General features: G+C 37.3%; 1 long non-coding RNA gene across 1 annotated transcript; it reads left to right on the top strand.

The window, feature by feature from the left end:
- The first annotated feature begins 4248 nt into the window (after nucleotides 1-4248).
- Nucleotides 4249-28399, top strand: LOC103106215 (uncharacterized). The gene is made up of 3 exons (XR_470474.2): nucleotides 4249-4480; nucleotides 23809-23941; nucleotides 27674-28399. It is a non-coding gene; the product is annotated as an uncharacterized LOC103106215 (long non-coding RNA).
- The last annotated feature ends 43690 nt before the right edge of the window (nucleotides 28400-72089 follow it).

The raw sequence follows: 72089 nt of genomic DNA on the forward strand, positions 1-72089 counted from the left end.
TATATATATATATATATATATATGTGTGTGTGTGTGTGTGTGTGTGTATACATATACATACATATATATTTAAATATGTTCAGATTTATATTTAAATTATAAATTTTTATTTATATTATGTAAACTTATACAGATAAATTTATATCACTGCTACTTCATGGATTTTCACCTGTCCTGGGGGGTCTCTGGAATGCAACTCCCCTGATAGGTGAGGGAACACTGTATTAAGGATTCTTACCCAATAGCAGAAGCCCATTAAGAGCTATTGGATCCATACAACAATCTAGAAACAAGAGTCCCCCTCTAGTTATAATAAGTGGATCAAGTTAGGAGGAGTGAGAGGAGATGCAACCTTCTCCCCTCCCCTAATTACCTTCCTTCTGACTACCTGGAATGAGGTCAAGGATGAAGCAGGGGGTTCTAAAGAGGAAGAATATATTGCTGTCCATCTCTGGACCCATCAAGTTTACAAGGGGGCAGAGTAAAGGAACTGGGGAATCTGGGGAAGGAAGGTCAAAGACAGAACCATTTCTTCACCACCTACACAATCTCTCCAAATAGAACGTTGGGAGCTTTCAAACCAGAAGATCATGGAGCTGTTTCCACTCTGGGCTTTTTAATCCATCTCTCTAGTGTATTCCTCCTCATAAAAATACAGAATCTATTTTTCAAGACTCCTCAACCTATGTTTGTCCCATTTACCAGAGTTCCCAATGAAGATTTCTGTCCAATAGCAGCAGCTCCCCACTTCTTGCTTAGGTTTTCCAACTTACCTTTTCCTCCTCCCCTCACACTGAAAGATTGTCTTTTAAAAAAATTAAAGGGCTTACAAAATTCTAATTCTAAATAGCTTAAGCCCAAATTCTGAATGTTAGGCCTGAAAGACAACCACTTAACTTATTCATCTCTGACATAATGAGGTTGGGGAGGGAAGGGGGCAAAGGAGAGTGAGTTCCTCATTTTATTCTTTAAGCTTTCCAGAGAGAGAAAGAGAAAAGTCCACATCCTTCCTCGAAAATCCATACTAACAGTTTCCCTTTAAGGAAATTTGTAAATCTATCCTTTTAATCAGTCTTCTTTTCTCATGAAACACTCTGAGCCTCTTTCCTTTGATTCAGTCCTCAAAGGGTATGTACAATAACTAGTTAACATCTTCTGTAAAACAACTTAAGAAGCAACACATGAGAGTAATGGAAAGTTGGATGTGGCATTAGGAAGACCTTGGTTCTAATACTGCTTCAGTCCCTATCAAATGATCAAACATATTTATTAAATACTTTGTGTCAGCCATTGTGCTAGTTGTTAGGGATCCAAATACAAAGAATAAAACAATCTGAATGCTCAAGTTTACTATCTATGTTGTGTGGCATAGGACAAATCACTTAATTCCTCTGATTCTTAGTTTCCTGATCTGTAAAACAGGTATAATAAGGGAAATTGCCATTCACTATTATTATGAGAATCAAAAGAGGTATTGTGAAAAGGGTTTTGCTAACATAAAGCCTATTTAAATGGGAGATATTTTTTATTAACTCTTTAAGTACCTGATCAGTGATAGTATATTCTTCCATTGGTCTTTTCTCCAGGATAACTAGTGTGTGTTCTAGGAATATTCTCTTGAGGGCAGAGACAGCAGAGACTTGACATTTCCTTCCTCTACACTGAAGCTTTGCTGAATTTATAAATTAGCACACAAAGAACTCAAAGGGAAATAGAAGGACATTTCTATCTCATCTTCCAACAAGCCTGGGACTCCTGTGGGAAAGGAGAAATGTATAGGTCTTGTGGGTTCCATTCTCCTCTTAGAAGCCATTGGTCTTCCATTCCTCTCAAACAGATCTGAATCCAACTGAAAAGAGAAGGGGAAGAAATCTGGGGTGTGGTGTGGGCAGCAGGTTGGGCTGGAAAACAGCTGTTGCAAAGCTGTCAGGAGTCTCAGGGGTATTATTTCAGAGTAAACTGCAATCTCTCCAAATGGTAATCAGTCTCCTAAGCCCCCTCTGATTTTGGACAGGCCCAAATTCCTTGTGGTGAGGGAGCTACATTCACACTTGTCTTCCAAGATTATCTTCACACTTTAAAGCCTTTGAGACATTTTCCTGGGTTTGGTGGAAGCCTGGGGAGACTCCCCCAGTTAGAAAACCTGCAGAAGCATCGAATACCCTATGGAAGCCAAGTTCCAAGATGGAAAATTTCTACAAAATCTAGAAGAAGGTCTGGATAAAGCCTAGGAGTTTTATTTTATTTTGTTTTTCAGGTTGTGTGTGTGTGTGTGTGTGTGTGTGTGTGTGTGTGTGTGTGTGTGTTTTTCCTCTGTCTCATTTTAAGTTTGTCTGCAGCTGCTGGAATTACCCAGAGCCTGGAAGCGAGAGTGACCACTTTTATTTTTTGACTGGTTTTGGAGGCAGCTTCACCACAAACTCAATTTTTTTTCTTCTTAAGTGTTGCAAAAGGAGTACCAAGAGGACTTTGGGAAAGTTATTTAGTCATCCACCAAGTTACCACTGACTTCCTGGAGTTCTTTCTCAGCCTCTTTTGGTCTCTCTCTTACAAGTGTTCCAAAGAAACTTTTCATTTCCTTGGCATCAAAGGCCCATTCCCTATGATTATAGAGTTCTCTGATGAGTTTTTTTTTTTTCAGAATACCATCTCACTATGCATTTCTTTATCATGAACTTTCCTATGTTGCATTTTTATGATTCATACGCATTTTCTGCAGGCCTTTTACAAAGCAGCAAACCAGGAAAATGCTTATTAAAGTTGGTCATGGTGGATTGTAATTAATTCTTTTGGACGGAGACTTCACTGGTTCAGGGAACTCCCTGTGGGGAAACTCCTTCTACCAATGCAAGGTAGTACCTGTTCTATAACTCAAAGTCTTAGATCATTGCCTGGTGGCAGTGAAAAATTAAATCACTTGCCCAGGGGTCACATAGTCAATAGGTATTAAAATCAAAACTCGAACCCATGCTTTGCTGACCCTGAGAACAACTCTTTATCTTTATTTTATTATCTTTATCTTGTATGTATTATACATATATTATCTTTATATTATTTATGCCTCTTGGGAGAACATATATTCCACCAGAAACATCTGTTAAATCTTTCCTCCTAAAATATTTCAAGAACTGATCTACATGAATGCACTGAAAAAAAGCAGTATTGGTATGGGATGTGTATGTGTGTGTGTGTGTGTGTGTGTGTGTGTGTGTGTGCGCGCGCGCGTGTATTCCTCAATTAGGAAACTAGTTCTCTTAAGCAAGATATTTTTCTTCTTAAAGCCTCAATTCCAAAATAAGGATAATTATATCAGATCTACTTTATTTATAAAAAAAAAAAAACTGTGGGCAGCTGGGTAGTTCAATGGATTGAGAGCCAGGTATACAGATGAGAGGTCCTAAGTTCAAATCTGGCCTCAGACACTTCCCAGCTGTGTGACTCTGGGCAAGTCACTTGACCCCCATTGTCTAGCCCTTACCACTCTTCTGTCTTGGAGCCAATACAAGACAGAAGGTAAGGATTTTAAAAAAATAGTTTATGTGAGTCAAGTGAATTATGGATAACAACAATAGTACTTTAAGATCTGCCAATTGCATTGCTCCCAACATCCCACTCAAGTATACAGTACAATCATGATTATCCCCCTCTGACAGACAATGAAGGTGAGGCTGTGACATTAAGTGATTTGTCAAGGAAAACACTACTAGGAAATGTCGAAGTTGGAGCTCAATCAGGAGAAAGAAGTCTATGCCTTCAAGACTCAGAAACTATACCACTACTTCACAATGCACCCCAACCCCCAGTGGTCACTCTTACTTTGTCACCATATAAATGTAAATAATTATTGCCATTGTTACTATTAGTGATTAAAATAATAATAAATTGACTTTTCCAGGTAGAGAAGAATTGTTTGTTTGTTTTTCAGGACCTTACCCATAAGTATTTGCTAAGCTGAATTAATTAATCTTGCTTGGATAGGGGGGAAAATGTCATCTAAAATCCCTTCTAGTTTTTTAAGCTATGACTTTGGTCATTCCCAAGAAAACACAACAGAGCCAAGCTGCCATTTGTGATAGAACTTTGAATTTTCAAATGTCACAATTAACACATATAAAATACATTTGTACAGGTGGGGACTTTATAGCTAATGTAATGATGGGGAGTAGGTAAGAGAACCGTTAGGGGTGAATGGAATGTTGAGGATCAACAGTTGCATGAGGCAAGAATGACAGTTGGGAACTGAACAAGGACTTCTGGGAAATTCTCCTGAGGAGTGGGGTCTTAAGAGCTGAGATACAGAAGGGAATGGAAGGAGGAGCTGTTTCTCAGGGCCATTTAAGACAGCTGTGGAGATTTCTGTCACTGACAGAAATCCTAATACCAAGGGTTCCTGTTTAAACATCGCTGGATCCTGTCAAGAAACCTAATTTCTTCAAAGACTTTCATTTCTATGAACTATTGAGATACGGGACTCTAATTGGTGAGCAGTGCTCTCCCCTATTCTACCGCTTCCCTGGGTACAAGAAAACCTTGTACTTCAGTAATTAGTTTTATTTAGAAAGATTTAGGGCAACCTGAACCCCTCTAACCTCAACCCTTTCCCCAATCAACAATTAAATCAAACAAGCAGTTGGATAGCAAATTCAATATCCTTTGTTTATATCTAGAGAGTAAGCCCATTGGCAGACTCCATCTTGTTGCCAGTTTTCAAGAAGACACCAGGGGGAGGCTTGTGAGCGCTCCAAAGCAGCACATATGTGGTTTGAGGTCCCATATACCTCTCCTTGTAGAGAAGACTTCCCCTCAGCCCTTGAGGGCTGGTACAGCCATCAAGAAAGAGGCAAGTCTTCAGTGAGGGGAGATCTCCATTTTGTCTTCCTCAAATAATTGAGGGACTCAGGGAGGGAGTAGTGAAGGAAGCCATTTTCATCAACCTTTTCCTCACTGCCTTCAACCCTCATTTCTCCATTTAGGGAGTGTAGGTCCCCCCAAATTACACTAAGCAAATCCACACACATTCTAAATATTCAATATGCCTTATTCAGAAATGCTATTTTCGATGTTCATTTCCCATGATCAACATCTCCCCTGTAACAAAATTTATGCTTAGAGCATTTTTAGAAGTGCTCGTTTTGGTTGCCCAACCAAAATGTCACAATGTGGGAGTGTCCAGGCCATAACCAGGGCAGCTGACTGGGTCTTTGCTCCAGGGTTCAAACATCTGGGGCAGTCACATTTCCTTCCTGCAGAAGTAGACTACCATCCCTTCACAAGTCCTATGTCTCATTGTCCCCTTAGGAACTGTTTGTATGGTGGTATAACCCCACTCAGTCATCCAGACCCAAGTTACCACCCTTAAAGTAAGTCCTGCCCCTAAGACACCCCTCTTCAGGAGTGTGCTTGTAAATTTTTAACAGCCAACTCTGGGGAGTGGAGGGAGTGACAAATGTACACTTTTCAGTTTAGTCTGCATTATTAATATTTTCTCCATCACTTTCTTAAGTCTAGACAATCAATGGAACAATAAATTAAGCCTTGATTTGTAGTGGGTGCTAATTTTCAAGGTTTAAATGCTCACGAGGATAATTTAAGAATTAGCTCTCATCATCTAACTTGGTTCAAACTTATTCCAGCATACCCCTGCTCTTCTCTAAATTCCCCCACAATTCATAGACCAGCCTTTCTGGAGGAGAGAGCTGCACCTGTTGTAGCTGTACCTGTGTTCAGACTATCCTCTGTACTACCACTAAAGGATGCCTAATTACTCTAAGAGCATGCAGATACTTTGTCTAGTACTCCAGGGGATTTGGGACCCAATGGACAAGAACAGTTCACCACATGAATCACAGAACCAGATTGTTTTATTTCCCTATCCATCCTTTGGTTTGTCTTCCACTTTATCTCCAGGACCCTAGACTATATAATGAGAGTATCATAGTACTTTTAATCTGAATCTTGGGATCATTTATATGAAGTGGCCCAAAAGAGGGGATCAGAGAGAAGAGGAGGAAATAACTAAAAACTTGATATCTCTGTCCTTAGTGTGTTGCAACACTTTAAAAATTATTTTTAGGAGTGAACAATACACCCAGCCATCAGAGTTAATAGTAAAGATCTGGGCTCTGCCATATTCTGCCCATGTGATCTTGAATAAATAATTTTACTTATCTGAGCCTCAGTTTGCTCATGGGCAAAATAAGGAGGTTGAACCAAACAACTTCTGAGATCCCTTCCAACTCTCCAATCTTCCATGCTCTGTCTCTAAGTCCTTTTCCTTTTCTCCCCTCCACTAGGAAGAGGTCTTCATTCCCTTCAGCTAGAATGATATAGCTATGCTATTGGAATGATTCTGAAATCAGAAGCTCTTTAATACTGATTGTCAAGTGAAGAAAGGGATGGTGTATTTTAACATCTCACTTTCCCAAGAGTTCAAAAGCTCTAGTGACACAGGTTTCTGGGATGCTTCCTTTTCCTTAATCTCCAGATGAGTCATTGTTCACCTTGACCTGCAATAGTTGACTAAAGCTGGTCAATATGTAATCCAGGTACTTCAAGACTAAGTACAAGGCCACAAAAGCACATTATTCTTGGGAGTTTAGGTGTCAAGTGACATTCAAGTTACAGATTTATCATGGTTCCTAGACTTACCAGATTACCTCGTGTTCCTTTCATACTAAAACAATAATGGAACTCTAATAAAATGACGCAGATGTGAGGATTCTAAAGCAGATCCAAAGGACTAATGCTGATACACACTGATTAGGAGGATCCCATGCTATGTGATCCAGGGTCAGAAATTGGAGCTGAATTTCATGCTCTACCACTGAATATAAGTATATCCTACTGTGAACTTTTTTATCACACCAAATTAATTCCACATATGGAATAGACCATGTAGAGTCATGGGTTAAATGTTACCCAGAAGTTTACAAGCAAATAAATGCATCTGAGCTTTTGAGTTACCCAACTGAACTGTAAATTCACAAACATGGATATTTATGAACCACTATGGAGTTATTCTGATCTCATTATATTCTGAAGAAATACACGAGAAATCAAAGTAATTGAATGTATTATGGACAAGCTCTAATTTATTAAGTTAAGAGAGAGCAAGAACAAATGTACAAAGCACTTTCCATGATACTACCAGGGCATATTCCCCCTAACATCACCTTGGTCTCTAGAAAGTAGACTTAAATTTTAGCTTAGTTCTTACTTAATATTGGTCCCACTAATTTCATGTTTATATGCTGCCTGACTTCCAGATGAGTGCCTCCAATGTCCCAAAGGTCACTCCTGATGATAGCTCCATCTTGGTTGCAACATCTGGTCTGTTTTATGATCCTTGGATTTCTGTCTCTCATTCGTCCAACCAATATCAGAGACTCTACTCTCCAAACCTGGAATGGGAAAAAATGAATAAAAAATGACATGGATTGAGACCTAGTTCTTGGGGACTATATAACCTCAGCAAGGAAGAAGACCTTGAGGTCTTTCCCTTGTCAGCATAGTCACTGAGCTCTCCTAGATGCAAATGGAGCAAAGGGCGAGATTAAGTGTTTTTCCAAAAGTGGTGATGGATGTGTGCTGAGCTGTCTGAACTTACACACCCAATCCTTTTGAAGATCAGAGAAATGAAAATGAATTACAACTTATTTTTAAAGCCTTGTCTGGGAGTCTGAGATTAGGCATACCATCTATAGAAGAAGATAAGTTAAGAAGGAAAAAAAAGGATAAAAAAACAAGTCATTTTCTGTCCATCTCTCTTCAGCTATAGGAGTTATTATCTTTGCTTTGTTTTTGTTCCATTTGCTCTCAATGAGATAGAAATAGAACCAGTCAACCCAATGCTAGTTTCAGGTTACTTCTCCTCTTGGCTGAAGATGCATATCACTCCAGGGCCAATTAAGCATTTATACCACTTGCAATATGTACTGGTGGCTGTTGTTGAAGTGCTCATGTGTCTTTTTGCGGTGATCATTAAAGCTCACTAAAATGATGGGATCACCCAGGCTTCAGTCATATTTATAGATGTAGCTGACATAAAATCACTTATAATTGATGCTCCTGGAGGTTAGGAGCTGTACTAGGATTTTTGTTGTTGTTGTGTTGCTTTGCTTTTCATCTTATACCTCCAATAGTAAACCCACTAAGTTCATGAAGGAGTGGTGGGAGCTTTTGCTTAGGAGACTGACATGGTGGAAATAGGGGGAACTATCCCTAGCAATAATTCTCTGGTCTTTTGCCCATAGTCATATGGTAAAACAGCCACTGCTCTATCACCAAGCCCCAAACCTATACTTCCAAAGTCCATCTTGTCATTATGAGACAATTCACCTACAGCATATAGGTGTAGAAGTATGGTTGCAGTCTCTGCTCTACCACCTTCCCCAGGGGGTTAGAGAATCAGGGATTGTCAATGATGTTGAGAGTGTGGGCTAGACATTATGGGGATGGACTATTCTCTGGGTCTTCTCTCTCCTCTACTATAATTATTATCCTGGGTATAAAAATTCTGATTTAAACTGCTGGATAAGGGCTTTTAGGACTTTATATAATAATTTGTTATAATAATAAATATTAAGGAGGAGAGGAAAGGAGAAGGGAGGAAAGAATATGAGGAGACTAGAGAGGAAGGGAAGACATGTAAAAAATGGAGTGAAGAAGAGAGAAAAGTCAGTTAAAATGGGATTACTAACATGGGCTGGTCTTAAAAGTCTGAAGCACAGAAAATTTTCACTGTTAAGACAATTGTCCATATTGCTTACTTTTTTTTTGTTTCTCTTTACTTCCTTGTCCACAAAGTCCTTTTATCAAAACCACCATGGACTAAATCCATCACCTTTTTTCTCACACAACTTTTCTACAATTTAGCTTTTTCTCCTCAAATCTCCAGGCCATTTTTATTATTCTTAAACCACAAAGGACAGTTAGTCCCCTTGTACTCTTAGCAAACACTTGCTACTATTCTATTATTCTGTCAGTTCATAGGACTGAATCAAAGAGTATCTTTCACAAGTGCTATTGACAAATTTTGTTGTGTAATGGAAATTCTTTCTGCCATGTAAAAGTCAAAGAAATATATATTGTCATTCATATGGTCTATATAACTCAAAAATTCACTGGAAAATAGGAGATATAGGTCATTTTCACATGCAGACAGTTCAATAAGTGACATTTGTACTTCTTCCTTATATTGAATGCCCATTATCTCCAAGGCCATGTCATTTTCAGAGGACAATTGAATGCTCATTGAATTACCTTTCAGATGCCTTCCATGTTTTTAGGACAGAACATTTGGGAAGCAAGAATAGAAATGAATCCACCAGTAGTTTCTTGGAATCATTCTGCCTTGAAGTTTGGCACCATGGGAACTTGACTGTTCAATGGCAACAATTCAGTTCATATGTCTTTTTCTTTTTTGCTAAAAGAGAAAAAAAGAAAAGAGCCATAGCAAGGGTGGACTAACTGGAGCTTTGACTCAGGGTATCAAAATTGAGAGTGCATTGATAGTGAATGCCATTCTTTAGAAGCCCAGAAACAATTGAGATTGGCATCTAGTTAGTAAGAAGCATAAGAAAGTTTCTTACTTCTATTAGTGACAGCACTCTGTAGGTTGGTGTCTATACCTTCAAAAAAGCTTCCCTGGTAGCATCCCAAATGGTAAGGCAGAGTGATTCCAGGGAAATTCCAGTGGATCATTTCTCCTCTTGCTTCCCACAACCTCTGCTCTCCCCAACTATCAAAAAATATGTAAGGCATATAAAACAGCCATTGTCCCCCTTCACTTTTCTATAATGCTCTCTCCTGTCAAGGGTTGCCATGACATTCTTGGGAGTGCCTTCATGCTGTCCCCTGATAGACCACAAACATATCTGCCTCATCTATCTATCTAACTCTATTCTAAATGATTTTTTTAATTGTGGTGAGATTTGTAGATAGAGGCACTTCCTGGTGATTGCAAGAACTACATATTACAGAAGAATCCCTAAGTATTGGCTAATGACCTCACTGCTGAGGGTCAACAATGGTCATTGATCTGCAGGTCAAGTTCAAAAATGACTTCTAATTTTTGCCTGGAACTGCTTTACTTCTCAAATTTTCTTAAAGGACTTTTAATATCTCAGTCTCAGATTACTATATTTAGTTTTACATTTATTTGAGCAAGTTACAGTACATTTACTGATAGACTATAAACTTTTTGAGGGCAGACATTGTGGATTTTCTCTTTTGCACTTAGCAGAGAGGTTTGCAAATACTAGACACCTTTTTTATTGTTGTTTTAAAAGGGAAGGAGTATTGGATTGAAATGAGGGTACTCCTCTCTCTGTGTGAGTATGTGAGCCTGCACTAAGTAGGGTAATAATCTGTAAGGATTTAATGCTTCATCCAATCAATTTTTGACCATGTAAGAGCTGGAGTTAGAGTGGAGAAAGCCCATTGTTCAAGAAGAACCTTAATTAGATTGAGACAACTGGTGCTTTGCATCCCATCAAAATTAGATCACGATTGCATTGGTGACTTCAGAATGTAGGGAATGCTTAATTTAGTTAGCAAGAAATTTTCATTTAAACAAGTGCTTCCTCCCCACTTTCCCCACCTCTCATTTGGTAACTTCCCAGATGAATTTCAATAGCAGTATCTCAAGGTATCTCTCCCAGGATGCCTTATTTCTCAAGGTCCAAGATCTCTCCCTGAAGTCTCACCATCATAACCCCTCATCTATATCTATTTTTAAAAGTTAGTTTGAGGGGACCATTTTGTGGGGTTCCTATTAAATACCAGAATTGCTGTTTCTAAGAACTCTTATTTCTTCTGGCAACTTTGAGCTTTATTTGGTATACTAGAAACAGGAAGAAACCAGAAGTCAAGAGACCTGAACTCTAGTCCCAGCTCTTCAGTTCACTAGTCATATAAGCCTGGCCAAATTATTTAACTTCTCTTAGTGACAGTCTCTTTCTTAGCAAGATAGGGATAGTGATGATGATTGAAAGTATTGTGGTAATAATTAAATGAAACATTCTATATAAAAGTGCTTTGAAAAGGTATTCTGCTGTGTAAGGTATTATTACTATAACATGCTATCAAAGTGGAAAGGGCTGTAGAACATAATCTGACTATCCCTTTAGGTCACACCTATGTCCACTTCAAGAAGGAACACCACTAGCAACAGTACCTTATATTACCCAGGAAAAAAGTTGCATATGATACTTATTGTCCCAAATGGCAATTTGGTGAGCATAACACATTTTATTGCCTGTTTCTAACCAGCAATTTTACACGAAAAATAACAATGTTGCTCAGCTTGATAATTTAAAGATTTTTCCTTCACTTTTCTCCCAAAGAACTTCTAAAGATTTCTAGGAAGAAAAAACCACACTGGACTCTTTCATTTCCTATTAATTATACACAAAAGTATTTGTGAATAATAGAGTGGTCTATATAATCTTTTCAGGAACTTGGTAAATCTGGGAAGGAAAGCTATGAATTCAGCTGGTTTAATTTATAAGTAGTTCCCACCAAAATATATAATTCCAGTGGGAAAAGATGACTTTTCCATAGGTGATCAAACGTATTATGGGGAGCAGCATTAATCTCAGCTTTGTCTGGAAGACACCATCAAATCAAAGAAACCCAAACTGGAGTTCCATCCAGTTGACTTGCCCATGGAGCTGGCACCAGTCAAGTCTGAGGCAATGGCCCATAAATAATGAGAAACATAACTTCCAGTTCAAAACAGAAATAAACTGGAACTTGTAGTTTTTATCACCAATTCACTAACAACACCAAGCACAATGAAAACTGAAAATTCAGTCTCTTATCAAATGTATTTTAGTCAAACTGAATTATAAGGCATTATTCAAATAAGGCATTCCAACCTCCCTGCCTCTGTAAATTTTTATAAATCACTGCTCACATCTAGAAAAATGAGAATGTCCTCCTTTAGGACAGAGACTATTTTTTTTCTTGTTTTTAATTTTTTTTTCTCAACCATCTGGCACAATGTCTGATGCAAAATTATTACTTATAACTGGCAACTGATTTATTGAATAGTAAAGGAACCATCTAGAAGGCTATACGAGAGTTCAGGAAAGAGGTGATAAAAGCTTGAACTAGGTTGGTAACAGTGGAGAAGAATAGATAGATATGAGACATTTTATGGAGGACATCAATGAGGCTTAGGAATTAATTATAGCAGAGAGATAAAAGAGAGCAAAGAGTCAAAGATAATTCTTAGCTTCTGAATCTTGATATCTAGGAGGATAGTGGTCCAGTCAACAGAAATATGGATTTTGTGAAGAGAAAAGATCAGATTTAGGGGAGGAAGATGATAAGTTCAGTTAGGGATAAATATAATGGACACTGATGCATAGGGGTCAGGAAGAAGATATTAATCACAACAGTTAACATTCAAAATGACTAATTATATTACATTAATATTATATATGACTGATATTATAGAATGTTCTGAAAGTCTTAGTGTAAATTTAAGCTTTTAACACTTAAAACTGTACTAATGCTTTTTGAACCCCACCCTCTATAAAACTTTAAGTTACACCTAGCTCCCTATTAATGTATCTAATGAATCCCCTGAAGTGGTCACATGAATTCAATTCGGATTATTTGAAGTTATAATTATGTAAAATATGGGCATTGGTTCTAGTCCAATGGAAATATGCAGAATGAGTTAGAATAATACAACTACTTCAAGAGTTTCATTACTCACAATGATTGGGACATAAGTATACATGAAGTGTTTTCTGTACATTATCTGTTTATTATCACAAATCAATATTTTGTTTACTTTTATATCATTATATATACATACATATGTATTGTTAAAATTAATTGTGGTTGAGACTGAAATATATTAATTAGGTGGTTGCCAGGGATTTAATTTCTAAATCCCAAAATGAATTACTAAAGTAAATGGAATTCATGTTAGTTTATTTACAATAGAGGGAAGATATTAAAGAAGAGAGAAAAGGAGAGAGAGAGAGAGAGAGAGAGAGAGAGAGAGAGAGAGAGAGAGAGAGAGAGAGAGAGAGAGAGAGAGAGAGAGAGAGAGAGAGAGAGAGAAAGAGAGCACGTGCCTCTGGCTTCCTCTGATACCAATTAGAATTTCTAAGCCCCTGGCTGGGGCTTAGATGGGTCTTTGTTGGAGGTGTATAGATCCAAGAAAAGGCAGGGACACTAAGTCAGCCTTTCACTCACCAACAGTGACCATCTAAAAAGAACACAGTCTGAGGTCTTCCACACAAGTTCCTCCAGGGTCTAGTTCCTCCAGTCCAACTTCGAGTCAGAGAATCCTCCATCCAACTCAAATCTCAAATTGAATATATCTTCTTCTGACTTCTGGTCCTCTTTTTAAAGATCTTTTTTTCTTGTGTCACCTCCCCTAAATTTCATGTCTACCAATCACAGCAGATGCTCCTCTCCAGGACTACCCACTCTTTAGTTCACACCTTCTTTGGTTAGATTATACCTTTGTTGGTTACTTAACACCTTTTTTGGTTAGTTCACCTTTTGTAGTTACTTAACACCTTTTTGTAGTTAAAATGGGCAGATCTACTTAAAATACTGAGTTACCACCTTTGGGGGATTAAAATCTAAAAATAGATTGTGGATTACAATTCAATCTTCCTAATAAAGGAAGAGCTAAGTACCTTCATTGTTACAATCAGGGGATTACAATTTAATCTTCACAATAAAGGAAGAGCTAAGTATCTTCATTGTTACAATCAGGAGATAGCTAAATACAGTCTTCACAGTATATATCATTATCCCTGCTTTATAAATGGGGAAACTGATATTCAGAGAAGTAGACCAACATACCTATAGTCATAAAATTCATGTAGGAATTCAAACCCAAGTTTCCAGACTCCTAGTCCCAAAAAAATCTACAGAAAATCAAAGGAGGATTCAAGACTTGATTTGGCTACTAACAGGCAACTAACAACCTTAGAGACCTATAGTTGCTTCAGTAAGAGCGATGAGGGTAGACAGTGGATTGTAAAATGGTGAGGAATGAGAGGGTGCTATGACAGGAAAAGTGGATAGTGTAGATTAATTTTCCTACAAGTTTAGCCACAAAAAAAGGAAGTATCATTGGACAACAGGTAGAGGGGATGGTTAATTCAAGGAACAGGTCTTTCAACAGCATGTTTATAGAAGTTCAGGGTTGTGGGCATAAAGAAAGGAGCTAGTGGGGAAGCAAAGACTGAAGATGAAAATTATTCATAAATTGCAGAATTTCATTCAATTGTTCGGTTTTCATACCATAATAAAGTTAACTCTTTTTCCAACCCACTTTTGGACTGCTCATGAACCACAGAATGAATTGGAGAATGGAGACACGGTCTAGCTATTTTGATCAACGTAGACAGACAATTCAAAAACTGCAGACCCTCCAAACCATTTGGGAACATGAATTCTCTAGTTTAGCTTGCCTCCACTAATCAAATTAATGAGAAATGTGCAAAATCTCAACTTCCTTTTGTGATGGCTGGGTAGACATCATTTAAGTTTGACTTTCTTCTTTCTCTGGGGAGTTACTGTTGGAAGAATTACAATGATGATAATAAGGATCCTTTGATGTGACTCTGTATTAGAATGGTATATTTGTCAGAAACATAATTGGCCTGGGTTGCTATGTCAGCACATGCTCCATATAAGCTGCAAAAGAGAAAAGCAGAGTGGAGAACCCTATTCTTGATTTATAGCATTTAGGGTTTTAAAGGGGCAGGACAGGGTAAAAGGCACTCCAAATACATGGAAGTAAAACACAAGGAAATAATATCAGAGATTTAATTGGCAAAGGAACCAATGACTACAATTGTAGAAGAACAATTTTACTCTCCTTTGGAAAAAAAAAGGAGTTTTAAAACTGGCATTGATTAGTGAACATGACGGTATGGGCTGTGCTCTGCTATAGTTTTCATTCCAAGAAACTGGCAGTGTCTATCACCACTAATCTCAACAAATTGATGGATGGTAGCAATTATGTAGGGTTATTTATGTAATGTGTTGTAATAGCCCTCCACATTGGCTGTCACACTGACCTAGACACCCCCTTGCCCAATTACAAATAAACTGCATCAGAGAGTCGAGAGGAAGGAGGGGGGATGGTCTATATCCTTTCTCCCTCTCTCTCTTTCTCTCTTTATCCTTTCCAAGGAAAGAAGGACATTGAAAGAAATTAAGAGTCAAGATCTTTAATGGCATATTCCACAACCATCATTCTTCCTTTCTTCTGTCCTGAAAAAGAATGTAGGCTACTTGTGGGTAGAGGTTATAGGGTTTATGTCTTTGGATCCCCAGATCTTAGTAGGCTGTTAAAATGTTTGTTGAATTGAATTGTCTACCCATCTATCTGTGCTTTTTGAATATTTTGACTCAAGAACTGCTACTTATTTGTAGCATGAAGTTATAAAAAGTTGATGGGAGTACTTGACTTGTAGAAGGTCACATATAACTTTTATCAGAGACTGGACTTGAATCCCAGATCTGATTCAATCTATTATATGAGGCCCAGAAATGTTAAGTGATTTGATCACAATAATAAAGGTAGATAGTGACTGTCCTGGAAATCAAACTCAGCTCCCTGGGAACCTAGCTCCAGTGTTCTTTTTCATTATACCATTATACCACCTATACACATAGGTGGCACAGAAGATAGAGTACTGGACTTGAAGTCAGGAAGAGTTTAAATTTAGCCTCAGACACATACTATATATGTGCACCTGGACAAGTCACTTAACCCTTTTTACCTCAGTTTTCTCATCTATAAAATGAGCTGGAGAAAGAAATGGCAAGCCATTTCAGTATCTTTGACAAGAAAATCACAAATGGGGTCAAGAAGAGTCAGACATGATTGAAACAAATGACCAGTAAATATGATCCTATGTAAATATGATCCTTTCACCTAAACTCTAGGCTTATTTGACTTGAGCCTTTAACAAGCATTGTGTATTCACTTGCAGACTCATTAAGAGTCCCCATGTTCTATGGAGGAAGCATATTCTCTGGATCACAATTCCAGAAACAGACTGATTATATTTGTCTGTCAGGCTCCCAGGTATGACTTGTGGGCTTAAAATATATCTTCAAACCTCCTCAGGTCATATACTCCCCAACCTCAGTTCTATTTAACCATTTAACATTAATTAACTTTTATAAAGATACATTTATTAAAAGATATAGTGAGACAAAAAATATAAACATTCCTCCCCCAGCCCCTAAAGGTACTCTCTCCTCATACTACCTCCATCCCAGCAAAGAATGAGCTCAGACCTAGCATGGCTGCTACATATTCTTTGTTCCCACCAAACTTAATGTTCAGGGGTAGCATCTTTGACTTCAAGATTGTCTCAACTATTTGCTACTGCACTAAGTTCCAGAGGTCACACTCTGATCCTTAGGACATGAAAGCTGGGCTGGCTGCAAGATCCAGCATGAACACAGATTCCTGGGAAGCTGGACTCCTAGAGGCTCACTCTCTTGACCTTTCAAAGTTCATAAGAATGGAACCTCCAGATTCATCTTCTTTACCTAAAAGGAAAACAACAAATGTTTAAGCCAAGGGACCAAGTTCCATTTTTACAGAAACATGTCAGTCCCTGTCATGGCATTATCTCTCACCATTTTCCATCAGTGAAAGAGATCAACCCAGAGAGAGATCCATCAAAGGAAAGATAATGAGGCCAAAGCTAGCTAAGACCCTGTGAAGGTGCCAACTAAAGGATTCTCCTAACCACATGATTAGCAGACCAAAGCAAGTTATAGAATGTCTACACAGGCGTCAGAATCTGTCCAAAGAGCTTCTATTACCCATTGTTAAGGCTCTCTCCCAGAAGCAGACGTTTTGGTCTCTCCCACCTGTAGAATCTGTATCATTTGAGAACACTGACATAGTTTGTGCATACATCAGTCACCATTTACAGCTGGAGATTTGAGGGCTTGGTTTTACAACACAGATGTCATCTTCAAAAGTGTTTGCACAAAGATGATTTCAGAAAAAGCTGGAAAGATCTACAGGAACTTATGCAGAGCAAAATAAGCAAAACTGGGATGATATATCAGGTCTCAGATAATTATACACAGTAACAGCAATATTAAATTATGATTATATGTGAAAACTTGGCTACTCTAAGCAATGCAATGATCTGGGACAATCCTGAAAGACTTAAGATAGGGAATGATATCAGCCTCCAGAGAAAGACCTGCTGGAGATGTCTTTCACTTCAGTGTATTTATGTTTTTATTTGAAGGTTTTTGTTATATATGAGTGTGCTCTTACAATAATGACCAATATGGAAGTGTTTTGAATGACAATAAAAATTAAAATAAAAATGTGTTTGCACAGTTAGGTGATTCAGAGGATAGAGCACCAGGCTTGGAGAAAAGAGGATTTGGGTTCAAATGTTACCTCAGACATATCCTCACTGTGTGCCCCTGACCAAATCATTTATCCACCCTTTGCCTAACCTAAATTGCTCTTCTGTCTTGGAAGTGATACTTGGTATAGATTCTAAGACAGAAGGTAAGGGTTTAATTAAAAAGTATATGCAATGGAAATAGGTTCTGATCAAGGTCACATGTAATACCCAGTGGAATTGTGCATCAGCTATGAGAAGGGTGGGGGGAGGGAAAGAGTGCAATAGAATATGATTTTTGTAACCAAGGAATAATGTTTGAAATTGACCAAATAAAATTTTTTTTAAAGTACATGCAAGATGGGTCACTAATATGATATCAGAAAATCATGCCACATCATACTCCAACAACTCAAAAAATTGGTATTATATGTCTTATATTTTTGTTTATATTTTTTGTTTTAATTTTAGGTTTAATTTTTTTTAATCTGGAAAATATAATGTCCTTTATGAGTATACAAATTAATGTTAACTCTCTGAGTATACACACAACTAATAAATACTCTCAATAACACCTCTGGGAAGAATGCATAGAGCATCAGGATTGAAATTAGGAATACTTATCTTCCTAAATTCAAATAGGGTCTCAGATAACTACTAACTATATATAGCCCTGGACAAGTTACTTAACCCTTTGGGCATCAGTTTCCTCATCTATAAAATGATCCAATGAAGGAATCAGTAGACCACTCAAGCATCCTTGTCAAAAAAACTCCAAATTAGGTCACAAAAGATCAGACATTCTCAAACAACTCAACAACAATAATAATTCCAGACTATCTCCCTACCATGCTGACCACACTCTGTCATCATCCTCATTTCCACCAACACCATGATTCCACATTCCTAACCTACTAGTATTGATTGGTGTGCTTTTATTTTATGTTGTCAGGAACTAAGCTCTGCTACTTCCTGCCCTTCTTCACAACTTGCATGCATTTGGCTTCATACCCTTCCTTCCACTTTCCCTCTCCAGCTCCCTCTTATGTATTGTCTTCCCTCATTAGAGCATACTGTTCTAGAGGATAGACTATTTTGCTTCCTTGTATTTGTATCCTTTGTATTTGTAACTCTTAGCACTTGGAGCATTATAATTGTTTAATATTTCACTATCTCGATGTGTACCAATGCTTGTTGGATTAACTGCTTAGTTACTATGTGGGCAAATCACCAAGTATCTCCGAAACTTATTTTCCAAATGTGTAAAAATGGAGATAGGAGAAACTTGGGAAGGAGGCAGGATTGACAGTGGAGAACTAGTGGGGTTTAGAGTTAAGAATATCTTTATTCAGGTCAGGTTTCTAACACATACTGGCTCTGTAGCCCTGAGTAAGTCACTTAAACTCATTGTCCTCCAGGAAGCAACTCTCTATGATGGAAAGTCTCCAAAGAGTAGCAACTCTATGGAAAGAGGTCATTTCATCACCAGGAGTTCCCTATACCAATTGAAATTATGTCTACCCACTACCCCCCCCCAAAAAAAAAAAACCCTTCAGAAAATGAGTCTTATTATACTTACCTCAAATGAGAATATATATATATATATATATATATATAGAGAGAGAGAGAGAGAGAGAGAGAGAGAGATGCCCTTTATAAACCCATCTATTATTGCTCAAATGAGTTGATTTAAAAGCCTTCACTCACCTCTACATTAATGCTTCTCTGTGGACTTCCAGTGGATCTGGACTTTAGAATAGCATACAGTGCCTAGTTGGTGGGTGCTTAATACTCTCATTTCCTTTCTCACTCCCCAATATTATAAAGAATGGGTTATTGTAAAGGCATAAGAAGTGTCCTTGTGGACCTTCACAATATAGAGGAGAAATGGTAGATTGGGCAGAACCACATTCAAAGTCAGACACTATACATGATGGCTACTGTCCCCACGAAATGGTATTATCTCATTTGTGATTACTATACATGCTAGCATATAGTCTAGTAGAGCCTGAGTTGGGGCACAACCCAGCTAAGTTCTGGCAGTAAAGCTAGGGTCAATCATTGTACCAGACAGCTGGGAGGGAAAAGCTCCAATGAAAGGCCAAGCCCAAGATCACCCTGGTGATTAGTACTCCACTGCCTGCCCATCCCCTCAGCAACAAGCTCATTTTACAGGTCGATTTTCTTATTTTCTGTCATCTGGAGAATGACTAGACAGGTTCTCCCCTTCATATATGCTAACTTCTTCCTTCCTGACCCAAAAGGGTTAATATGCCTCCTTAAGTACAGATGGCAGAGGTCTTGGGGAAACTATGACTCCTTCCCGGGCATCCATTGTCACAGAAGAACCCCTTCTTCCATAATATTTTAAGGTTACAAAGAAATTTCATATGTATTATCTCATCTGAGCCTCACAATTGCCCTGTAAGCAGTATTTAATGTCCCCATTTTACAAATGAAGAATTTTGGTCTCAGAGGAATTAAATGCTCTGTTCAAATCCACATGACTTGTAAACAATAGAGGTGACACTAGAAATGAATATCAACCAATTTTAAAACTAATTTTAATTCATTTAAATTTAAAGTTGGTCATTTTTTAAACTCTTAAAAAGTTTAAGCTATCTCACTCCCCATAAATGCCAAATTTTGTCTGAAAAACAATCTGCCTAAAATTAGTTCTGTTCAACCTTCTTTGAATTTCACTATCTTCTAGCATTGTGGGCTTCAGAAGAGAAATTCCGGTTATGAAATCCTAAGGATAAGGGCAGTCAGTAGGCACAGTATCCAAGTGGCCACAGCTCCAGACCTCGATAATACTCAAGGAGGGCTGTTGCTGACCAGAGCCACACCTCAAATGTGGCAATAATGCCCAAGGCCCCAGCAATGGATGATCATCCTAGCATAAGACTGCTCTCTTGTTCATTGGCAAGTGAGTAGGCTCTTCTCCCTGTTGGGCCCAAACACACAAAGGGCCTTCAATTCTGACTTCCAATTCCCTGAAAGTAAAACAATGCACAACGACCAAGTATTAATATGAAAATAATCATGAATTACATGAATTTGTCCTAGTGTGGAACTTTCTCTAAAATGCAGATGCTTCCAAATCTCAAAGGGGGATTTATTTCCCACCCACCTCCCTTCTATGTCCCAATAGTACCATTGAGAACAAAAGGCATTAATCCTTATGCAAAGTGCTGCAAATTGGACCCTGAGGTATAATGGGCAGGATTCAATTGTTCAGTTGTCCCTAATATAAGACACTGTATAAACATCAAGTCATTATTATTTTATTTGCAGGTCATTAATCATAATTTGGTAGAAAGGACATATCCTTCTTGGAGCTGGTGCCTGTTTATAATTGTGTTCTAGCTTCTATGGTAAGAGCACCTTCCCCACAAGCTTGGGATGAAACCAGCTCTTTCCCTTTAGGCCTCTATTATCATGTCTTTTCTGGGAGGTTATCCGCTGCCTGATCTTTGGGCAGTACAGATGAGTTCTCCTGGTCCTGCAACCTAGAGAAGAAAATGTCCAGACTAGAGGACTCAGAGAGCCCTGAGCTTCTGCACCTTCTTCTTGGCTAGTCCCTAACACGGACAATTCTCTAACCAGTTACACCTGAATATCTTCAGTACCTCGGGTCCATTTCAGAACTGTGTCAAACAGGAAGAAGACCTTGATTCAATACCTCTGATACATTTTAGATATGTAATTAGGGGGAAGTCACATAGCTTCTCTCTCTCTTTTTTTTTAAACCTTACCTTCAGTTTTAGAATCAATACTATGTTTTGGTTCCATGACAGAAGAGCAGTAAGGGCTAGACGATGGGGATTAAATGAATTTCCCAGGACCAAACAGCTGGGAAGTGTCTCAGGTCAGATTTAAACCCAGTCTCTAGAACTGGATCTCATTCCACTGAGCCACCTAGCTGCCCCCACACTTAACTTCTCAATGTTCCAGGTGATCTTAGGAGACTATAAATTACAAAGATAATGATGACTTGTTATGATGGAGAGGTTTCACACACCACAAGTTCCCTACACTTTTTATGAAACAGCAGAACCAAACAAAAAATAATTTTTAAAAAACCACCCAGGTAAGAGAATTTAGTTTTCCTCATCCAACAGTAATATTGTTTTCCATCTCTTATGTTATTGATTCTTACAAGATTCATTAATATGACACAAGAACATAGGCCATGGTCTCCATTTTGCAAAAGAGGAAGTTGGCACAAAAAAATACAAACAACCAGAAGAGCTAATGGGACTGATATTAGGCTGTGATAAGAAAGGCAGTGTTGACAATAATTGTGGGTATAAATTCTGCTATACTCAATCTTGGTCAGATGGAATGTGGAGTACTTATTGTCCTCAATTTGGGGAACCACAATTTGGAAAGAGCATAGTCAAATTGAAGGATAGCCAGAGAAGGATAGCCAGGATGGTATTTATTCTGTATACACTGACACTTTCCTCCCCAGATAGATTGCAAACTCCTTAAACAAAAGGATTCTTTCTTGTGATCTTGGGGTTCTCAATACCTGGCAAGTAGAAGGTGCTTAATAAATATATTTTGATTGGTGGATGGTGAAGGGACTGAAGACAAAGCCATATGAAGCTGGAAATTAATTATCTTTATCATAGAGAAAATTTAGAAGTAGTAGCTTGTCCTCAAAGACTTGTAAAACAATGGTGCTTAGTGATCTGAAAACAAGCTTTGTAACTGGTTTTCTTAAAATTAAAAATTCAAATAATCATGGAAATTTTATTCAGGTTTTTATTTTATGTCTAGGTACTGCATTTATAGGACAGTCTCCCCAATATTTACAAAATGAATAAAAATACATTCAACATTTTTGGGGAATTCTTTTGAACTCTCCTTTAACTTGTGAACCAAAGATAGCAAATAATACATATTATTTTCAAAGTCTTTATATAAAAATGGAAAAAAAATCTCACTGAGGGCCTAACTTTGTTAATACCATATATGTCATTTCAAAAAGTTACATTCAAATATTTCTTGTATGATGAATTAATGCCATTTTTCCTGTGAGAGCTCCCTACTTCTAGAGGGCCACTTGTAAATGCCTTGTGAAGCAAAGAATCTTTCATAACACAAATAATCTTAAGAGAGACTCTCTTGGGTATCACCTCACACCTAGCAGATTGGCTAACATAACAGCAAAGGAAAGTAATGAATGCTGGAGGGGATATGGCAAAATAGGGACATTAATTCATTGCTGGTGGAGTTGTGAACTGATCCAACCATTCTGGAGGGCAATTTGGAACTATGCCCAAAGAGCAACAAAAGAATATCTACCCTTTGACCCAGCCATAGCACTGCTGGGTCTGTACCCCAAAGAGATAATGGACAAAAAGACTTGTACAAAAATATTCATAGCTGCGCTCTTTGTGGTGGCCCAAAACTGGAAAACGAGGGGATGCCCATCAATTGGGGAATGGCTGAACAAACTGTGGTATATGTTGGTGATGGAATACTATTGTGCTCAAAGGAATAATAAAGTGGAGAAGTTCCATGGAGACTGGAACAACCTCCAGGAAGTGATGCAGAGCGAGAGGAGCAGAACCAGGAGAACATTGTACACAGAGACTAATACACTGTGGTATAATCGAACGTAATGGACTTCTCCATTAGTGGCGGTGTAATGTCCCTGAACAACTTGCAGGGATCCAGGAGAAAAAAACACCATTCATAAGGAAAGGATAAACTATGGGAGTGGAAACACCGAGAAAAAGCAACTGCCTGAATACAGAGGTTGAGGGGACATGACAGAGGAGAGACTCTAAATGAACACTCTAATGCAAATACTATCAACAAAGCAATGGGTTCAAATCAAGAAAACATCTAATGCCCAGTGGACTTACGCGTTGGCTATGGGGGGTGGGGGGGGAGGAAAAGAAAATGATCTATGTCTTTAACGAATAATGCTTGGAAATGATCAAATAAAATATATTAAAAAAAAAAAAGAGAGAGACTCTCTTGAAGTGATCTGATTTTCTTAAAGGAACTCTTCTCCTACCCTATCTCATCCTGATAATTCCAGAATTCACCAGAATGACTCCGTAGGTTTTATGCCAAGAGAAGTAGCAGCAATCTTTGTCCTACTTTAGAAGTTCAGAGAAGCTCTTGTGGTTTTCTCAGATAAATAATAGAGCAAGTATGAAGAGTGCTTTGCAAACTCTAAATTGATATCTAAATGTCAAATAGTTATGTTAATGTTACTATTACTCAAATGCTGAAACTATGAGAGAACACTAGCTTGCAATAAGATATAAATAAAAGGAAAAGCCTCCTCATTTGGGGCTTCCATTCTTTGATCTCTCTTTTATTAGGCTGATGTTATCAGTCAGAATTTTGTTGAAATTCTTCGGGTTTTGCAAGTAAGTTGGGTTAGGTATAATGTTCTGTCTTATAGGAAGAGAGGAATAAGAAAGAACATTTGAAAGAAGACAATGCAAAGCAAGGAACTCACAGGAGGAACTAAAGGAAAAAGAGGAGTCCAAAAGGAACCTTAGGACAAAATAAGAGGAGGACTTGAGCTGAAGCAGGTAGGTTAACTGACCTGTGGGAGCTGAGTGGTTGCCCTGTTGATTGAGCCCTGAGATCAACTTTCCAGTTTCTGGACTTAGCTTCCCATCAATTCCTGCTCTTTTTTCCTGTCCTGATTTTGAAGATATTGTTTTGTTCCTGAAGAAAAAAGTCAGCCTGAAGAGATTTTGTACCTGTCTGTACTCAAGGAGACTTTTGGACTTTTGCCTGAAGTCCTTGGATGACTCTGACATCCAGTCACCATCCTTATTCAACGATTGAACTATAAAGTCTTTCCCAAAGACTGTTTTGGAGTGGCCAATAATCAGGATAGCTAGAACAGGGATTTTGGGGTACAGGTAGAGAGAACAGTTGTTACTTAGAAGCAAGAAAATGAAGACAGGCCTTTGCAAGCCTCTTACATTTGGAGGGTGGAGTAATAGAGATTAGCATCAGGGAACTACCTCTGCCCTCCTTCCTATCCCACTCTGTTATTTACCACATTAAGCCCTTTTTGTTAACTTACAGAGAAGTCAGATTGCATTATTAAGAGATCCTGAAGGCAGCCATTTTGGTTTTTCAGTCTGGTACAGAGACACTGGACTTTCAACCTTACCATCTTGAGAAGTGTTAATATCCACTTCTTTCAGTCTTTATAACATGTTTCCCCCCCCCCAAAAGAAGGAAAATAATTATCTCCCTTTTCTTACTCTCACATACTGCATAGAAACCAAGAGAAATGCATTTATCTGAACCCCAAATGTATTCATCATGGTATACTGAACTCTGCTTTTCTGTACAACAGAAATATGATTATAGAATCACAGACAAAGAGCTTGAAGGGATTTTATACTATCTAAACAAAATTCCTCATTTTACAGAAGAGAAAACTGAGGCAAGGAGTGGTCAAAGTGACTTGCCTAAAGTCAAGGTGGTCATATAGCTAACTCCCAATTAATGTGAACAGTAAATATCCTGACATGGTGACATGTATTTGAATTTGTCCTATTTGAAGTTATAATTATGTAAAATATGGTAATTGTTTCCAGTCCAATGAAATATGCTTATGCATTTGAATAATTTGATCACTTCAGAAAATTCATTATTTGCACTAATGGGGTCTATTTGTAAGAGATGGGGTGGGAATTTAAATTCAGTTTTTCTAACTCCAAAGTCCAGACTTTTATTAGTGATTACCAGAATCATCAAAAGGCAATAATAATAATTAACAAGATAATTCACTTCATAAGCATTTATTAAACACCTACCAATTTAAAAAAGCATTTATTAAGCACTGGACCTTGACTCAAGAAGATCTGAGTTCAAATTTAGTGACCTTTAGCAAATCACCTAATCCTGTTTGCCTCAGTTTCCTCATCCACATAAAATGAGCTAGAGAAGGAAATGGCAACCTACTCCAATACCTTTACCAAGAAAACTCCAAATAAGGTCAGGAAGAGTGGGACTCACTGGACTGAAAAAAATAAACAATAATAAAGCATTTGTTATGGTTTAGGCTCTTGCTAATGGCTAGGGATGTGAAGACATTCCTTGCCCTTAAGGAGCTTATATTCCAATGAGAGTAACAGCACAAATACATTTAAGTTTACACAGAATACATATGAAATGGATAGAGGTAACTTGGGATGGAATGCAAAAGCAACCTAAAGATAGGACAGAAAAGGCTTCATTATGTAGCTTGTGAAAAGTTTTCAATGACAAATGGAGAAGTTCAGAGTCTAAGCTCAGATGTATTATAGAAACTTAGAAAGGATAAGTTTATCACTTTATCACCAGGTTATAGCATCAAAAGGATATGTGGAGAAGTCTTCACATTCTTCTTAACCCTCTAGAGAAGTCTGAGGCTTGTTGGTTACCCTCCATTTGGTTTAATGCATTGGCCAAGATGGTTTTACCAGATTGTGGCCACTGTGCATGCTACAGCTTCTTGGAACTGCAGTTGAGAGTTGGATGAATAGTGGACAATAAAAGTGTGAGCAAGCCCTCACACAAGAGATACTAGTCCTCCCAAACACCCCATACACTCCACCATGGTGATAGTATATACATGAGTAAATGATTCCAAACTATTTAAAAAAGAATATGAGATAATTTCAAGGAAAGGTAAATGCTAAAAAAAAAAACAAAAAAAACGAAGAGAATCAGGAAAGGTCTTGGGCAAGAAACGTAGTCTACACTGTTCTTTGAAGGAAGCTTAGTGATATTTAGAGGGCCATACTTTCTTCAATTCAATGTAATTTTCTCTCATTTATTAGCTCCTGAATTTCACTATTCTTTTTAGCCTGGAAACAAAGATGGAAAAAATGGGATAAAGCCACCTAATTTGTGTGATTACATACTAAAAACAAAAAATTTGTGAACTCTACAAAGTTTAGCCTAGAAAAAAGTCTAATAGTACTCTCATAAGTTAAAAAACAATTAATAGTGAGGTCTAGTTTCCACACATTTTATCCCCTAAATGTCTAACTTAAGAAGAGCTACACTTGAGGAAAAAGGAAGAAGGGGTGACTTTTCCATGTAATGGACAAATATTGCTAAAATACTGGTAGCAATTCCCTTTTCTTATAATCATCAAAATCATCATTATAAAAGCTAAGCTGAAATGGCAATATAATTCCTTACCCAGTGATAATCAAGAAATGCAACTATAAAAGGGAAAGGGTAATTATTTCATTATTATAGTCAAACTATTATAGGGCAGCTAGTTGACTCAGTGGATAGAATGGAGTCAGAAGACTTGTCTTTCTTAGTTCTAGTGCAGTTTCAGTTACTTACTAGCTGTATGACCCCAGGCAAGTCACATAACCCTTTTTGCCTGAGGTCTTCATCAGTAAAATGAGGTAGAGAAGGATTCCATTATCTTTGCCAAGAAAAACCCAAATTCGATCAAGAAGAGTCAGAAAGGACTGAAACAATAAACTAACAACAATACTGTCAAAGCCCCTCAACAAATGGTATAAACTGTCTTCAAATATGTACAGAAGGAACAACTGGGAGTATGGATACAAGACAAAAGCATTTTCATAAACTATATCCTCGTGGCATCAAAACATTAGATAAATTGTGTAATTTTGGTTGAATTGGTCATTTGCATGATTATTCTACATACTGCCAAACATCTTAAAATGAATAGACTTGGTGATGTGGTTTGAGTAGATGTAGTCAACAGTTTAATTTTCATTCCTTATATTCTGTGATAGTCAACTTTAATCTTTAAATATTTAAAGAGAAAGAAGCAAAGAAAACGGTAAGAATCAACACCTCACATTATGTGTCATGGTTCTGGGAACTTTGAGTGCCAAGATCCCATAACTTCTGACACGTCTATTCCCCAGAAAACAGGTAAGAGCTCAAATGATGTAGTTAATGGAGTTGTCACTGATCTCATGGTTCAGAGCAGTGCTTAAACGGAGCTTTCAATGTTTTCTGTGACAGAGACTTGGGGCAATTCACCATATACCCTAATGATCAAAATTCCACCAGGAATATCCATACAATAGAGAAACATAAAACTCAGACATAAGGGAAAGCCATCCAGATCATCATACTATAAGAATTCTAAAGTAATATTGTGGCCGCCCAATTTAAAAATATTACACCTTAAGTAGAAATGACTTTTAGAAACTTTATTTACAAAGAAGTGGAAAGAGAGAAAGTGGGAAAATCTAGATAAAGAGACAGAAAGTACTGCCTAGCTACCAATATCCTAAATTTAATCCTAATGTCTCCAGACAGCAAATGTGAATCCCAAAGGGAATCTCACCAGAATCCAACTAGGAAGCTGAAATCCAAAGAACCAGGAGATGCTGAAGAATCCACCAAGAACCTTCAATGTACACAAGGCTAAGACCACCAAGAACATCACCAGAACTCATGCTGAAGTGAGTGTCCCACGGAAGTGCCAATGATCAAAGAGGGTCTCCTCACTGAAGAACAAAGGAAGGAATCACTCCACCATCACAGCAGGCCAACACAGGATCCAGGGAAAGTTTCCTCCTCCAGTCTGGTTCACCAATGCAGAGAAACTCATTGAATCCTCCATAAAACCTTTTTAAAGCAGTTTTCTTGATGTCACTTCCTGTCACTCCCCCACTTCACAGAAACCAATTGCAGTCTTTTGATTTGCCTAGCACTTCCCAAGGGGCATGCAGTAACCTTTGGAGGTGTGAGCTTACTCTAGTAATTTGCAAACTCTCTTACTTAGTGTCAAATAGGGGTACTTGAATTTCTTGATTTGTTTAGCTAAAAATAAACAAGGAGGTTCCTTTTACTCTTGTTCTCCTCCTTCCAATTCTAATATAATACAGTAAGGCAGTCTAGACACCAGTCCAAAGGGTTGTGCTCTCTCTGCTCATTTTGACCTGATGCCTATAAGGCAGAATGAAAGAGAAGTTGGTATTTTCTGTCTCATAGTTCAACTGTCCCACCCCCTCAATTAGGTTAATATTATGAAACTTTTATAGCTTTTATAGGAGAGATGATCCAGCTGATTAATTCTGAGAGTAGTTGACCTTCCAAAGGACTACACCAAACTCAGCTTTTGAACTAGAAAACTCTGGTCATTCAAGCACAACCAGAACTATGCAAACCATTGAAGTATGAAAAGTATCTACTAAGAAGGCCATTGTCACATTTCCAATCTTGCCACTCAGCCATTAAAACTTTTTAAATAGTACAAGGTTATGTACAACATGATAAGTTCCCACAATATCATAATGCTCTGATTATCTAATAAGTCCATAAAGTAATTAATTTTTAATGTGGATCTATTTTTGAAAATATGTGAAACTATCATATTTTACTATTTGGCTTTTTTAAATGTAATTCATTCAAGTCCTACCATTATTTTTTTTAATTAATTTATTTAGTCAATTTCGAACAATATTCCTTGGTTACAATAATCACATTATTTCCCTCCCTCCCCTCCCCCCCCCTTCCTACATCCAATGAGCAATTTCTTTTTTTTTTTTAATTTTATAGTATTTTATTTGATCATTTCCATGCATTTTTCATTAAAGACAAAGATCATTTTCTTTTCCTCCCTCCCACCCCCCGTGGCCGACGCGTGATTCCACTGGTATCATATGTGTTCTTGACTTGAACCCATTGCCATGTTGTTAGTATTTGCATCAGAGTGTTCACTCCGAGTCTTTCCTGTGTCATGTCCCCTCAGCCATTGTGGTCAGGCAGTTGCTTTTCCTCGGTGTTTCTACTCCCTCAGTTTGTCCTCTGCTTTTGGATAGTGTTTTTTTCTCCTTGATCCCTGCAGATTGTGCAGGGACATTACACCACCACTAATGGAGAAGTCCATTATATTCGATTATACCACAGTGTGTTTGTCTCTGTGTACAATGTTCTCCTGGTTCTGCTCCTCTCGCTCTGCATCACTTCCTGGAGATTGTTCCAGTCTCCATGGAATTCCTCCACTTTACTATTCCTTTGAGCACAATAGTATTCCATCACCAACATATACCACAATTTGTTCAGCCATTCCCCAATTGATGGGCATCCCCTCATTTTCCAATTTTTGGCCACCACAAAGAGCGCAGCTATGAATATTTTTGTACAAGTCTTTTTGTCCATTATCTCTTTGGGGTACAAACCCAGCAGTGCTATGGCTGGATCAAAGGGTAGACATTCTTTTATCGCCCTTTGTGCATAGTTCCAAATTGCCCTCCAGAATGGCTGGATCAGTTCACAACTCCACCAGCAATGAATTAATGTCCCTACTTTGCCACATCCCCTCCAGCATTCATTACTTTCCATAACTGTCATGTTAGCCAATCTGCTAGGTGTGAGGTGATACCTCAGAGTTGTTTTGATTTGCATCTCTCTGATTATAAGAGATGTGGAGCACTTCTTCATGTGCTTATTAATAGTTTTGATTTCTTTATCTGAGAACTGCCTCTCCATGTCCCTTGCCCATTTATCAATTGGGGAATGGCTTGATTTTTTGTACAATTGATTTAGCTCTTTATAAATTTGAGTAATTAAACCTTTGTCAGAGCTTTTTATGAAGATTTTTTCCCAACTTGTTGTTTTCCTTCTGATTTTAGTTACATTGCTTTTGTTTGTACAAAAGCCTTTTAATTTGATGTAGTCGAAATTATTTATTTTACATTTTGTGATTCTCTCTATGTCTTGCTTGGTTTTAAAGTCTTTCCCTTCCCAAAGGTCTGACATGTATACTATTCTGTGTTTACCCAATTTACTTATGGTTTTCCTTCTTTATGTTTAAGTCTTTCACCCATTTTGAATTTATCTTGGTGTAGGGTGTGAGGTGTTGATCAATTCCTAATCTCTCCCACACTGTCTTCCAATTTTCCCAGCAGTTCTTATCAAATAGTGAATTTTTGTCCCAAGACCTGGGATCTTTGGGTTTATCGTATACTATCTGGCTGAGGTCGCTTTCCCCCAGTCTATTCCACTGATCCTCCTTTCTGTCTCTTAGCCAGTACCAAATTGTTTTGATGACTGCTGCTTTGTAATATAGTTTGAGGTCTGGGACTGCTAGGCCCCCCTCATTAGTGTTTTTTTTTTCATTATTTCCCTGGATATCCTTGATCTTTTGTTATTCCAAATGAACTTTGTTATGCTTTTTTCCAAATCAGTAAAGAAATTTTTTGGGAGTTCCATGGATATGGCACTAAATAGATAAATAAGTTTGGGTAGGATGGTCATTTTTATTATATTGGCTCGTCCTATCCATGAGCAGTTAATGTTTTTCCAATTGCTCAAGTCTAGTTTTAGTTGTGTGGCGAGTGTTTTGTAGTTGTGTTCATATAGTTCCTGTGTTTGTCTTGGGAGGTAGATTCCTAGGTATTTTATTTTGTCTAAGGTGATTTTGAATGGGATTTCTCTTTCTAGTTTTTGCTGCTGAGCTGTGTTGGAGTCAAGTCCTACCATTATTAGATTTATTTCCTAAGGTAACCAGAGAAAAAGGAAAAGAAACTATATGTTCTGAAATATTTTTAGCAACTTCCTTTGTGATCGCAAAGAACTAGAAATTGAAAGGATGCCCATCAACTGGGGAATGACTAAATGAGTTGTGTCATGTGATTGTGATGGAATACTACTGCAATGTAAGAAATGGCAAGAAGGTTAGTTTTGGAAAATCTAGGAGAACTACATGAAATTATTGAAAAGGAAATAATCAGAATTAACCAGGATATAATCCATAAAATGAAATAAAAAAATAAAATTGGAAACACAAAAAACAATTTTTCTCACTAACAATTGCCTAGAATACTGTTACCTTTTTGCTAATATCTTAATTAAAATGTAAAATTTGAATTAAAAAATACTTACCTACTGTCTTAGAATCAATATTCAGTACAAGTTCCAAAGCAGAAGAGCACTAAGGGCTAGGCAATTGGGGTGAAGTTACTTGCCCAGGGTCACAAAGCAAGAAAAAATATTGATTTCAAACAATATTCACTTTTCATAATACATGAATTCCACAGAACCATGAATAAATACTATATGGCAAAAATATTCTTAAAGTCAAAACATTTTTAATATGAATCTTACTTTCCGTTGTGTCAGATGGTGGGATAAGGCATTAAACTGTATACTCGACCTTGTCCATCCTCTGGAAATCAAAGGACAGTTGCTGCTGTCAGAAGACATGGAGACCTAAACCAACAAGGTCTTAACATCACTTTAGAACTCAAAGAGCTTGAATAAGCTTTGGGGGCATAACTGTGACACAGAACTTAAATCTTAAGTGTAAATAATGAAAATATGCAACTAATCCACTGGAACCCCTTACACTAGAAAGATAAACTAGACCTGTGAAGTGCCTAATAAAATACCAGCCCCTTCATAAACTTGCATGCATTATAGCTCTCATTTTTTCTCTAATACCCACAACAGCAAATATACTCTTTTGTCAACTGGAAAGTGAAAATGAGTTACTAAAACAATCACATGGATGCTTGAAGCTGTGAAAGTTAAACTCAGAATATCGAGGATTGACTGTACCATACCTTACCTATTAGACCATAAGCTTCTCAAAGGTAGAAAAAAAACTTTTAGATTCTTACCTTCTGTTTTAAATTGATACTAAGTTTGGGTTCCAAGACAAAAAGAACAGTAAAGGCTAGACAATTAGGGTTAAGTGACATGCCCAGGGTCACACAACTAAGAAGTATCTGAGGCCAGGGGATTATGTTTTAATTTAGCTTCCCATGTGCACACTGCATTACATACTATCTATTAGGAATTTACTAAATATTTGTGGAATGGGCTAAATTTAATGTAATGATAAGCATTCATCCTGGTTCTTATAAAATTTGAAGCAAGTAGGTCATTGGTTATAGATTCAGAAGATCACTCTGGTTTCTTATTCCAGAATAGTCAAGACCTTGAGCATGAATATTTTCCTGAACTACTGCAATGTCTCACTCATTCTGAGTTTATAATAATAATCTCATTTATAAATTCATGTGTATAGGAAAACACATTTGTGGCTTCAAATGTGATCACTAAATTCAAAGCCCAACAGTTTTTTAGACTGGAAATTTTGAAGTACACTCTAGCAGAAATTTTCCTTGTGTGACTTAAGTGTGCAAGCCACTTAACTCCCATCATCTAGCCTTGGAACCAATATATAGTATCAATTCTAAGGTGAAAGGTAAGAGTTTAAAGGAAAAAAGGAAAAAAAAAAGAAATATTCCTGTGCAGGTAGTTGGACTGAATGAAACTGAAGTTTCTTTCAGTTTTGACTTTTAGATTCTTTATGGAATTTTGAGTTTGAAGTATGGAAAGACCCTAGACTCATAGTACCTTTTGTTTAAGGATACGTATACACACAGACGTGTGTGTACATGTACACATAAACATATTATATATGTATTTGTGTATATGTATTGTGTAGTCTGTGTATATTTTTATGCCTAAACTCTATTACTGGCTTATACACAACAATCCTATTTACTTGTATTACTGATGATGGATGAACCCCAAAGCAGCCCTTAATTTTGGGAACATAAACTCCATTTATTATTCTCCTAGGTTCAATAAAGAAGGTTCAATGTTTTTTTAATTGAAATTTTTTATGTAATTGATTTAGAATATTTTTCTATGATTACATGATTCATATTCTTTCCCTTCCCCCTTCCATAGCTGACGCACAATTCTTCTGGGTTTTACTTGAGTCATCATTGATCAAGATCTATTTCCATATTTTTGATAATTGCACTTGACAATATTTCAATGTTAAAAATGTTCAGTTCAATATTCTTAATGAGTTCACTATCTATTAGTTTAATTGTTTTAAATATACAGGATGGCTAGGGAAAGAAACCAACAGAGCACAAACTACTTATTTACTCATGATTATCATGTCGACCTTGGTCTCTACACAATGGCAAATAATGTATGTTGCCAATCTGCTTTCTAACTAGAGCAGATAGATGTAGATTACACATTCATTAAGCTCTTACTGGGGGCTAAGCATTGTATATGCTCTGGGGATGCCAATACAATCAAGCAATATAATCCTTGCTCTTAAGAAATTTAAATTATAACAGAGAAAGATCTCACAAAAAGGAGAGAAAGAAAGTAAAAGGGGCAGACAGAAAGGCAAGAAGAGAATTCAGAGAGTGGTGCAGCATGCTTCCAGGCCAGATCAGGCAAAACTCACCTCCCAGATCCTGGCATTCTCCAAGCAGAGTTCAAGATTGGGGTAAGGGTGAGAGATGAGGACAGTGGCCGGAGTGGAGACAGTGCTAAGTAGAGATGGCCAAGACAACAGTACTGTATATTAGAATCTATGTCTAATATTTGGGGATGGGCTTGTTCATTAAACATTTTAACAGACTAACAATCTAGGTATTGTCATTTCAAATTAGGGCAATCATAAACATACATGTGTTTCTTAAGCTATAGAAACTCTGATCTAAATAAGTCTGAATTCAAAATTAGAGGAGGAGAATTTGTGGGGTTTTATATCTCCTATACCCAACCTGAACCATTTATATAAGTATATGTGTATATGCCATTATATGTATATATGGAATTTATAAGATTTCATACAACTATTATTGGTTCAAATTTTTATGGCTGAGAACTAGAAAGAACCTTAGGTTTATCAAGTACATAAATGAAAAAACTGAGGCTTAGAATGCAATGACTTGTCCAAGATTTCCTAGGTATCCTATAAACTCTGTCACTTAGCCTCCAGACCACCTTTTAATTGTGTGTGACGGGGCAAGCCACCTAACCTACTTTGCCTAGCCCCTGTCTTTCTGTCTTAGAGTTGTTACTAAGACAGAAGTTATGAGTTATTTAGAGAGATAGTCTTCAGAATTCTTGTCAATATAATGTCCAACCATAATGCCAGAAAATGCATGATGAAATAAGCCATCCACCTCCAGGTAAAAAGGTGATGGACTCATAATAGAAATTGAAACATTCTTTTTGGACATAGATAATGCATGAAGTTGTTTTGCTTGACTACACATTTTTATAACAGGGAATTTAATTTTTCTTGATTTCTCAATGGTATGAAGCAGAGAAAGGGGGAAGGTGAGAAAGTGGGAAGAAGAAAAGGCAGATCTTCATTTGAGAAAAATAAAATTTAATTTTAAAAATGGGGGCTACTAGTAGGCAGATCACATACAATTAGGTGAATTTTTACTTGGAATTTTGAGTCTAGTTTTTTCCAGATAAAACTCGGAATAGACCACAAAGTCAGTGAAAGCACCATTGTTAGGGCCTCAGTTTCTTCTACTGTAAAATGAGGGCAGACTAAATCTCTATGGTCTCTTTCACCTTATTATTCCTAAATTAAATCCATATAAATGAGCTTATTAAGCACCTACTATGTGCAGAAAATACTTTTTTTAAATAGACAATATTGATTTTTGGATTTTCAGGAATCATTTAGTCAATGTGTTTGGTCTATATGGCACTGAGTTTACTTTGGGTCAGTATATTTGTAGTCTACCCTAAGAGGTTCCCTTGATTATACCAGGAACAATTGTCCTAGAAATTACCACTTTGTGGGTAAGCAGAGCTTAGGAAGATACCTAGGAAGATTACCAGCATAATGTAAATTCTCCTTAAGGAAATTTTCAGTCAAATTATGATTGATTAGGAAAACAGAAGTTTTCTAAAAACGTAGCTTAATTATTTGGATATTACTTTTCTACTTTGTGGTGGAGGATCATTTGGGGAAGAGGAGGTTAACTCTCATGATTTCATTAATTCTAGGAACTCCTGATGGATGTGGAAGAACTCTCTATGGATATGAATGAACAACTCTTCTGTAGTTTGTAGGCTTAGAAATATGCCTAGTGCATTTTAAGGCTAAATGATAATTCCTGTTCACATAGTGAGTACTTGTCAGGGGTATGATTTGAACCCAGGTCTTCCCCACTACAAGGCCAAAGTTCTATCCTCTGCAGTAAACTTCTCCTCACTCGGGGATTAGCACCCCATTTATTATTATTCCATCAAAGGAAGAAGGCAGTGTTTTATTTTTAAACTCAGTTTCTCATTAGCTGTTTTCTTTTCTAAAATAAACCAGGCAGTTTCTGAATAGGGCCCCAAAGGAAAGCAAAGGCAGACACAATTTACAACATGATGGCAACATTCACCGGCCTGAAGTTTCCGTTTCTGTGCTGTCCTGCCTTTGACGCAACAAGGTAGCCATGGAACCCTGGTCTGGCAGGCTGAGTAGTTTCACACTGAGAATTGTAATAAACTGGGTTTAACTCCAAACGAGAAACAAACATTAAGACTGTGTGTTTCAGCCAAGATCTGCCACTTTTTTGGACAGCTCTCAAGCTGTGAGGTTGCCAGTGTGGGTGAGCACTAGAAGGAGAGTGTATGGTTTGTATTTGGAAACAAAGCTAAAAAAAATATCCCAAACCCCTCCGTGTTTCCCCTGCAATCACCTCCACTCCCCTAAGCTTAACTTTCTTCCTTCAAATGTCGAAGTTCAAATTGAGAAAGACTGAGAGGATGCAGTGGGAAGGAGATTGAAGCATTTGGGTGCTTCAATCAAATCCTTCTCTATATGGAAGGTCCTATATACTTCCCCCAGAAGGGGTCAAACATGGAACCAATCTCATCCTTGGGGGGAGGGGGGAGTTCATGACTCTCCTGGCTCTTCCTTACCCTGTTTGACTACATGGAGTGTTAATGTACATACCGGGCTCTGGAGATGCTGTTAATTAGCTGAGCTGTTCCAAAGGGAATGAAGCAGAGGGACACCCTTCCCCTTTGGCATCTATTCATTACAGGCTCATCTGCTCTCGTATGCACATACACACTTTTAAATTGCAATATTTTCTAAAAGTTCCGGGCAGGCTACCTTGCAGATGGAAAATTTGCCATACCTTCCCAGCATCCTTTTAAGTTACGTTCTCATTTTACGTATGGAGGCTTGGGAGATAAATTTGGCTGACACCCACGATGCGTGGCTCTTTTTTCAGAGCTCCTGCTTTAGGTAAAGTGCTGCAGGTGTGAGTCTCTGGCTCTCTTTGCTCTGCTCACTTGACTGAAAGAACCTTTTTTTTTTCTTTTCCCTCTCTTTTGATTTTTTATTAAAAATCCTATATATTTTAAATACTAGGAGTATTCATTCATTTTTACTCCTACACTACCGCCCGGAGGGTCACAGGTGAGGGACAGGGAAGGATCTAGTGCCTTAATAGATAACTCCTCTTTACCCACCTTACAGATGAGAAACTAGTGACTCCTTTTTTTGATTCCAGCAGACAAACAGAAACTCTCCAACGCTGATAGCCCTTGTTTGGAGGAAGCCGCTGATACTCCAGGTCCCAGGTATCCACAGAGATGTTCAAAGGTTCAGCGCATTGCCTTTCCCGTTACAGTGGTAAACTGTCATCTTGGATCCGTTGGCCAGGATGCACACGTTGTTAGGCTTACAGTTTGGCTCTCCGCCCCAGCCTTCCCGGTGCCTGTACTCTCTCCTGCACATTCACGCATATATGCATATAGCTAAGGTTCCTTTGGGAAGCATTTGCTTTTCTCTGGAGGATGCCTGGAACGCGGTTGTGAGATCCCGGCCTATGTCGAAGCTCCCTCTGCCCCAGTCAAAGCTGGCTATGCCCTGGGTAGGTGGCAAAGCAGTCACTGCCTTCAGCTATCCCCCGGGATGTGGAAAAACCTGCTTTGGGGACTGACCTACTGTTCCTCTATACCTTAGCAGAATGTGGGAGTCTCACATAATCATTTCACTGGGACAAAAGTGGGAGGAGAAGCCTGTCTCCTCAAAAGAAGGATGCAATTGTTCCAATTGCTGGCCCGAGGCAGTGACGTCAGAAGATAAGACAGGTGCCCTAGTACTTTTCTAGTATTGTCCTGCCTTCTCAAAGTGACTCTTAACTCTCCCATATTTGAAGATTAGCCCCGGGTACCTATTGTCATTGGGAAAAGCCCCGCCAGGGATATCCATCCTGCTTCAGATACCCAGAAAGGAGTCAGAGAGTGGACAAAATGGTCTTTATTCCCCATTCATAGGACAAGGAGAAAGAAATGACTAATGGAAAAGTTTGCAGCCAGACGTCCTTAATCTAGCAAGCAATGGGACAATTCACACAGGGCCTGTAGGGGAACCTGAAGCTAGGACAATGGAGAATTGAGCCCTGAAAATGTACCCAGCTAGCCTATAGCAGGGAGATTTCTCCACTTTGACCTGGGGAAACAGTACTATCCTGAGCTCAGCTTTTCACTTTTTGGGTTTATTTTAAAGATAGATCTTCTCCAAGGACATATGGAGCCTAATCAAAGCACATCACTTATGGTTTCAAAATAGTCTTTTTATTAGAGACTTCTTGTTATGCTTATAGTTTGGCTCATGGCCCCAGTCTTCCCTGTGCATGTGCGCTCTCATGTATATTCACACATATACTTATTCAGCAATAACTTCCTTGTAGAACTGGTCCCAGACCACATTTCAACCAAATTTCTATTTTTCCCCCAAAGTTATTTTGAGTCTATGAACAGCTTAATACTCATTCATCAATTCTTTTTAATGCAAATCCCAGAGAATCTGAGTATAAGTTTTGAAGGCAGGGAACAGAGAGAGAGTTCCTTATCAGTCCACTTGTCCAAGGAAATGAAGGGAAAGAAGAGTCACTAAAGATAGTAGAAGGTTGCCATCCCATTACTTTAGAAATCAGATCATAGTGATTGTTGGACACATTTACTTTGATCTTATTTTAGGTTTGTTGAGAGGTCCCCCCAATCTGCTTAGCACTGGATTTTTTAAACAAGATTGTGTCTACCATTTTCCAGAACCTAGAGCAGTTCCTGGCATATGTGTTTTAAAAATCTTTAGTAATGGCTTAATTGATTGGCTTCTAGAAATACAGTGCCTAAGGTCACAGACTAGAAGAAATACAGAAAAAAGTAGAGTATTTGATGTTCAACAATTAGATCATAAGCTCCTTGAAGGCAGAGATTGTCTTTTGCTTCTTTATGTATCCCCAGCATTTATCCAGGTGCCTGATGCACAGTAAGAACTTAATAAGTGTTTATTGATTCATTCACATGGTTGAAAGGGCACCTGGCTTTCATCTTCTTGTCTTCAAAGTGAAATTCCCTCTGAGTCATTTCTGCAACCAGTATAAGAAGATGGGAACAATTTAAAAGTCTACAGGTGTCCATTTCACATGCAGATATTCGAAAGAAAAAAACTAATTTCCCAAAGGCCAGCCAAAGAAAACTAGAGAAAAAATCACTGTATTCAAAATTCAAGGATCTGATATTTTCATCACTGAGGGCATTCTCTCCAACAATTCAAAACACAGTCTATTTCAAGAGATAGTTTTGAAGAGTTGCTGTGGCCAAAAACCTCTTCATCTTGTCTCCATCCTTCTGGTGATTAGCCAATTGTTTGGGTCCATCAGAGGTTGATATTAGCCTTTAAGGGAAAAAAACTGTTCAGTCTCTTACACTTCAAGTGACATTTTTTCTTTTTTTAAAACTTTACTTTCCATCTTAGAATCAATACCTTGTATTGGTTCCAAAGCAGAAGAGTAGCAGAGGCCAGACAATGGGGATTAAGTGAATATCTGAGGTTAGATTTGAACCCAGCACTTCCAATCACTAGGTCTGGCTCTCAATCCAATGAGACACCAAGCTATCCCTCTCAATTATTTCCACTTTACATTTCCTGACTCCCAATTTTACATTCATCCATAAATCAGTACACACTGTGAATGTCCGCACTCTCTTGCAGACCTATACACTCTTACTTTCTCCATTACCACACTCATACTGTCCCTCCCCAACTCCCACATGCCCACACACACCCAGCTGAGTACATAGCAAAAGAGGAAGTAGAATCCCTCTTTCTCTTATAGTAAGCAATATGATTTACACACCTTTTTCCCTAATCCTAGGCAAGGCTTCTCTATTCCCCAGTCCCCTTTATCTTTCAGTTTCAATGGCAGCTCAAGTCAAAGCTTGGGTTTTAAATTGATCATTTTCTTTAAAGAAACAAAACAGTGTATTATACTCTCTCCCATATTAATCAAGGACACATTTCTCAGCCATAAGGAATGGAAGGAGAATAGCATTCTGAATACCAAGATTCCACATCTGAGAACCTATGAAATTCTGCCTCTGCTTGGCATAGCCATCATGCATTCTATGCAAGACAAGTGTCCAGGGTTCACTCACTGGAAATGAAGCAACTCGACTGTTTACAAGGGGAGGGTTTGGAAAAGCTGAGGCTTCAGCTGCTGTTGATGTGGCTTCAATATAGTTCTGTCTGTCTGCCTCCTTCTCCTTCACAGTAAATCCCATTTTTTATGAGTCATCTCCTAATAGTTCAAAGGGCTATTTGTCTTATGTCTCAGCTTTGCTGTGAAGACATCTGGGTAGCCTTTCTTTATAGGAGCTTAATTGAAGGTCATTGGGTGAAGTTAAAAAAAAAATAGACAGGTGACACCATGCCTCCTCTCTGGAAAAAGTGATGCTATGCTGAGAGGAGGCTGTGTGTAGGTGTCATATTGTAACAAACATCTTAAATCCCAAAGCAGGCTTTCCTTGTCTTCTTCTGACTCTCTGCTTTCCAAACCAAAGGAGGTTTCTTGCTTACAGCAAGGTTTAAGATGGAGCCTACTCTTAAATCAGATCCTGTTTTGACTAAAGGTGAAAAAAAGAGAATTGGTCTGAAAGAGAGAAAAATCAAGCCCATTTCATTCTATCCAGTAAACCTTAATTTGAAGACAGCTAGGGTGGATAGAGTATCAGGCCTAGAGAATGGAGATCTGAGTTCAGATCTGATCTCAGATACTTCTCAGCTCTGTGATCCTGGGGAAGTCACTTTACCTCAATTGCTTATCTCTTATTGCTCTTCTGCCTTGGAACTGATAATATCAATTTTAAGACAAAAGGTAAGATTTAAAAAAGAAAAAACAAAAAAAAATAACTTAGAATGCTTTCAGTCTTTAGCTCAATCTTTCTTTATATCAATACCTCCTTAGGAGAGCAAATAGTATCTTTTCATAGAAAAATGTCACCCTGAGCATCCACCAAATATCAAAATATCCTGGAATCTTAAAAATAAAAAAAAATAAGCCTAGAAGATCACCTAATTTAATGTTCCTTTTCTCAATGCATTCCCATTTATGACCAACATTCCAAAAAGTTGCAATTTGTTCAATGTTCTATAGTTGTTGCTGCTGAGTCATTTTTAGTCATGCTTGTCTCTTTGTAACCCCATTTGGGGTTTTCTTGGCAAAGATACTGAGCTGGCTTGTCATTTCCTTCTCCAACTCATTTTACAGATGAGGAAACAGAAGCAAACAGTGCTAAGTGACTTGCCCAAGGTCACATAGCTAGTAACTGAGACTGGATTTTAACTCAGATCTTCCAGACTCTAAGCTTAGCACTCTATCCACTATGCCAACTAGCTCCCTGTTTTCTAAAGAAGTAATGTGAAACTCACCAGAAGTAAGAATATCTGCTGCATATTGACTTAGAAAACCACATATTAACATCATTTATGCTCTATCATATTTTAATTTATTTCACTAAAAATTTCCCAATTATATATTAATGTGGTTCAGACAAAACTCGAGAGTATTGTGGTAGCCTCAGACACTATCGAGTAACTGGGGCAACTCATTTAACCCCCACTGCCTAGCCCTTGCCATTATTCTGTCTTGGAACCAATACATAGTATTGATTCTGAGATGGAAGGAAAGGGTTTAGGAAAAAAAAAAGATTTGAAACAAGGAATAGATAGTAGGTAGGACCGACCTAGCCAAGTGATAAAGGGCTTATTATCAAATAAACTTTGAGGTGATTCAGGAATAATTATAATAAGCATTAATATGGTACTATATGGTTTGCAAGGCATTTTACATGTTATTTTATTTTTAAAACCCTTAGCAAAACTGTGTATTTGTTCCAAGGTAAAAGTAATGGGGTAAGAGCAATGGGGGTAAGAGTGGTAAGAGCAATGGGGGGTTTAAGTTACTTGCTCAGGGTCACATAGCTAGGAAGTATCTGAGGTCACATTTGAACCTAGGACTGCCCATCTCCATACCTGGCTCTCCATGCACTGTACCACCTAACTGTTTCATGCTTCCTCATTTGATGCTTACGACAGTCCAGGAATATAGGTGCTACTTTTATTTCCCCTTTAAAGAAGCTGAGGTTGGGAGAAGTCACATGGTTTTTTCAAGGTCACACAACCAGGAAGTATCTGAATCAGGATTTGAACTCAGGTCTTCCTGACTCCTGGTTAATGACTATAAATTATACCACTTTAGCTGCCTCATAAAGACCTCTATTAAGGCAGGCAGGGTGGGGATGGAGCTTTGTTAGCTTCTACTGTTTCAATAGAGAGAACACACATTGATGAAATCATGGACCCTTGACATATAAAAGAGCGGAAATTAATCTATGCACTTCTGCCCACATTACACCCAGGCCAGGTTTAAAAAGCAATACTTCTATTCATCACAAACTTGTTTTTCTTTTTTGTTGTTGTTGTTGGAAGAAAGACTATTAAAGGTTTTCTTTGAGTGATCTCACTTTATGGGGAGTTAGTTGGCTATAAAGATATGAGAGAAAAATTAGAAATTAGTAAAAGCCCCTTTGAAAGGCTGAATTTCTTTCCCCAAGTATATTTTTTCCTTGTCACTGGTCAATGATGCTGACAGTGTACCAACATTGTAACAACAGCTACTCTCTGCCAGGAAGTCTATCCAAATGAAAACACTCAAAGAAATCCAACTTATTAGATTTGAATTTCACAGTAAAGTGGAAAGAATACTTGACTCTAGGACAGGATGGCTAAGGTTGAGCCCCAACTTTGTCATTAACAAGATGTATTACTTCAAGTAAGTTGTTGTACCTCTCTAGCCTCAGGTTCCTTACCTGTAAAATAAGGCAGTTGAACTAGATAAGATATATGAAACTCTTCAACTCAAGTATTCTTGGATATTCCATCATATTTGGACACATTCAAAGCAAACAATACAAAAATGAGAGCGTGAGAGAAAAGGTTGTGGACTCAGAAAGAAACTTTAGGTGTCTAGCACTGAAATAAGTGTTTTGGCATAGTGGAACCTTTTCTTTCTGTGTTGAAAAACTAATTCCAAAAAATTCTGGAATACTCCCCATGTCTCTAACCTGTTGCAAAGCAGCTTCTCATTGGATAATACCACTGCAAAGCAGCTGTGCCCCATTAAATTGAACCTGCCTGTAACTGAAAGAAAAGAGGAATATAACACAATTGGAACAATAGCATCAAGGCTGAATTTCCATATTTCAGTCTCTTTGCATTTTGAAATGCTGAGGTGGCCTAAATTTATTAACATCACTGCTCCTGCATACCACCATCCTACCTCTCCCCACTCCTAACATACATACACAGAAGTAGTCTAAGAATTTTAAGTCCCACCCCTTTTCACCTAGAAGGAATCTTGCTGGTATATTATGTCAGCAACATTAGCACAAATAATGGTACCAGTAAGCTAATTTAATATGGTCTAGTGCAGTGATGGTGAACCTTTTAGAGACCTAGAACCGCTGCAACCCTCATGTCACATATGAACTTTCCCCTTGCCCAGGACAGGGGAGGGAGATAGCACTCACATTGCCTACTATGCAGAGGAGTGGGTGATGAGAGAAATGTCCTCAGGTGTGGTAGTAAAGGGGAGGGGAGCTGCCCTCTCTGGCACTAATGCCATAGGTTCACCAACACCAGTCTACTAGGAAGATAACTGAGTATGTAGTATGGAATCAGAGGACCTAAGTTTCAATCCAGACTCTACTATTTACTGTGCTTAGAGGTGATGTTAGGTTCTTAAAGGCTATGAAAGCAGACCTCAAGCTCCTTCTGATTCTCTTAAATTAGAAAGGTTTGAGTGTGGGTCAAGTATGGACTTTGTAGTCATCTTCCAAGGACCAACCTACATAAATTTAGAAAAGCTCATAACCAGTGTCTAGTGATGAATAATTGGTCACAGAAATTCCAACAGTCTATCTATAAAGAAATAGATGTCAGTACAAGGAATATCCATACTGGAAAAAACTTCAAAACTTAGTGACAGGGGACTGCCCCTAACTTATTGGACTTCAGACAAAGGATGTTTAACAATTTATAAGAGCAAGATGAGTTTCTAGAATTCTATGTTTTGAGACATTTTGATGTATGACCTTGTGCAAGTCATAAGTCACTCTGGGACTTATCTTTAAAATCAGAGCAATGGGTTAAATGATCTTTAAGTTTACTTCTACCTCTAAATCTAAATGTAAATCCATAAGGCAGTCAAGATCTGGAAATATAAAACCATTGGGATCCAAAAGGCAAAACTATAAAGTTTGCTTTAAGAAAAGATAAGCATCCAAGGAACCAGGTATCTGAAAAGATATGAACTCATACAAATTATATATTTTCTAATTTGACTCCCTTGGGAAAAAACTATGCCTGAAATACATAGCTTTTGAGCTAGCCTCACCCCATTTCCGAGAGTTTCAGCTGTGGACAGCTCCGCACTGCTGCTAGTATTCCTGGATTCAAAATAACCCAATTAGATGGCAGATATCACTCTCCCCAAATCCTCAACTTACCCATTATTCAAAATACAGCTTAAATTCCATCTTTTTGAGAGTGGGGGGGTTCTAACCACACCAGGACAAAGTGTTATTCTTCCCACTGAAATAATAAAATTTCTGTTCGAAGATGCTAGTAGGAAGCAGGGAAGGGAAAGGAAGAGGATAAGCAATAACATAGTGCTTACTAGATACCAGGCACTGTGCTAAACACATTTTACAGATATTATCTTATTTGATCCCCACAACAATGCTGAGATTTAGGTGTTAATATTATCCCTATTTTATATATGAAGAAACTAAGGCAAATAGAGATTAAATGACTTTCCAGGACAATATAGCTATTAAGGATCTGTGTCCTGATTTTAATTGCCCAGCATTCTCAATCTGTGCCACCATCTGCCTCTGTCATCTAATATGATCCCCAGTCCATTGTAAGCATCCTTTCTATCACAACTCAGAGTATTTAGTCTCTCAAAGCACTTTGTACCTCTCCATTGTGGACATCATATTCCAATTTGCATCAGAGCATCATAGCTCACCCTGAGTGACTTAGAAGGAGGCTGAAGAAGAAGGGGAAAGGAGAAACTAAAGGGAAGAAGAGGAGAGGAAGGGAGATTGGAAGAGGGACGAGGGAGATATAAAAGGAAGGAAGGTAGGCAAAAAGAAGATAACTGCCTGATCCATTAGTTATCATTTACCCATCTAATATACCCTCCAAATATCATCTATTACATGTATCAGAGCTATTTGTACACATGTTTTATCTTTCCTATAAGACTTTGAAGTCAGGGATAAATGTTTTATCCTACTTAGTCATTTTACAGTTGTGTCTGACTCTTTGTGACAGCATTTGGGGTTTTCTTGGCAAAGATACAGGAGTGGTTTGCCATTCTTGATTTGATTTCTACCTCTAATGTTTACTATTTGACTGCCCTTACATATATTATTTTTTGAACCTTATCTACAAAACAAGGGGGTTGGCCTAGATGATCTGTAAGGTCTCTTCTAGCTCTAAATCTATTATCTTTGGTTTATGAGTAGGGAAATATTAGCAAGATCACCTTTAAAAAATATCCTGATGACAATCTATATAAGATAGATAAAATCTGAGAAAAACTGGATGCAGGAGGATCAACATGTCAATTCAACAGAAAAGTCAACCAGCATAGTTAGGTCAACCCACATGCCAATGAGATAAAGAAGATTTTATGAAATAAAAATATCAGCCAAGCTGGAAATCAAGGTAGTAAATATAAGTCTTCCAGGTATCACACAAGGGAGAACAATGAGGGACACTTTAGAATATGACTTTTCATAAATGCCCATATTTTCAGTGCAGAAAATTCCAATTCATATCAACCCATGTTAATTAAGTACCTACTACAAACAATTCTTGTCTATAAGGAATTGAAATAAAATAAATCATACATCTTCTATTGAATGCTCAGCACTTCTAATAGGCAAGATCACATAGGAAGAAATTGCTGGTTATGGTAATATATGTGGAAATTCTGGCTCCATAATGGTGTATGGAATCTCAAGGTTGGAGAGTTGTAAAGACAAAAAGATGAGTCAAGTCTGCTCCAATCTAAAGTAATCTGAATGATGTGCAAATCATTGGTCAAGAAGAAATTGTTTTCCCAAGGCCACTGGGAAAGCACAGATGCTTTGGTGGCAATAGAAGAATAAGAGCCAAATGAATTTTTCAGACCTAGGGCAATGTGACCTACTTTACCCAACTGTTTTTACTCTTTCCAATGGTCATTGTTTCTGGTTTTCATTAGATGAAATTCATTATAACTATTATGCTGTGGCTATGTTTTTTCCCAGAACCCAAGGACTTTGAGGTCTTCACGCTTTCATCTTTTCATTTTGATTGGTTAATTAACCAGTAAGGAGTTTTAACTTCCCTCTCCCTGTTCCCTCTTTCCTCCTTTTCATGTAAATTTCCTTTTTTGGTGCTTACAAGTAAAATCCCAGAATTTCTTTGTAATATTAGTACATAATGATATTTTTCCTAGAAAATGTTCTTAAGAAAGTAAAAGATCAGAGCTGTATTTAAGTTTTAAAGGAAGAATAATTAAAAAATAAGAACAACAGTTAGCAATACTTCAAAAACACCAATTTCTATGTATTGGACAAGGGAAATACAAAGCAATGAGTGACCATCTTTTCTGAATCAACATGTAGACTATAAATGTTACAGCAGGGCATCCTTTTTTCAATCATCTTGGTTTATATTTTTTTAAAGTGGTTTCATACACCATCAATTTCCCAGTGGTTTAACTAAGAGGAGGAAAACCCATTTTAAAAATATGTAACATGAAAAACATTGCTAGTGTTGAGTGTAAATTGGCATTCATGTGCAATCATGATTCCACATTGAGCACCAACCCAAAGTTTTGTTATTCACTCATGAAGCTGCTAAAGAAGTTACTAAAATAGGTAGTGTAAATCTATTTATTCAATGTTTACAAAATACATTTTTTCATTAATGAATTTGCCTCTTTCCCTTTATTCTTTTTTTTTTTTTGCCTTATAATTAGGATTTAAAGACTAAGCTTTCTTGAGTGTCACCTTTGCTTTTCTTCCTTATCTTTGTACAATTATCAAGATGTGAAGAATTGTAATTTGGTCAGTCTAGGGAATTCCAAGTGTGGCATTTCCATCACTTTTGCAGATGATCGCCCAGGACTTCTCCCACTAGACCATGCTGTTATATTGGAAAGACTTAGAATGTCAATGATTTAGTGTCACCAGAACTGATTCTGGCTAGGACCCAAACTTGGAGAGTTCATTGAACTTCTCAAAGCATGTTTCCTTATCTGAATAATAAGGATAGTGAATGGTCCTAAGGTCTGGCTTATAGTAGGGTCTGAATACATGTTTTTTTTTTTTCCATCCCCTAGGAAGACATTGATTTAAGTTCCATATCAGTCACTAGCTGTGTGACTTTCAAATAATCATTTAACTTCTATGTGCCTCCAGGCAACTTCCTGGGAATTTTCTGGGCTGTCAACAATCTCCCAGGTACTCTGTCTTGGGAACTCTGTGTCATCCTTAACTCCTAACTCTCACTCAGTACACATATTTAAGAGATGGCAAAATCTGTCATTATTATTGCTTTCACAGTATCTTATATACATTTTCTTCTTTCCACTCACACAGCCACCATCCTGATTCAGGCCCTCTTCATCTCTCACTGAAGCTATTTCAATAACCTTCTAATTGATCAATTAGCCTGATTGATCCAGTTAATCAATGCTTTCACCTCTCATCAATTCTTATTCAATGATCAAAGAGATTTTTCTAATGCTGACTATGTCACCCTAACTTATTCAATAAACTATAATGATGCCCTATTAGCTATAGGGTCAAGAACTCCTCTGATTGACATTTAAAGCCCTCAGATCTTGACTTATTCCTACTTTTCTGGTCTTCTTATACTTTATTCTCCACTATGCATTCTAGAGTCTGTATCCACAATTATGTAAATCTACTCACTATTCTGAACTTATAATATTCAATTTCCCAACTTTATGTCTTTGCACTGGTTGACCATCATCCTGGAATGCTCTCCATTATTAACTCTGCCTCTTACTTCTCCTTCATTCCTTCAATATTCAGCTCAAATCCCACATTCTATTCTTTCTCAGTTCCCTAGTTCTAAGTGCCTTTCCCTCTGACATTTACTCTGTAAATACATTATATTTCCCTAGTAATTTACATGTTGTCTCTCCCATTAGAATATGAACTCCTTGAAGACAGAGGTTTTTTTAAAGATGTTTTTCTTGTTTTGTTTTTTGTCTTTGTATCCCCAATCACGTGCCTGGCACATAAATAAACACTTGACTGGAAGAATGGAAAATGGAAAGACATGGAAGATTCCTTAATGCAGATGTCCCTAACTTTCTCTGTGTGTCATGGATCTCTTTGTAGGCTGTTGAACCCTATGGATTCTTTCTCAGAATAATCATCTTAAATACCTAAAATAAAATTCATAGGATTTCAACTTTATAGGATTTTGAAAATATATTCAAATAAAGTTATCAAAATATATATTTAAAAATAAGTTCATGGTCCCTAGTTTAAGAACTCCTAGGTCTAGTCTGTTTCCTAATTCTATTGATAAGAAATCTTAGCCCTAAAGAAATGAAGAAATCTAAATCTCCTCAAGTAACATAAAAGGTAAAGAGCAGTGCTGGGGTTTGAACCTAGGTCCTCTGACTCCACATCTCCTCTTCTTTATTGATCATAATAAAATTTGTGAAAGAAATTCCATTTGAAAAGGCTCATAGTCTTCTCAGACATCAAAAAGATCTTACAAAACAATCTTCTGATGAGTTAACGATGAAAGAATCAGAAACATATTGATTCAATTTCCACAGGGTTCCATACACATGGCTTTAAACACGAGGGGACAAAATGCCCAGCCAAATCCATTAGGACACTAGAACCAAATGATTTAGACAAACCAAAAAAAATGAGAACATTTGCCCTTTTACTCTTTAGAATTTCAATGGTGAGAATAACCCAATTCTAAACATAAATATTTAGTGTTTTATAGACTATCAGTCATAGAATGTGAACTAGGGGAGAACACTGGATATGGGATTTAGTAAATATCTATACTGTCTTAGTAGTTTCTCCAACAATTTAGGGAGTATCATGAAGAAGGAATTTTACTAAAAGAAATATTCAAAGTACTCAGGCAATTTCATTGGTCAGATTCTTCAAAGAACTATATTCTCAGTAATAAATAATAATAGCATTGCTGAGAGATTACTTGAAATGCCAAGATTAAATTCAACTTTCTTCTGTTCATTTTTAAAAACAACCCTTATCTTCTGTTTTAGGATCTATATGAAGCATTGGTGTGAATGGGCTTAAATGACTTGCACAGGCTCACATAGCTAGGAAGTGTCTGAAACACCGCAACTTTCTTTGAAATATTCAATTCAGGGGGCAGCTGGGTAGCTCAGTGGATTGAGAGCCAAGCCTAGAGACGGGAGGTCCTAGGTTCAAATCTGGCCTCAGACACTTCCCAGCTGTGTGACCCTGGGCAAGTCACTTGACCCCCATTGCCTAGCCCTTACCACTCTTCTGCCTTGGAGCCAATACACAGTATTGACTCTAAGACAGAAGGTAAGGGTTTAAAAAAAAAAAAAGAAATATTCAGTTCACATTGTACTCTAGTGTTGCATTTCTCCAGACTAGATAATTTGTTTATTGACTGAAAACATGATCAACTGAACCACTGAATCCACTGGTCACTGATTCAAGTCTGAATCCTCTGAGCTAGCAGTTTAGGACCTTGTAGGGCTAGGGAGATAAACTGAGCCTCAGTGCTACCATTCACAGTGCTGCCGAAGAGTTCCCTGTTCCCTGAAATGCAATCAATAGAGCCATGCATTGCTTAATTAGCTACATCCTCCAGACTATATATTCAAGAGTTTTAGAGAAGGCTGCTTGTATATGAGTGCTTTAGTATATATATATATAGAAAAAAAAAAGTCTTAGTAAGAAGATGATATAGTGGTGGCATATTGTCCACTATCTGGACTATTCTATTCCTCCAGTACACCTTGTAGAAGGGAATATAATGATTCCTAAGCTATGAAATCTTGACTAGCCTTGTAGAGTACATCTGAGTTGCACTTTATGAATTGCTTCTTATCTCAGCAACTGAAATACTCTCATTCAAGAGTAACAAGGGGGCAACTAGGTGGCTCAGTAGACTGAGCCAGAAATGGGAGGTCCTGGGTTCAAATTTGACCTCAGATACTTCCTAGCTGTGTGACCCTGGGCAAGTCACTTAACTCCCATTGCCTAGCCTTCTGCTTGGAACCAATATATATTATTAATTCTAAGATGGATGATAAGGGTTAAAAATGGGAATACATATGACATTCTTAGGAGTGAACATTCTCACTACAGATCCCTTTGTGCTCTTTGCATCTTGAGTTGTCTATACCATCTGCCCCATACCCACAGTTCACTAGTTCTAATGCCTTTTGATATCTTCCCCTCATAAAAACTGAATCTTAGTTAATAAACAAGTTCTGGAGGAAAGCACTGGATTAGAATTCAAGAGAAGTTGATATTCTGCTTTACAACTTATTGTATGATCTTGGGTAAATAAATTGAGTTTTCTGGAACTCAGTTTCTTCATCTTTGGAATGAGATGATTCAGTTTAAAGAAATTTAAAAGTTCTTTCAAGCTACAAAATCTCATGGCCTATGATTTGATAACCATATGACCTATAGGTTCTTTCCAACTCTGACATGATGTAATCATTCACCTGCCCCAGATTTATCCTTCACAGTCCTTCGCCATTCTTCTTTAAGTCATAGATTAGTCTTTCATGAAGTGATTCTTAAGCTTCCTGGTTTGAGAATCACTTCAAGAGGAGAAAAAACTTTTTAAGAAGCCCCTAACTCATCTTCTTCCATTTGTCATATCAAAAAAAATTCATTTGGCAGAGAGAGAAGAAAGGAGGGAAGAGAAAAATGAAAAGCATGAGATAATATTTGAGGAGTAACACCTAGGGAATTTCCAAATAAAGCCAATCAGAGTAAACAATACCTATATTCTCCATTTTCCATGTACTGCCTGGGGATTTTTAAAAAATATATCTATAAAACAAACTTTAACTTTTCAAAAGGAGTTAAGCAATTTTAAGGTGTGGTAATAAAAATATTATGTCTGGAGGAATGGAGAGGATGCAAAGACATGCTCATAATTGTTTAACAACCAGCTCTCAGGAGCTAATCTAAGCTGTTCACTCAAACCCCTGGAGAGTTAGTTGCCCTCTGTCTTGTTCAGGCCACCTCTAGGTATTTGGAGTACTGTATTCAATTTTTGGTGTCATATTTTAGGAATCTATCAAGCACACTTTAAAACAGTGGATCCCTGAGCTTTAACAGGGCACCAAGATAAAAGACAAAACATGTGCATGGACAGACACCGTTATGAAAGGTCTCCACTAGTCAGAATGATGTGGGTCAAGGGCACATGCTTGAGAAAGAACACTAGGAAAAAGAAAGGGAAGGAAAGAGAAAAGTGCATCTCCATCCCCTGAAATGGCCAACACATGCAGCAGAAGTCTCTAGATTAGATGACAGGGCAAGGAAACTGGACAGAGGACTTTAGCTATGCAGAATTCCTGGATAAATATGAGTTCCTGGACCAATCAGGATGAGCACAGAGAGATTACATGAGGAATTGAAACCAAAAAGGCATGGAATAACAGGGGAAAACATAGACAATGACCTGATTTTCATCAGAAAAGTTCCAACTCCACACACATTGCCGTGGCTTCCTTTCTAATGTGATTTTGTCACTTGCTACTGAATTTGGATTAAGGTCCATTCATATTCAAGACTGTTATAAAATATATTGATGTTCAAAATGCTTAGTGGTTTCCAGTGAGTGAATTGACTCAAATACCCTAGAAAAGAGCCAAATTCAAATATTCCCAGATTTATGTGGAAAGGGGCTGTAACATACCAGGCATGGAAGTATGGTTGATGTATTAAATACTTGATCAGAGCAGTTAATGATCAATGTATAGGTAGTTCTAAGGGCAAGAGAATTACTGGGCCTAAGCCACAAAGACTTAGCCCTCACCTTGTCAAACCTCATTCCTCTGAAAAGCGCATGTCAGGTGAATCCCCACCTACTCTGATCTTTTCATTGTCTATGCAACCAATGTGAATCAACTATGCTTTATTACATATTCATGGATCCTCACAATCCACAATAAAGCCTGGGGTGAGGTATGCATTTCTAGTGTTTTCAATACGAATGAGTGTTGTATTTTGTCAAAAGCTTTTTCTATATCTATTGAGATAATCATGTGACTTTTGTTGGTTTGCTGGTTGATATGGTCAATTATGTGGATGGTTTTCCTGATATTGAACCATCCTTGCATTCCTGGTATGAATTCCACCTGATCATAGTGAATAACCCTTGTGATGACTTGCTGGAGTCTTTTTGCTAGTATCCTATTTAAGCTTTTTGCATCTCAGTTCATTAAGGAGATTGTTCTATAGTTTTCTTTCTCTGTTTTTGGCCTGCCTGGTTTTGGGATCAGTACCATATTTGTGTCATAAAATGAATTTGGTAGAACTCCCTCTTTGCTTATTACGTCAAATAGTTTGTATGGTATTGGGATTAGTTGTTCTTTGAATGTTTGATAGAATTCACTTGTGAATCCATCAGGCCCTCGGGATTTTTTCATGGGGAGTTCTTTGATGGCCTGTTCAATTTCTTTTTCTGATATGGGATTATTTAAGAATTCTATTTCTTCTTCTATTAATCTAGGTAATTTATATTTTTGTAATTATTTGTCCATATCACCTAGATTGGCATATTTATTGCCATATAATTGGGCAAAATAATTTTTAATGGTTGCCTTAATTTCCTCTTCATTGGAGGTGAGTTCTCCCTTTCCATCCATGATACTGTTAATTTGGTTTTCTTCTTTCCCCTTTTTTATTAGATTGACCAATACTTTGTCTATTTTGTTTTTTTCAAAATACCAGCTTGTAGATGTATTTATTAGTTCAATAGTTCTATCACTTTTGATTTTATTAATTTCTCCCTTAATTTTTAGGATCTATAATTTGGTTTTCTTCTGGGGTTTTTTAATTTGTTCACTTTCAAGTTTTTTGATTTGCATGTCCAATTCATTAACCTGTGCTCTCCCTAATTTGTTACTATATTAACTCAAGGATATAAATTTTCCCCTGAGTATTGCTTTGGCCGCATCCCATAAGGTTTGAAAGGATGTCTCATCATTGTCATTTTCTTCAATGAAATTATTAATTGTTTCTATTATTTGTTCTCTAACTAGCCAATTTTGGAGAATCATATTATTTAATTTCCAAGTAATTTTTGATTTGGCTCTCCATGTACCCTTACTGATCATTATTTTTATTGCATTATGATCTGAAAATGTTGCATTTATTATTTCTGCTTTTCTGAAGTTGTATGCCATGTTTTTATGACCTAGTATATGGTCAATCTTTGTGAATGTGTCAGGTGCTTCTTAAAAGAAGGTGTATTCCTTTTTGTCCCTATTTATTTTTCTCCATATATCTATTAACTCTAATTTTTCTAAGATTTCATTCACGTCTTTTACCTCTTTCTTATTTATTCTTTAATTTGATTTATCTAAATTTGATACTAATAGGTTCAGTTCTTCTACTACTATAGTTTTACTACATATTTCCTCCTTCAATTCTACTAGTTTCTCCATTAGAAATTTGGCTGCTATACCATTTGGTGCATACATGTTGATTAGTGATATTTCCTCATTATCTATACTCCCTTTTATCAGGATGTATTTACCTTCCCTATCCCTTTTAATCAGGTCTATTTTTACTTTGGCTTTGTCAGATATGATTGCAACTCCTGCCTTCTTTCTGTCAGTTGAGGCCCAATAGGTCTTACTCCACCCTTTAATTCTGACCTTGTGAGTATCTACTCACCTCATGTGTGTTTCTTGTAGACAACATATGGTAGGATTCTGGATTCTAATCCACTCTCCTATTCATCTACGTTTTATGGGTGAGTTCATCCCATTCACGTTCAAAGTTAAGATTGTCACTTTCGAATTCCTTAGCATTTTGATATCCTCTCCTAGTTCTGTCCTTTCTTCTTTTGCTATATCCTTTTAACCCAGTGGTTTACTTTTAATCAATCCCCTATTCCCCTCCCTTGATATGCTTCCCTTTCTGGCCCCTCCATTTTTGTTCCCTTCTTGTTTTTTAGGGGTCTGTTAAGTTCCCTTCCCCCTCACCTTCCCTCCCTTTTTTTGAACTCTCTCCCACCTACCCCCTTAGTTTTCACTTCTTCCTTACCCTGTAGGATAAGATACACTTCAAGATCCCAATGGATCTAGATGCTCTTCCCTCTCAGAATTGATTTCACTGAGAGTAATGTTTGAGTATTACCTATTAGCACTCTCTTCCTCTCCCTTCTATAAGAGTATTCTTCCCCTCCCCTTCCCATATATATCTTGTGTGACAAAAATTATTCTATTTATTTTATTTCTTCAAGTATCTCTTGGTGCCATCATCGATTCACCCCTTTTTTGCATATCATTTTATATCTTTTAATACCCCAATCTTTTCCTATGAATGATTCTTCTATTTACTATAATAATGAAAACATTTTTGAGAGTTACAAATAACATTTTCCCCATATATTAATAAATATATAATTTGATCTAATTGTAGCCCTTAAAGAAGAGAGTTTGAATAGGAAAAAAAAAACCATTTTTCTCCCTTTCCCTTTCTTTCATATTTACCTTTTCATGTTTCTCTTGATCTTTGTGTTTAGATATCAAACTTTCCACTTAGTTCTGGCCTTTTCCTTACAAATACTTGGAAATCTTCTATTTCGTTGAATGCCCATACTTTCCCCTGGAAGTATATAGTCAGTTTTGTTGAATAGGTGATTCTTGGTTGAAGACCCAGTTCTCTTGCCTTTCTGAATGTCCTGTTCCAGGCCTTGTGGTTCTATAGTGTGGAAGATGCCAGGTCTTTTGTGATCCTGATTGGTGCTCTTTGGTATCTGAATTTCCTCTTTTTGGTTTCTTGTAGAATTTTCTCCTTAGCTTGAAAGCTCTGGAATTGGGCAATTACATTTCTGGGAGTTGTTTTTTGGTGGTTTAGTGTAGAGGGTGTTCTATGAACTCTTTCAATGTCTATTTTTCCCCCTTGTTCAAGAACTTCAGGACAGTTTTCTTGGATGATCTCTTGTAGAATGGTGTCAACATTTCTGGTTATTTCTGACTTTTCAGGTAGACCAATGATTCTCAAATTTTCTCTCCTTCCTCTATTTTCCTGATCTGTCACCTTGTCAGTGAGATATTTTATGTTTTCTTCTATTTTGTCAGTCTTTTGACTTTGCTTTATTAATTCTTGCTGTTTTGCAAGGTCATTGGTTTCCAGTTGCTCAGTTCTGGTCCTTAAGGCCTGGTTTTCTGTTATATATTTTTTTCTTTTTTGGTTTTCTGCTTTAACCTTTTGGTATTCAGCTATGATTTCTTCTTTTTTTTAACCATTTCCCACTTCTGCAACCAGAAGGCTTCCATCTTTTTGATAAGGTACAATTGAAATTCTTCCAGGGCTTATGGACAATTTCCACAATTTTTTTTTAGGTTTTGCCTGTGTTTGAATTTCATCCAGTATTTCCTCTGTAGCCTGGGTTTTTCCTCCATAAAAATTTTCGAGAGTTACTATCTTTTTTTTTTTGAAAGATTTTGAGGCTCTTATGCACAATTAGCCATTTTCATGCATGTTTTTCCTTCCCTCTTTAGTCAGAAATCTGAGTGATCTGGGCAGGTTCTCTGTGTATGGAGTTAAGGAGGAAGGATTTGCCTGAGGCAAACTCTTGAATCTCCACAGTCCTTTGTAGCTCTTCTCTGTGCTACCTTCACAGGGGCACTCAAGGTCTGCAGTCTCCTGCCGGCCTGGGTTTCCATACTAGCTGCTTTCAGGGGTATGTCTCCTGCAGTCCTAGTCAGCTCCCAAGAGACTAGAAGTGCACCTTGTTCCCTCTAGAGGTGTTCCTCGCTCACTCCCTGGTTCTGGCAGAAGTGCTGGCTCTAAGCACCTGAGGTCTGCACTCCCTCACGCACTGGGGTTTCCTGCCTAGCTGCTTTCAGGGATTGGTCCCTGGTGGTCCTAGTCATCTCCCAAGGACCTAGAGGTGCCCCTTGCTCACTCTAGAGGTGTCCCACACTTGCTCATTTTGCATGAGCTGGCTCTGGCTCTGACTCCGTAGATGGGGCTGGGGGAGGATGGATTGGCTCATGATTGGGTGGAAGCTTTTTCACCCTCTTATAGATTGGAAAAGCCCCAATCCCATGTACCTTCAATTCTGCACCCTACTTTACAGTTCCTCCGTTCTACTGAACATGATTTTTAAGATCTTTTGGGGTAGTCTTTGTCAGTGTGTGCTGGGGAGAGGAAGTGACCCACATTTAGACTGCCACCATGCTTACCTGGAATTCAGTAAGTCCTTATTCTTATAACTATTTTATAGATAAGGAAACTGAGGAATAGAGAGGTTAAGTGACTTGCCCAGGGTCACATAAAAATTAAATAACTAAGGTAGGATTCAAACCCAGGTTTTCTTGACCCCAGGTCTAGAATTGTATTCATGAGCTCTCTCTGAATCCACTTTGGTCTCATTAGACAATTCACCCCTTTCCTCTTCATCAGAATTGTTTTCTTTGTTTCTTCAGCAGGTGATTTTTGAGAGTTTCCCATTACTCTTGGAATTATTTTTCCTATAGAATTTTAGGCCATAGGAACATATCTGACTTTTCTCTGAACACTGAAAACAATTCATCCCAAACTCAGTGTGTGCTTAGCTTTTCTTCTTCCTCTACCACAAATTCAAAGATTGGATTGGTTGCTTCCTCAAAGATTCCCTTCATTTCCATTCTACCAAGTTCCTTGCTCTGCTTGTCCCCAGAGGGCAAAACCAGAAAGTATAAAAGTAGAGGTTGTAAAGAGGCACTTTTAGACTTGATATAAGGAAAAACTTCCTAAAGGAGGTGTTCCCAAGTAAAAAAAGCTGTTCTAGAAAGAAGACTCCTATTCACTAGGAATAGAGTAGATCCCCTTGCACTTGAAGCTTCGAGCAAGGTCTGGATAACCAACTGTTGATTATAGATTCTTATTTAGGTATAGGTTCTCTGGGTAACCTCTTGTGTCCCTTTTAACCCTTAGGTTCTGAGACTGTGCTTCATTCATGATTCAGGAAACCTTACTTCTTCTACCCAACTCTTGTATTCAAGGAACTACATGTTAATTATGCTTAGAAAACACTTAGGTAAGCCACTAGAAATTTGAAATTTTGAAACTAGAAATAGAAATTTGAATCTAGACTCATTGCTAGAATTGGCATTTTCTCTATTTCAAATTTTGTTACATGACTCTGTAGTATAATTTTCTGTTATCTTGGTTAATATTTTCAATTTAGAAAGTATTTGGATGGAATATTTCACATTGAGAAATTTTTTTTTGAGTAGGATGTCATTTATTTTGATGAGCTCCCTGATAATTATCATTTTAACTTTTTTTCTTGGATTTTGTGGGGTTCCAGTGACCTAGAAGGGTTGAGAAAGCTAAACCAAAGTGTTTGTAAAACCCAAGGCATAACCCCATACTAGGTAGGAAATTATCAATCCATCATATTTCTTACACTTATTCTATTAACCTTATCTGAAATGAAGTCCAGTATTCTTTCTACCTAATCAAATCCTACAGATTTTTAAAGCCCAGCTAAAGTCCCACATCTTCCAGGAAACCTTCCTGACCTCTCTCACTCATAGGAATTGCCTTTCTCTGAACATCTATTGTAGGCATCCAAGATATATTTGCTTAATGGATGAACTCCACACTTCACTTTACAGATATAGTCTCAGATGTAGATCCATATTGAATAAAATAAAATAAAATTTGGATTAATTAAAAACATGAATTAAATCTATGCATTATTTCAAGATCTTCAAAAGCACATTACTTATTTTTACTTCACTTGATTTAGATTTATATACCATACTCAAGAAATCAGAGTAATCTAGTGACCTTTCCCCATACTTTTTCCTTTATTATTTGAGGAACTCTCAAAAGAATTTGGATTATGATTATGCTTTTAAATATAATAATAATAGCAGCAATAGCTAGCATTTATATAGGACCTACCATGTACCAGGCACTCTGTTAAGCACCTAACAAATACTATCTCATTCAAGCCTCGTGATATCTCTGTGAGGAAGTTGCTGAATTATTCCCTGATTTATTGTGGTAGTATAGACCTGATCCAGACTTTGTGGTTAGCTTCAATCCCAGTTTCATAATGTAATTTGAGTGGTATTGATGCCAAACATTTTTGCATTTTCTCCCAGCTGTAAATCTGTTATGTCAGAGCTATAGTTCTCAAAGTAGTATTGGTGGAATCCCAGAAACCCTTTCATGAGGCCCATGATGTCAAATACTTTTTTCAGAATAATACCAAGACGTTTTCATTTCTAATATTGTAAATATCAAGCAATAACCATGAAAGACAAAATCTTTGAGAGGGGTCCTTGATTATTTTTAAGAATACAAAATGATGTTGAAATCAAAAAGTTTGATGATCATTGCTTTATAGTATACTTCCTGCATGTTCTCTCTGGTACCAACTTTTTCAGGTCCATGTGGAAAGTTTTTTCTCCTCTCCTAACCCTGGTTTGCACTTTAAACCTCTCTCTACTAGACTTTCAAGACTCCAGAAAAGTGTATTTTGGATTTTGTCTGTTAGTTCTTTATCTGAACCTTGTTAGGTGCAGGATACATAAATATTTTTTGAAACCCTTACCTTCAGTCTTAAAATCAATACTGTGTATTGGTTCCAAGGCAGAAAAGTGGTAAGGGCTAGGCAATGGGGGTTAAGTGACTTGCCCAGGGTCACACAACTAGAAAGTGTCTGAGTCCAGATTTGAAAGTAGGACCTCCCATCTCTAGATCTGGTTCTCAATCCACTCAACCACCTAGCTGGCCCAAGTGCACTATATTTAATCTCTGCTTGAGAAATCTCACTCCCATTTTTAAACACCTAATTAATCAACTATATTGTGTATGTGTCTAAGTGATGGTGTGTGTGTGTGTGTGTATGTGTGTGTACATCTACCCACAACCCCTACATGGGCAAGTATCTCTTTGAGAGTATAACTAATCAGCTTTTGTTTTAATGATCTTTCCATCAAAGTCTTCTTGTGTATCAGATGCTTTTATAATTCCCAAAAAAATACATGCCATTTTAGGATAGCTCTAATTCTTCAGACAATTTTCTTTTAACCTAATCTGCCTTTCTGCAACTTTTGCCCATTGTTCCTAGTTGATATGATGACAATGACAATGATACCTAGCTTTTATATGGAGCTTTAAAGTTTGCAAAGCATTTTACATGTTAACTCACTTAATCCTATGAAGTAGGTGTAATTATTTCCCCCATTTTATAGATGAAGAAATAGGCTGAGATAACTAACCTTTAGTCATACTTCTCCAAATGTGCAAGGCATGATTTTAACTCATGTCTTCTTATCTCCAAGTTCTATAATCTGTCTACTATATGCCATCTAGCTTCCTCCTTGTCCCTTCTTGAGCTAAATAGAATAATCCTAATCCCTCTTTAAGAAGACAGCATTTCAAATGTTTGAAGGTAAAAGTCGTGTCATACTCTCCTCTTCTCTAGGCTTAACATCCCCAATTTCTTTAGCTGATCTTCCTTTGTCATGGGCTTGAGGTCTTTCACTCTTATCTCTCTCTATAGGATCTTAATGACTTTCTAAAATATCATTCCCAGAATAAGATACATGTAATCATGCTCTGCCCATGACACAATCTAGATGCACCATCAGTTTCCTAATCTTGTATGTTAGGAAATAGCATTAGTTTTTCTGGCTGCCAAGCCATAATATTGTCCCATATTGAATTTTCAGTCCACCAAAAATTTATGGGATTTTCCCCCCAGAAAAACTCTGTCTAGCCACACCTCTTCTGTTTTATACTTATAAAGTTGGTCTTTTAAAATTCAAGTTTAAAACTGTTTGTCTCTATTAAATTTCATTTTCTCAGATTTGGTCCAATGTCATTTTGGATGCTAACTTTCCACCCAGTGGGTTAGCTATTGATTCTAGCTTTGTATCATTTGTAGAAATAATAAGGGTGGTTTCTATATTTTTACTAAACCATTATGGAAATTTTTAATATTACATAGCATAGGGCCAATCAACCACAGATTCCCTAGGACAGTGATGGAGAACCTTTTAGACACCATGTTTTTTGCCCCAGTTCCACCCCCTGACTGGGTGTCATTTCCCCTCCCCTGCTGCCACCCCTCTCCCCCCTGCCTTATCCCAAACAGGGGTAGGAGAAAGAGAGGGGGGTGGCCCAAGTGCTACCCTCAGGGGAGGAAGTAAATGCTTCCATTGGGTTGCTAGACTAAGGAGCATGGAAGTGTGGTGGAGAGGAGAGGAGGAGGGGAGCAGCTCCACCCAAGTCCAAGAAGGAAGGAAGGGAAGGAAGGGAAGGAAGGGAAGGAAGGAAGGAAGGAAGGAAGGAAGGAAGGAAGGAAGGAAGGAAGGAAGGAAGGAAGGAAGGAAGGAAGGAAGGAAGGAAGGAAGGAAGGAAGGAAGGAAGGAAGGAAGGAAGGAAGGAAGGAAGGAAGGAAGGAAGGAAGGAAAAGAAAGAAAGAAAGAAAGAAAGAAAGAAAGAAAGAAAGAAAGAAAGAAAGAAAGAAAGAAAGAAAGAAAGAAAGAAAGAAAGAAAGAAAGAAAGAAAGAAAGAAAGAAAGAAAGAAAGAAAGAAAGAAAGAAAGAGAAGGAAGGAAGAGAAGGAAGGAAGAGAGAGGAAGAAAGACAAATGACTATTTGACAAAACCAAGCTAGCTCTTTGGGATCATCAAGCCTTTTTAGAAATATTTACTAATCATCCCTTTAACAATGCATTCTAGAATTTTGCCAGGAAAGTGTGTTTTTTTAAGTATATCTATGTCTCATCTGTGTAGGTATTATATATATATATATATATATATATATATATATATATATATATATATATATATATATATATATATATATATATATATATATATATATATATATATATATATATATGAGATACCATATAGTATAGTACATCCTGTAATGGCTTTGAAGTCAAATGGCATGAGTTCAAGCCTTACCTGTACTCAATATTGGCTTACTGGCTTTGTAACCATACCAAGTCATTTAACTCTTCAGAGCCTCAGGCAAACACTCTAAAATTTCAAATTGCCAAATACTCGCCCATATGCATTACTTACTAGAACTTCCTATCAAGATGAAATCATAGGTCTGGGACAAATATATATGTAGATGTAGATGTAAAATCTGTAAATATATTATACATGTTTATACATACATACATATCTATATCTATTTTAAGTCTGTGTTCTGTGCAAGATTTTTTTAAAAACTTCATCATCTTTCATTCAACAAATATCAAATTCCTATGTTCTACAAAAAATAAAATTGTACTCATTTCTGGGTTTAGATACAATTTATATAAAGGGGTCCCTCCCCTCATGGAGCTTATATTCTCCTTAAATTATTTGTATCTAATCTTAATGTTTTGGAACAACAGGGAAAATATTTTTCCATGTTTTAAACAAGTATGCTACACACCTCTAAAATTTTTTGACTAAATGAAAAATAAATTTAAAAATAGTCATGAAATCCAGCTAAACAGGCCGATATTTTTCTGGGGGTTTTCTTGAGTTTTTTTTTTTTCTACATGCCATTAAATAACCAATTAGACTGACAATTACACTATTCAAGGAGCTGTTTTGGTGCTTCATCAACCAAGCCAAGATCTCCATAAGATGACATTTAAAAAAAGAATGGAAGACTTGGGCATATGAGTCAATCTTTAATGAGAATGCTCTGTAGCCTTTAAAAAGTCACAAGGTCTGGCAAATTCTAGAATTCACAGGAAATGGGCCTTTTGGACCATGCCATTAACTTTACTCATTTTTCTTGGGGGAGGTGGGCAGGAAAGGGGAAAAGATAACTTCTCATGAAGCCATAAAACTGCAGAGTAATAAACACTGTGGCTTGTTAGGCATGACATTCCATAATACCATTTTAAAAAGATTATTTTATTGAAAGCAATATATTTGGAAACTAATTTGTCACTTCGGTTGCCAAACCATAGCATGGTGAACCAAGGAAGCAAAGAAATCCAACTCTAAGACTTAATTGTCTTCCTAATTGTACCTTTACAGCCAATAAGGTATGTTTTTCTTAGCAGAATTTGAATTTAAAATTACTAATTAAAATACTTGAGATTGATCCTGCCTGGGCTCACTCACTTGACCAGAGGAAGATAAGGGCCACAGTCTCAGAGGAGAAAATATTGCTGCGACTCCTCATTCTCCACAACACCCTCTTAACCATAATTAACATTTGTAGAAATTCCACTCATTTTTGGAACTCTTTCACCTCATGAATAGGACTACACTCACTAACAAGAAGAAAACATGGCTGTTCTGTGCCTGAGGCTAGAAGCCTTCAATACATGCCCCTCCAGAGAGCCATTCCTATTAGCCTCTTTGTCCTTTGGCTAACAAATTCCTACCCTTGCTCCCTCAAATCCTGTGGTTCATAGTTGCCATCTGTCTAGGTAATTAAAAAACACAAACTCTCCTACTCTCCCTGTCCTCTCTTCCCTATGAAGTTAATTAGATCATTTTAGAGCTAGAAGAAACATCAGAGGTCCTCATGTCTAATCTAAAGATGAAAAACTAAAGCCCAGAGAAATCTGGTGATTGATCTAGTATCACATAACTAGGAAGTGGCCAAGATAAGACTTAAACCTAAGCCTTCTCAACTCTGAATCCAAAAATCAGAGAAGACTAGTCAAAATTTCTCTCCTCCTTTCTTATTTCCTTCCAGAGATATCACTAGACTATCTAACTTATAGTTAAGGAGCATGCCATATTACTTCTCAAGCTCTCTATATCTTCCAGTTCTCAAAGAAATCTTTCTTTCTTTAGAAGACATCTCATCCCTTGACTCCCTCTCCAAATATGATTGTTCTCTGGATAAAGAGTAGGACTGGCATTATTCTTGTTTTCCAGGGCAATTCCAGACTCTGCCTCTGCTGTCATCACTAAACAACTTCTCCTCCTTTGAATTTCACTCCATCCATATTACCCATTCTAGATCCTTGCTGTGGTCATCTTCTCTCCTTCAGACTATTTTCCCTCTTTCCTCAAGGAGATCAGAACTTAAATTACAACCTTTTCCTCTCCCTTTTTTTTCAAGATTATAGTCTTGGTCTCCATCACAACAACTACCCTCATTTTTTATGATTTCAGCATTCACACTCGTGTCCCTTCAGATACCATATTCTCCCTAATCTTCTCAGCTTCCAAGGATTTCAATGCCTTTTCTTCCTCAGCCACCCATAAGAGTGCTATTACTTTTCAGATCTCACTAGGACTTCTATTATTTCAAACCCTCTTTGATCAATCTCATTCTTCCTTTATCTTTTTTTTTTTGAACATAACAAGAAGTAAGATAAACATCCAGTTTTACAGCAGAACCTAAAAAGAGGCTTTCACAAGGAGCCACATATTTGCATTATGCCTGGTTTGCTTCTCCTTCCAAGTTTATAACAAATTCTGCTTTTTCTTTTCAAAGTTATCCTGCTCATGGGTATTTTATGCTCACTATCCTTTTGTTCACTTCTGTGGATTAAAAAAAAAACATTTCAATGATGCTTTTTCTTAACTTCTTTCTTTATTATCTTGGCAATCCTTTTGCTACCCTCCCTTCCCCTTCCCCAACTGCTCTCCTAATTGAAAAAAATAAAAATAGATACAAAACCCTAGATCCAAATATACATATACAGTATATAATATATAATATATATATATATAATATATAATATAATATACAGTAAGCAAACACATACATGCACACATATTAGTTACATCCCAAAATGTCTTATTTTATACCTTGAGATCATCACCACTCTCTCAGGAGGTGGGTAGCATGAGTCATCTTTAGTCTCTAGCAGTGTGGTTACTGCTTGCAATGATCAGAGTTTGAAAGTTTTTCTCTTAGTTGTTTTTCCTTACAACATTATTGATTATATTGTTCTCCCAATTCTCACCACATTCTACATTACTTCATATGTCTTTTTTTTTCTGAAAACAATTGGTTATTTCTTATGGTAATAATAATAGATTACATTCATATACCATCTGTTTTTCAACCATTCCCCAATTGGTGGGTACCCCCTTAGTTTTGCCACCACAAAAATTCTGTCATAGCTACTTTTGTACATTTAAATCCTTTTCCTCTTTCTTTGATGTCTTTGGGCATACAGGTCAAGTTGTGATATTGTTGGGCCATAGTCTATTTCTATTTCAGTGGCTTTGGGTGACATAATCTTAAATCATCTTCAGAAATGACCAGACTAATTCTTAGTTTCTCCAACAATATATTAGTGTTTGCTGTACCTCAGCCTATCTATCAATTGTCTTTTCTTTCTTTTTTGTCATTTTTGCAAATCTGCTAGGTAAAGGACAGGCTTAGAGATATTTTCAATTTAATATCTATAATTATTAGTGATTTGGAGCCTTTTTCATGTCTGTTGATAACTTGAATTTCTTTCTTTAAAAGTTACCAATTCATATCCTTTATAATTCATTTATCTACCATGGAATGGCTTGTACTTATCTGTATTTGAATCAGTTACCTATATGGGTTAGATTTTAGGTTCTTATCACAGAAAATTATGATGATAATTTTTCCCATATAATATTTGAATACAGTATATTCTCTCCTAATTTAAGTTGCATTAATGCTATTTGTGCAAAATCTTTTCAGTTTTACGTAATCATTTTACCTTCTGTGATTTTCCCTACCCCTTGTTTGGTCATGAGCTCTTTACCTACCTATAGTTGTCCTAAGTATTTCCTTCTTTGCACTTCTAATTTGTTTATGATTTGATCTTTTACATGTCATGTGTCCATTTGGAATTTATCTTGGTGTATGGTGTGACCTGTTGGTCTAACTGATTTTATGACACATTGTTGAGTATTTATGTTGAATAGGGAGTCCTTGCTCTAATATTTGTGGTTGTTGACTTTATTGAGCTCTAGATTAATTGCTTATTTCTTTCTGCATGTTTTACATTTAATTTGTTCTGATGATTGACTTCTCGATCCTTTACTCCACAAAAATTCTTGTTGAGTCATATCTTTTCAATTCTACATGTCTAATTTATTTTTTAAACCAAAGTATAGGCTTTTTATAACTATACATGCCAATTTCTTCTATTTTCTTGGATCCTGACTAACATCTAAGATGAAAGTTATAATTCCAATATTTGTGACTTTTCCCAATGTGATGGTCATGTTATCGACTTCTTCATCTAAGTAAATAATAGAAATGATGACCAGCACGATCCCAGTAAACATACCTGAAATACTCATTAAATACCTCCCTCTAATGTGCATTGCTCTTTAAGCATTTGTGAGTCTTTTGTCAACTCATTCTATACCCAACTAAATTGTATTATCATCTCAGGCCTATGTCTTAGCATCTAATTCACAAGAAAACATGAAATATTTTATCAAATACCTTAATGAAATTAATATACATTACAACAATACCAATATGTATTAGGCCAATATCAATATGTCAGTAACTCTGCCTTTAATGGAAATGAGGCTAAGCTGGCAAAATCAGTTCTTGATAAACCTGTGCTGCTTTGATGATGACCACTTCTGAATTCAAATCTCTGTTTGTCCACTTACAATCTATAAGACTGTGGTTTTTAAGGAAGAGGAGAGGAGAGGAGAGGAGAGGAGAGGAGAGGAGAGGAGAGGAGAGGAGAGGAGAGGAGAGGAGAGGAGAGGAGAGGAGAGGAGAGGAGAGGAGAGGAGAGGAGAGGAGAGGAGAGGAGAGGAGAGGAGAGGAGAGGAGAGGAGAGAAAAGAAAAATAGGTCATTGAAGTTTCTTTTTTGAAAAAATCAGAAAAAAGGGCAGGTAGGTTGACAACCAGGACTAAAGACTGGAGGGCCTGCATTCAAATTTGACCTCAGGCACTTCCAAGCTATGTGACTATGGGCAAATCATTTAACTCTCATTGCCTACCTGTTACCACCCTTCTGCCTTAGAACCAATACACAGTATTAATTCTAAGACAAAAGGTAAGGGGGTTAAAAAAAAAAGAACAGAAAAAAAATCCAGAAAAATATTTCATATGATTACACATTTAAAATCTATATTCGCTTGCTTACCCTCCCAGGGATGAGAGAGGGAAAGGAGGAGGGTCAGAAGAAGGGAGAGAATTTAGGACTCAAAACTTTAAAAAAAAGAATGCTAAAAAATTGTTTTTACATGGAAAAATAAAATAATATTTTAAAAGAAAGAAGTCCAGAGAGAAACAAAGCAAGAAAGCTTTGAAAGCTACAATTAGGTTTTATTAGATACTTAAAAGAAAATCAAACTGTATAAAACTGAGATCTGTTGTTTCATATATGATTCATTTTTTCTGTTCTATTATGTACATGAAAATGCACATTTTGATTGTTTTGTCTTTATTTTTTAGTTGAGTAAAAAAAAAAAGAAAAGAAAAGAAATTGCTCCAGATTCTTCCAGTACAAAATGAAAGGACTGGACTATAGGATCTTTCAAATGTAGCTATAGCATTCAGCATTTCCACATACCCTATTTTGGGCATAATGATTTTGATTTTCTGCTGGAATCAGGAGTGGATATTTTAAAGGATTCTTCAGGTATTTTCTACTTAAGCACAGAATATTATTATGCAGATCAGAACTGTCTTAGGTACACAAAGCAGGAACTCCACAATGGTAGGTAAGCCCAGTTTTCCCAATATACTTCTCTAGAGATAGAAAGCTCAGCTGGTATAACTCAAATAAGCTGCAATAAACTGTATTTGACTTCAAAGTTTAATTAACCCTTGTTTTCAGTACAAATTGTGGTGATAATGTAACAACCTCCCCATGAACCCAGACCAACACCTGGGATGCTTGCTATGCTAGGAGGCCCAAGGGGAAATATCCCAGTGCTTCTTCCATAGTCCCACACCTTCCAAACATTTCCCAAGTCTCCCTGGTAAGCTCCTCTCACTCTCCTCACAGTGTAGCCATTTACTCTCTCCATTCAGTCTTTTGACACTTCTCAGCTCTCTCCCCTCCAAGGCCAGTTTCTAATACACTAGTCAGTGTTCACTAAGAGCCTTCTTAATTCCTGACACCTTAGAATATCCCTGTGGAAATTATGGTGTAATAAAACCACTTTCTTTGCCAGCTGCTTGCATTGTGAGAACATCTCAGTGCAAATAGCAGCACCTGTACACCTCTTCATCTCCCCACCCCTCCGTATTCCAATCACCCAAGACACAGAGGAAAAAGTTAATCACACACAAAAAAGAAAATCTTAGTCATGGAATTGGTAGTGCCTCCCCCGAGGTAAGAAGCACAGAATCTCATTGAATCTTGGGGAGAGCAGGACTCTCAGAAGTCATCTGGTCCAGCCCACAGAGGAGCATGAATTCTCTCTACAGTCCTGGTTCTCAATCTCTTTTTATCCACAAAACAGTTTTCTTGGATTCAGGAAACATGGCACCCTAAACATTTAAGTTGGCAACAGAAAAGAGTTCTGGGGCAATCAGACCTCCACACCTGGACCTTGGGATGACTCTTTTCTCTCACCTTTTCAACCTCTTCATTCTTTACTTTCTCAGTACTCAAAATCATTGAAGCTTTGTGCCTCTGAGACACAAAGATTATTGTGACTTTTGCCACAAAAGAAAGATATTAAATTGTTGCAGGGTAGTGAAGCTGGGGAATATAGAAGCCATAGGTGCCTGGCAGAGCTGGAAAGGACCTCAAAAGCCATCTGGGGGGCAGCTAGGGGGCTTAGTGGATCAAAGAACCAGACTTAGAGATGGGAGGTCCTGAGTTAGAATATGCCCTCAGACACTTCCTACCTGTGTGACCCTGGGCAAGTCACTTAGCCCCCATTGCCTAACTCTTACTACTCTTCTGCCTTGGAACCAATATATAGAATTTGTTCTTAGACAGAAGTTAAAGGATTTTTTTTAAGACAATGAATCAAACCCTTTTCATTTTATAGATGAGGAAACTATGGTGCAAAAAGAATAGGACTTGTCCAAAGTCACACAAGTGACCCAAAATAATATGAACCCAGGTTCTCCAACCCAAATCCTTTGGTGGATTCTTTTTACTTTACCATTTTAGTGTGTGGGAGTGGTGGAGAGGGTTAATAGTACATCTATCAAAATTTTGCAGAATCTTTGAGAACCATTGATCCTTAATGTACCAAGCAAGTGGTACAAGTTTCAAATGATCTAGGGGTTCAGAGCAGGGAGATAAGGCTCCCCTTCTTCCTTATATGGAACTTACCCACCAAAACAAGTTGAGTTTTGTGACTCATCTTTGCTTTTTTACTATATTGGTCAGAATCATTTTTAAGGCAGTTATAAAAGGTTGGCTTTACAAGTAAGTACATGCAATGAGTGACTCAAAAGAGGATATGAAGCTGTTATTGAGCTAAGAAAAGGAAAGGGCTATCAAGCATATTCCTTGCTTAAGGCAGGATATAGATTGACCACAAAAAGTCAGCATAGCTTCATTGAGAACAGGTTAGGACAGACTCACCTTTTCTTTTCTTTTTCTTTCCCCCTTTTTTGACAGAGTTACTAAACTGGTAGATCAAGGAATGCTATAAATGTGGTTTACTGAGATTTCAGAAAATCATTGGGCAAAGTCTCTCATGCTATTCCATATTAGATGGTAGAGGATAGGAAACTGGTTTATTTGTCAGAACCAAAGAATAGCCATTAAAGGTCTGATGGAAATGTGGAAAGAGGTCTGCAGTGGAGCTCACCATTAATCAGTGTTCAGGCTATGTGCTTTTCAATATTTTTATTAATAGCTTATGTAAAGGCATTGGTACAAGTGACACAAATTGAGAAGGACAGCTTATATGCTAGATGACAAAAGTGAAAATTCAAAATATCTTGGAAAGCTAGAACATTGGGATAAGATAGGAAGGAATCAATAGGGATATATTTAGTTTTGTATCTGATTTTTAAAATATTATTTCCACAACTACAAGATGGAGGAAGTATGACTTGTTTCTAGTTTATCTGAAAAAGTTCTGGAGATTTTGTTGGACTCTGAACTTAATCTGAGTCAACAGTGTGATATAGGAGTCAAAAAGTTAATATGGTCATAGGCTGAATTCAAAGAGGTATAGTGTCCAAGACAGAGGAAGAGATAGCCCCTCTTTTCTCTCCCCTAACCAGATCCCGGCTAGAGTACTGTATTTCAGAAAAGATATTTTCATAAGCTAGAGAACTTCCAGAGAAGGGTAACCACAGTGGTAAAAGGCCTTGAATTTATGTCATAGAAAGATCAATTAAAATAAATATTTATGAGAGCTGCTAAGTGGCTCAGTGGATTGAGACCCAGGCCTAGAAAGGGAAAGTTGGGTTCAGATCTGGCCTCAAACCTTTTTAGATGTATGACCCAGAGCAAGTCATTTATGCCCCATTGCCTAGTCTTTACTGATCTTCTGCCTTGGAACCAAAACTCAGTTTTGATACTAAGATGGAAGGTAAAGAGAGAGGAAGGAAGGAAGGAAGGAAGAAAGGAAGGAAGGAAGGAAGGAAGGAAGGAAGGAAGGAAGGAAGGAAGGAAGGAAGGAAGGAAGGAAGGAAGGAAGGAAGGAAGGAAGGAAGGAAGGGCCTAAAAGAGTTTTAGTGCATGTTTCAAATAGGATGGACATTTTGGATCATTAATGTAAATATTGAAATTCTTGAAGATATCAGAGAATCAGATAAAATAAACATTTATCAAGGACTTCGGTCATTTCAGTTGTGTTCATCTATTTATAAACTCAGGATTTTCTTGGCAAAGAAATTGGACTGGTTTACCATTTTCTTATCCAGTTCATTTTACAGATGAGGAAACTGAGGCAGAGGTTTTCTTTTTCTTTTTCTTTCTTCAATATTCTTTACCTTATGTCTTAAAATCAATATTTGGTAATAGTTCCAAGGCAGAAGAGCAGTAATGGCTAAGCAATGGGGCTTAAGTGACTTGCCCAGAATCACACAACTAGAAAGTGTTTGATGCCTTAGTGCTGAGGGGTGAAGTTGGGAATTAGGAATGGCTTCATGTAGGAGGTGGGACAAAGGCTGACTTGAAGAAAGATGGAGATTCTAAGTAGAACCCAGAAGGTAATGTATTCCAGGCATGATGGAAATCCTGTGGGAAGGTATAACTAAAAAGGAAAAATGATAAGCCAGATGTTAGTCATTTAAAAAGGTGGGTAAGCATCTTGGAGATCCATAGATGAGACAAAGAGGAAAAAGAAGAGAAGAAAATTTCTTAAAGAATGTCAGAGGAATCTTCTAAAATAATAATGGGAAGCAAGGAATGTACCAATTTTTCTAATTGGTTTTGTTAGAGGAGGGAGTAGAGAAGGAATGACCACCTCCATTGGAAAGGGTTTGGGAAGATATGGTGTCCTCTTGGAAAGCCTAAAGAAGTTCTTTTGGAAAATTTAAAGGATGTAAGTGAGTTTGTAAGAGTAGAGCAGGAGATTCAAGTGGCATCTTGGAAAAGAGCACATGGAGTGGTAGGCAGAGAAGGGTAAGACAAGGGTCCTATAGCAGTGGAGGAGCTAGTAAGGCCATAAAGCTTGATTCCACCCAATGTTCATTAACCGGGAATTGGAACCAGCATTTTGTGGAACAGATAGGAGTATTTATCCTCTTCTGCCCTTCCTCCTATACAAGTTTATTGTGGGGAATGCATGAGTTCATGGATATGTAAGCTTTAAAGCATTGCATAAATGAAAAACTATGTTATTGTCATTACACATAAAATGCATATAATTTTTGGTGTCGAGAAATCAATATTTATATTACTACTATTTAGGTACGAAATATTTTAAAATACTTTCATTGTCTAAAACTTAGTAGTTTCTTGAGTTGTGAACTCTTTTTTCATATAAGAAGGCATAAATGTTCTCTTTCAGCAATCTGCTTCATGCTTTATACCCAGAAGAAAGTCACTGAAAGCCACGTTGCTGTAAGATCATCCTTAATTGTTCTTCAGTCATTCCAGTCATGTCTGACTCTTCACAGCCATATTTTGGAGTTTTCTTGGCAAAGATACTGGAGTGGCTTGCCATTTCCTTCTCCAAGTCATTTTATAAATGAGGAAACTGAAGGAAATGGGGTTAACTGAATTGCTTGGATAACAGAGCTAGTAAGAATCGGAGGCCAGATTTGGACTCCAATCTTTCTGACTTTGAGCCTAGCACTCTATCCACTATGCCACCATTACTCCTCAAGCAAAATTCCACCAGATCATGCCCTGAGAAAGTGCTTTCTTCGTAAGACTATCTCCAAAAATTCAGTTCAAAAGGACATGAGTTACACAATACTATAGTACGATGATGATGATTTTATTCTAAGCATCTCAAAGGCTGAAGTTTTTAAGTAACAACAGAAACTTGGGATTAGTGAGGAATTTGAAAACTGAAAGGTGACTTGATATTAGGGCATAGCAAAAGAGTAAGGAAGTTTCTTCACAAAATCCAACAGGAAATCCCTTCAGCAAATGGTGTGCTCACTGTGCTTTGGCACTTTTTTCTAAATGTTAAAAACAAAAAGTTATTCAAACAAACAAAAACCCAGCAATGTGATCCAGATAGGATTTAGAACTTGGGTCAGAGAGAAAAGAACTTGGTGAGACCAACCAACAGAGCCTGCTGGTTTTGTGATGATTATAGAGATCCAAAATGAGACTACAAAAACTTTAAAAAAAAGGGGGGGGGAACAAGGAGAAAATTCAGTAAGGAAACCCAATGGCTTACTTATTTTCCTTCCTAGTTTGAGTTATTTCCTAACTACTTTTTCTTTTTTGGACACACATGAATATTTATTGTGTTTGAAATGTTTTTAAGTAGTACAGAGTTTGTTTTTGAGGCAGCAGACAGGACATTGCTAGTTGCCTCAATTTCCCTATTGTTATTTGTTTAATGTATTTATTTTGTTTTAATTTTTAATTAATTATTACAATTTAATTGTATTATTAATTTTATTAATTAATTTAATTAAACAATTAAATTTTAATATTGTTTAATTTGCTTAATTGTTATTGTTCCTTGTTGTTAAAATGGGAATAGCTACATTTGCAAAAGGTATGATCAGGTTCCTGCATCTATTTTTAATTCTTTTTCATTTTTAAAAATGTAATTGAATAAAAGACTACTTCTACGCCCAATGATATTCTGGGCATACGTGTTGCTTCCAAAAATAATCACCTTTTTCAAGGGGAATAATTTGTATCCTGAATGGCTCTCATCCAGTAACTACAGGGATTTTGCAAATATTACTATTGCTATTCTAGTGGATTCTTGTTTAAATCTGGTACCTGAAAAGCAATAGGGGAACTAAATAGTCTTA

Source organism: Monodelphis domestica, chromosome 7, assembly GCF_027887165.1.
Source record: "Monodelphis domestica isolate mMonDom1 chromosome 7, mMonDom1.pri, whole genome shotgun sequence".
NCBI lineage: Eukaryota > Metazoa > Chordata > Mammalia > Didelphimorphia > Didelphidae > Monodelphis > Monodelphis domestica.